General features: G+C 44.5%; 2 protein-coding genes and 1 long non-coding RNA gene across 6 annotated transcripts; 2 read left to right on the plus strand and 1 right to left on the minus strand.

Moving 5' to 3' along the window:
* Nucleotides 1–1,621: 1,621 nt before the first annotated feature.
* On the minus strand, nt 1,622–14,603 carry NEMP2 (nuclear envelope integral membrane protein 2). Its single transcript, XM_050900344.1, has 9 exons — nt 14,562–14,603; nt 11,844–11,959; nt 10,029–10,257; nt 9,780–9,852; nt 8,667–8,760; nt 7,836–7,950; nt 6,957–7,182; nt 4,520–4,696; nt 1,622–2,404 (listed from the first exon to the last, which is right to left on the minus strand). Exons 2-9 carry the CDS (start codon nt 11,931–11,933, stop codon nt 2,179–2,181), a joined length of 1,230 nt encoding a protein of 409 aa, XP_050756301.1. The 5' UTR covers nt 11,934–11,959; nt 14,562–14,603; the 3' UTR covers nt 1,622–2,178.
* Nucleotides 14,604–17,816: 3,213 nt separating this feature from the next.
* Nucleotides 17,817–34,557, plus strand: LOC127018607 (uncharacterized). The gene is made up of 4 exons (XR_007766779.1): nt 17,817–17,948; nt 29,746–29,820; nt 30,656–30,840; nt 32,851–34,557. It is a non-coding gene; the product is annotated as an uncharacterized LOC127018607 (long non-coding RNA).
* A 7,225-nt stretch (nt 34,558–41,782) lies between these two features.
* On the plus strand, nt 41,783–66,961 carry NAB1 (NGFI-A binding protein 1). Of its 4 annotated transcripts, XM_050899830.1 has the most exons (9): nt 41,783–41,974; nt 47,511–48,344; nt 54,048–54,181; nt 55,203–55,254; nt 60,895–61,005; nt 61,261–61,263; nt 63,351–63,492; nt 64,713–64,862; nt 65,999–66,961. In XM_050899830.1, the coding sequence occupies exons 2-9, from the start codon at nt 47,526–47,528 to the stop codon at nt 66,088–66,090; spliced, it is 1,503 nt and encodes a 500-aa protein (XP_050755787.1). In that variant the 5' UTR covers nt 41,783–41,974; nt 47,511–47,525; the 3' UTR covers nt 66,091–66,961. The 4 variants fall into 4 exon arrangements, with proteins under 4 accessions (XP_050755787.1, XP_050755784.1, XP_050755785.1 ...); XM_050899827.1 differs by lacking the exon at nt 61,261–61,263; XM_050899828.1 differs by lacking the exons at nt 41,783–41,974; nt 61,261–61,263 and adding an exon at nt 42,702–42,739.
* Nucleotides 66,962–70,163: the final 3,202 nt, after the last annotated feature.

Genomic DNA, 70,163 nt, shown 5'->3' on the forward strand with positions numbered 1-70,163 from the left:
AAGTACTTCATTTTCATGATGGTGACACAGGCAAAGGTAAAATAAATCTTCAGTCTACTAAGATCATTGTTCGGGGGGGAGTTTCCGTCCTTCTCCCAAACCAGCAAAGATAACGAGGCTCTCCTCCGTTTTCACAACAGCCAATGCTTCCAGCTTCCCGCTAGTGACAGAACCCCCCAAGCCAAGCCTGACTTCCAGAGCGTGGGTGGCAATTTACCTGTGAATTTGGTAGCAGCAGCCTCTCTTAGAGGCGAGTCTTACTGCTAGTGGCCTTCCTGAACAGAACTCTCTTGCTCTATTTTTGAACGTTGTGGACTTAACAGAGAGTGTATTTTGCTTGACAGGGCTTCCCTCTGCTAAAGATGCTATAGATTCCACATATGTATTTATAAATTTATGGCACAAAAGGGTGTTAAGTGTCTCTTTACTGTAAAACGGAAGAGTTCCTTTTAAAATGAAGCAAAGTGGAAGCAATATAATGGAGGAAGGACCATGTAAGTACCAAGTAAGGCTTTCAAGCACCAACTCTGAGTCTTGTTTTATATAGAGGAGCTCTTGCAATGTGGTACGGCAGCACTTCTTAGCACTGTTCTCCCTTGTCCAGCGATGGACAATGAGAAACCACGATAGTGCATGCACGCTCAAGTCCTGCTGCGTCACTAGGCATGTTGCAAAGAAAAGATATCCCTTTTAAAGCAAATATATCCTGGTCTGACATGCCCTTCTGGAGAGCTAACTGCTTCCCACCACTGGCAATTCCTGGTGGGTTTGTAAGATCAGATGGTGACAGAATTAATGGTCTTTTGTTTTTTGCAGTCTGGAAGACAGTAAAGGAAAACAGCAAGGTGGGGACAGAATATAGGGATAGTCTATAAAGAACACAGGGAGGAAATGACCTCTGCAGGGGGATGAACTGAGGGGACACGATCTACTCCCTAGCCTAGGATTCTGTAATACATAAGCTGAAAGACATCTGACTGTCTAAATTTCTCTCCTTTTCTTTTCCTCCCCACACACCTCCTGTGGTAAGTCCCAAAGATGGCTGAAGAAGGGGAGGTAGGAGCCAGGTATCCCTCCCTCCTTGTTTTGCCAGGAATTAATTTCCACTTTTTATTGAATGAGAAAACTACTGAGTACTCTGAGGACAGTGGAGCTATATGTGGGTTAACTGTATTCCCAATTATATGGTTACAGCATCACTCTGGCTCTGCTGACAGCAGTTCCTCCAAGCAGCTGGAAGAGCCTCAGCCTTTGTTATCTTTTCTGGGCTGTTGAGAGGCCTGGCATGTGCAGCAGCACCTGTCTGAGGTAAGGTGACAGTGAAATTGAAAGCAGTAGTAAAAGTACATTTGGGGATGGAAATCCTCTCCTAAATCATCTGCAGTTGTCAGAGACGGAGAAGCAGAGGACTGAATAAAGGTTCAGCAGAGGGACCTGTAGAAGAGGGAAGCAGAGTATGTGAAGAAACAAAGACGTGGAAAGAACAAACTGCAGTGTAGAGCAGAGACCAAGAACTGAACAATACAAGCAGAGGGTTAAAAGTCAGGCAGGGTTCTGAAGAGTAAGAGGAGCTTAAAACAAATGCAGAGAGGCAAAATGAAGCTGACAGACAGCAAGCCTAGCCAGAAGAGCAAACAAACCTCATTCAATTGTGTTAACTCTCTATTGATCTTTAGCACCGAAAAGTCTTACAAACAATAAAAATAGTTTATCAGCACACTAACAGCATTATTAAAATTGTTGACACATAGGGTACTTAGTAAAATTAGAGTATTAATAATGGCTTCTCCTCCCTCTAGTGCTCAGCACAGAGGCCTTGACAATGGAAAGGGCCAAAAGAGATTCTCTGTTCTCTAGAGGTAGTATCCTTGGAAAAACAAGGCATCCTGGTGGGACAGGCTGCTGCCAGTACTTGCTTTGGAAACAAGCAACATTTACTTCCCCAGTTAAAGTACCAATAGCATGAGAATCCTCTTCACTTGAACAGCCCCTATGGTTTCCTTCTGTTGCTCTAATCGGGCAACATCAGTGATACAGGAAACAGTTTTTTCAGAAATCCTTGTTTGTCCACCAGCACAACCACAAGAAATCACCAAGCGTGAGTTCTCAGTCTGTATCCTTCCTTTCTAGGACGAATGTGTTTTCCCTCTCTCCTTTTTTTTGGTTATTTCCCAAAGCTCAGAGCAACTCGGTAGCATATGGAAATGAAATCTGTTTATGCATTTCATCTTCATCCTCCTCATCTCCTTCATGGATGGAATTGGCTGGATCATCTTGCTCAGATTCTGCCCTTGTCTCAAAGAGCTGCTCTTCCAGGAAGAAGCTCCCGATGCCGTATTCCTCATCATGCGCCTTTGTTTCTGCAGGTGAGACGTGGGGAGATCCCAGAACAAAACCTGCAAACCTGCCAGATTTTTAAAGGGAGAAGTGATCAGCTGAGAAATGAAAAAAATACTGTAAATGCAGGGGATACTGCCAGTTAAGCAGGGATGTTGTAAGGACATGCCCGCAGGCAGTGCAGACGAGGGGAGGCTGCAGCATGAGCTAGGGAGTCCTGAACACCAGGGAGTAAATTGCAATGGATGGCAACAACCCTGAAGATTTCCTGCCTCATCTTTTCAGTCTTCAGCCTTTTCTATGTAACTTTTGCTCTTCTAGAGGCCATCTGCAAGGTCTTGTGACGAAGCAAGAAAATCTCACTTCGTTGGATACAGTTGGATAGATGGTACTTTAGCTTCTAAAAATAAATTAAAGCTGTAGCATATTTGAGGCAAAGGCTGTAAGAGTTCAGGTAAGTTGATACTGCTAATGAAAGGAAAAATGGTAAGAACTTTGCATTCCTACATTGCTGTGCTATCACCTTGCTTCTGGTGCTGCATGCACACTCTGGGCAAGCTGAGCTGAAGTCTTGCCAAAGAATTCCTGCTTTTGGTGAACCTGGAGCTGCAGACTGGGAATGCTGTAGCTGCTCCAAGTAAATGCCAAACTGGAGGTCCGGCAGAACAAAGCGTGGATGTCCCTACGTTTCAATTCGCCACAAATCTTACTTTCAGTGGACAACTACATTGAAGAGAGAATGGAGCTGGAGGTTTCTGGCAAGCGTGTGGAAACAGACGGCAGTTCTGACACCTGGGTAAGTGTCGACAGCATCAGAGAAATGTAAGAAAAAGGAAATGCAGCTACATTCTGGAGTTCTGGTAAACTGATCAATAATTTACATTTTAGAGTTAACATTTCTGTGAGATGAATGTTGTCACCTCGCTCTTCTTGGAAGCACTGTTAGTCTAAATGGGGAACAGCATTGGGCTGGCTGTGTTTTACAGGTTTGCCTTGTGTTGAGCTATCTTCTGATGCTTAATGGAAGCTTGAAGGGGTACTCAACTTTAAATCAGACTTGTGTTGGCTCTCCTTTTTATTTCTGTATTTTTATAGTGAACAGTTTATAAGAACTATATTAACTGGATGATGGCTAGAAAGTACACGTGTCAATTGTTTGTTTTGTGCATTTGGCAGTATTTTGTTCTACAATACTGCAGTGAGTTTTCACTTTTTGTATCTTTCAATCACACTACAGAATGCAAGTAGCTTAGAAAATAAGATGGTTTAACAGTATATCTATAAAGCCTGGCAGAGAGGCTCTCTGTGTGCCCATCCAAGGAAGATGGTTCTGAAACTAGTTTTAACTTTTTATTGATTAAATTTCAAGCTGACTGGGGCTTCTTTGAAATTGTGACGCTTGGTTTGTGGCAAGGGCCAGGTCTTTGTGGCTGGCTAATATGTGAAACTCTGCTTCTGATATCTTGAAATTTTGGTTTTGACAGAAATACACTGCTATTATGATTAATTGTATACTCTGTAAGATTTTCTGGCTGCGCTCATCTGACCATTCCCAACCCATATTTGTCTTAAGTTTGTCTCTTAAGCTATATCTGGAGTAGCTCTTCTACCTGTTATACTTCCTAGGTGGAGGCATTGATTTCTTTCTCTGTATTCTTAAGTCTTAGATATTGGTTGATGCTTCAAGTCATAGGATTCCTTGACTGTGCAGGCTTGCAGTTGGAGAGCTTAATACAGGTAATATTTGAGCATGTATCTTCAGCCTGCCCCCATTTTACACAACGCAAAAGTGTACTGCTCTAAAAATTGAAGGAAGGGGCATTTCACTGGTTAGACAGCCACCGGGGTCACTGTGTAGGAACTTACAGACGCATTGTAGGAAGCATGTAGGTTTTAAGGAAAGCTGCCATTACCATGAATTAGCTGTGAGCATCTACAAACTCTGAGTAATTTATGGTCAGAGAGGAACAAACAGGGGGTTTAATACCACCAGCAAGTAATATCCTTGAGAGGTGTGGCTGTGATCTTCACTGGGGTTACTCAAGAAGATAAAGCTACCCGCACATCTGACTGCATGCAAGATAAACGCACCTGGAACAGCGCCTGAAGTAGCACTGGGGTCTGCTATGTAACAGCGTCTGTACAATGTGTTTTCTGTTTTAGAGAAGCCAGATTTTCTTACCTATGTGGGGACTGGAGTCTGGATACGGCTAACCATGATGGGAAGTCAGGGTTCCTGCAGAATGAGCGTAGCTCCTCCAGAGCTCTGATAGTTTCTGTTTCACCTTGTTCTCGGTACTCCTCTTCAGTAAGGCATTTAAACACTAACTTTTTTGATTTAAAGTGATTCTTCATTTTTCTAGAATGAAATGAAAACAATTAGTATTTCTAAAGTCTTCTCGCACATAATTATTGTCTGTCCTTTTTCTCTACTACCTGCTATTAACATGCATTAATCACTTTTATCCTTTTATGAGGACAAGCTACATTCTTGCATCAAAATTTTAGGACAAGCTGTCTAATGTTTGCTAGCCTGTTTACCCTAGGTCTTAACCAAAGTTGTAGAATTCCACAGAATGATATCTAATGAGCTTCAAATGAGCTTTGGATCAGGTCCTTATTGTGTATGTATGGACTAAAATCTCATAGAATTAAATAGATGGCTGCTTGCTCAGCCATTTTTAGGTGCAATATGCAAAATGTGTCTGTGCAGAGACATGGGCTGAATCAAAACCCAGTCTGCATATGTAACTTCGAAGATAAGCAATGCTCTATGTCTGTTACGAGTTGTTCATGTTGTTTACTAGATCGCTTCTCTTAAATCTTGCTTTAAATTACAAAACTGAGTAGTCTGAGGCCAAAATGTTTACAGTCTGATGTTTTTTTAGCTGCTGCGTAGCTATGTATAATATAATTAGGTATCAATTAGAAAGTGTGCCATGTTCTGTTCCCTTCTGTCGACTGCTTTCAATTTAAATGTTGTGATGAGTTAAGATAAGCAAGGGCTGGATGCCCATAAAACTTTCAGCTCTGTATAAAAACACCTGCTCCAACCAGCAGCATTCAACTTTTCTCCTTATTTCCCTGTAAAGCAAGAATGAACTGTAGCCCTTGTTCAGGTCAAATGGTAAAGGTCTTGCTGGCTCAGTGGGATCAGTACTGATCTTAACAACAAATAATGCAAGATTCTTAGTTATTTTGATATATCTGCTGCTCTGAACTGTGTATCTGGCATCATGGCCTCACAGTTTGGTGCTAATCCTTAGTGTTTTGAAACAGAAAAAAAAACCCTTATCATTCTCCTAAGGGGGATTTGTAGAGCTGTATTTCAGTGCTTTTTGGCATTATAGAAGCATCAGTTCACGAAAAACAAAAAGAGGTCCACATGGAGAACAAACTACAGTGTTTCAGGGTAAAACAGATATGTTCTTTCTGTGGACTCATAGCCAAATCTTACTGATTTCAGAATGAGCTGAACCTGCTTACATCAGGTAAGTATTGATCCTATATGTTGCTTTTGAAACGGTACTTCTCAGTTGCAGGCAAAAATCAGTCTTCAACAAATGAAAAATTCTACCTAAAATAAAAAAGGTTCAACCCAGTCCACACTTCAACATCTAAAAAGAGCACAAGAGCAAAGCAATATGTTCTTCAAAACTAAACAATGTGTAAAAAACTGAAAAAGAAATTGTTTTTTATTCTTTTGGTTATGCCGGTTCTAGCCTTTGCCTCTTCCTGGTTCTCTGTGGTTCAGCAGAAGTCCACAGCTACAGAACAGTCTGCACTGAAGATTCTTAATCTGGATGTCATCACTGAAGGTAAAAAACAGATGTAAACTGGCAGGACTTTTTAGAATCTTCATTTGAGTGTTGTATTTGTGATAAAACATGCTTCAAATTCAAGGATGAGCAAACACGTTCGCATATTGCTAATGAAAATACTTAGCAAACTAAGGTCTATGTATTGCAAGCAGTTCCCATTCCAAATGCCACAATATAAATGGGGCTCTGGGAAGACGGGGAAGTGTCTCCACAGTGATAACAGATTGTTTCCACAAATTAAAGGTAGAGATGTACATCTAGGATAATAACCTTGGAAGACTAAAATCAATGGAAACCATTATTTTTGTGGACACGGGGTTTTAGTCTCTGAACTCTACACTATCTAACCTACAAGGACTGTCACTTTTTAACATCTGCTTCCTCAGTGATAGTACACTGTTTTAGCCCATCAGATTCAGTAAGAGTTACTTGCAGATTCTCTCACTACACATGAAACCAAGGCAATATTGCTGCAGTCTAATAAATCAACCAAACAGAAAAGTTTTGGTTACCATATGCTGCAGACTAGAAGGTGCTACATTTGTACTTAAGACCACAGTCACATTTCTCCATTCTCCATAGAACAAAACTCATGCTTAAAACTGCCAAATGGAAAATAATTCAATTCCTGTGTCTCAGGACTTTAAACCTTTTCTGTTGCAGCTTTACGTTTAGTAAAAATATGAACTAGTACTAGAAATTCATAAATCACTATTGAAGTGTAAGGGTTTTTTCGTTATCAGTCTCCAGTATTTCCTGGTGATACAGGGACTGGGACATTCACAAATCCATACAAACCTGCCTATGTGACAAGCAGCACCAAGGGGGTAACACAGGCCTTTTGAACAGAGGCTGACTGCTATTACTGCATATGCAACTTGAGGTATGGTGACACCACAATAAATCAAGACAAAGGCTGTTAATTGTAGCGTCCATGTGAACAAGGTTATGCTCAGTTCAGTGGTAAGCGGTCCATGCTGATAGCAAGTGGCAAAGCTGGTAATTCCAACAGCCAGCAAATACCCTGTAGAAACAGAAAAGGAGATGGAGAAAAAGATGCAAACTACCCATATAAACTTCATTAGTTTGGTTCATAAAGCTTGCAACTGCCGTGAAGTATAGCCTGCTCTTCCTTGTGTTGTCTTATAGATACCTGCATTATGTTGTATGTGCTTTATATTTCAAAAGTGTGCAAAGAGTTCACGAGGTGATCTATGAACAGCCTTTAGCTAATGCTACAAGCTGCACACGAATTCTTCCCATGCAAGAATGTTGAGGCAGGTGCCAGATCAATAGATTTGTCGGCCCCTGCAGCTACACCCAGTTAGCAATTTATGCATCCAGTTCCCAGATCCAGCAAAATACAAACCAGCATAGCTGCCCTTTTGCTGTTCCAGGGCAAGTATGTAATGGCAAATCAATGAACAAATAATACAGGCAAAATCTGCTCTTAAAGCTGCTACTGGCCCCCTATATCAAACTCCTTATTTAATGATACAATGTGAGTAAATGCTCATTTAAGTGGAGTAGGAACTTTTGGAATATTCCAACGTCTATGGCTTAGGAGAAAAAAGTACTCCATAAATGAGTCACTTGATTTTGTTTTTTATGGGCAGGTATTCATCTAACCACTAAATTAAACCAAAATCTGTAGCACGTTTTTGGTAATTTTCTTACCCAACAAGTAGTTCCTGTGTTCAGACCACAACCACTGCATATTCTCTTTGAAGCAGTAAATAAAATAGAGAGAGGACATCCAGCAGCCACTCATTAAGATCCAGAAGGTACTGTGCTGGGGGGGGAAAAAAAAATTTTGAAACTTTAAAAAAATAAAAAAATTTCAAGTCAGAATCGGGACCATTGTGCGCAAGGGAACTCACAGGCAAAATCAGATGTGATATTCAGTAGACCTACAGGGCTTTTATGATCTGTGTTAGACTTCCACTGTACAGTGCTCTGCACGCTACAACTAAACAATATCAATTCTAAGTGGAGCAACTGCATCTCTGTTATTTGTGTATCATGTCCCAATGTCATGGTATATAAGCCTATTGCAGTGTATTTCCAATTAATATATCTCAGCAATATTGTGGAAATGCACGGACTTTGTAAAAGTAAAGGAAAAATTCACATCTGCTTTGCAATGAATTGTTTCTGGTGAAAGGAAGAGAATCCGTCCCAGTTGCCACTAAAACTACATTTTGATTTAGACTGATTCATAGTTTCAAAAGTAAGCTTAGCTCCAGTCCAATAAAAATAATTTATGTTTCAGAATAAACTCTTCTTGTACATCAACAATCTCCTGTTTCTTTAAACTCAGGAGCAAGCTAACTAGAACTTGATTCTGACCTAATTATATTTACTTGACGCAAGAAATCCTCCAGTCATTTCAGTGGAGTTACCTGGCCACAAAAACAGAGCAAGATCAGAATCTGGCTCTGTACTCTTCACTTCCTATATTATGATGCTGATTATTATTATTATTTTGTTTTATAAATGTAGATTTACCCTTGGAATAAACCTTTTAAGTGTCAACAGGACAAAGACTAGCAGAGCAAGAACACCCAGTATTATTCCGGAAAGGTAAAAGAACTTGGTACTCCTGTAAGAGAACAAGAGAGAAGACAGTGAGAAGTATAATCTGTAATCGGTTAACATGCCAACATTTGTAAAAACAGCAGCGATCTTCAATAAGAACTTAACACAGCTGTAAGTTAGAGTTGTAGTTACATGGTTAACAGGCCCAGTTTAGATATTAAATTCATGTAAAGAAAAATTCCCAACAGATACTTAAGGTCACTGGAGTTGTTACAGGCTAGGAGATGGCATTGGTTTTTTTAAAGCTCACACTATTTCTGATTTCATTGACTGTCTAGTTTCTAGTAACTTCATTTTCTTCTATGTACCGATATCGTTCTGTACTGCAAGAAAAGTTTTTTTTTTTTTAATTTAAAATGTAAAAAAACCTTCACAAACCCACAAGTTTTTTTCCTAAGCTTATGCATTTATAAAGTCTGACTTTTTAATTCAGAGTTAACTCTATAAAACCTATTGCTGCTCTCCTTGTTTTAGAGGTGCCTCCTCACAATTAATTTGTGACTCATTTTGCTTTGAAGTCATGGGACATGTTTTGCTATAACAATAAGTATCCTCCCTTACATGCTATGCAAAACGTGCATCAAAAGAACGATGGGGAAGGATTGGCACAAAGGTGGAGGCAGACGAGGCCCCAGATGACCTCATCCTGAGCATTTCTCACTGCAGAAAAGCATCATTTATAATACGTGCAGCATTATTTAGCATTCAGCTAACCTCACTGGTCTACAAAAGGGAGAGAGGATTTTTCCGAATCCACACACTTGCTCACTGAGGATTGTCTTGGTGTCGCCCAGTGTAGGAAGCTTGGATACAAGAACCCTAACACAACTAAGTGATTAATAGAGTGCAGCACTCCAAGATATGTCACAATCTGTCCAAACACAAATGGTATGAAGAAGTTTTAAATATATGTTCAGTTTCCTTATTTCACTTTCCCAAAGAACCGCCTCTTGAGCTCAGAAAACAGACCAAAGATGCACAGGCTTTGGGAAAGAAGGTCAAAAACCAGCAGCTAGTACTCACCTGCTCAGGCTGTTTGCAAAATGGAACAGAAAAATTCCAGCTACAAACAAAAACAAGAGCTTTCCATCTAGCACTAAAAAAAGGGGGGAAAAAAAATAGAAATGGACTTTAGACTAATTCAATCCGAAATGTTGATTATATAAAATATAAACAGAAATGTCCCAAGCTTCTTACAGAAGAGATGGTACATTCAGTAACACTGGCAATACCAAGCTATCTGTAATCTAAACTGAAAGCTTTTTTACTTACTTTCTCGTTTCACACTCACAGTGTACGGTTTGGTTTTGAAGGGCTGTATTTTGAAACAAATATCCTCTCCATATTGTTTTATGCTTATGAAAGTTTCTGTAGATGTCTCTGGTTTCCAGAAGATTTGAACAGCACATGCAGCAAACTCAAAAACAGTTTCTGAATTACGACAGTTGCTTTTTTCTGAAATAGGCTCAAACCTGAACATTTCTCTGCTGTTAACTTTTACCTAAAAACAAACAACAGAATACACAGAGAAGTAGCTCAGAATCACTGGGTTTTTTTGTTTTTCTGAACTATATAGCATATAAGCCATACATGTGATAATGAAAATCAGTATAGAGAGCTCGAGAATAAAATGCTAGTGCAATTCTTAGTTGTTTAATATTGGTTATTAATATTATGCAAAGGTTAATTGTCTAGGCCTTACAAGGTGATTCAGAGAACTCATGTCAGCAAAGTTCTACGGAGGGGCCTCAATCTATCCAAAAGCTCAGTGGGCTTGGTTTTACCATGATACTTGCCCACACACAAATTTCTAACAAAACAAAAACTTGACTGACCACAGTTTCTTTTGTGGATGTTCATACGCTTCCCCATTCCCCTCCTGAACCATAAGAAAGTGGACTTGCTTTTCTTGTAGTTAATAATGCAATCTTCATGTTAGGGACAGAAGAGAGATAAGGAAAATGAAAGATATTGTAACCAGAAATTTAAATATAAGCACGTTCACAGTGGGTATTTTGGGGTTTCTTGCTAGTTCCTAGCACCCTCCCCTACCAAACTGGCAAAAGATCTTGTTGATCTTCTGAGATGGGATGATCTTCCTGCAGATTGTGATTCATTGTGAGCTCTTGATCAGGGCCTATTAGACAACAAAGACCCATCTACAGAAAAGTGATGCAATAGGTAATAAAACAGGCTTCTACTGGGAGAAGAGACAGCACGTCAGCAAGCAATTTGTTGTGGGAAAAATCTGAACTTCCTGCCTTTAAAGATTTACTCCAGGAAAGCTTGTGTGACTGCTGGAGGGTTTCACCACCTGAACTCTGCTACCATTCACAGAAACATCTGCAGCATGTTCCTGAGGAAAACAGTCCTGGGAACAGACAGAGATGTTCCACTTCCTCGTATCTAAGAGCAAATTCCTCCATCAGAGATGAAGTGAAACTGTTTCCTTCCCTTGTCCGAAGACATACTTCCCAGGAAAAAAAAGGAACCACACAGATAGTCAGGTTGTTCCTTTAGCTATTATTGCTTCCACTGTTTAGAGATTTTTATATTGTTTTGAGCTAATCTCTAAACATGTTTCTTGTGAGATGACCCTCTATTACTCAGAAAAACAGAAATGCACCACTACTGCTGTTTTTTCATTAGTCACAATCTAATACACCTTTGGTTCCTATACTGTGGCCTGGTACGCTACAGCGAGTGAGTCACGGAACTGCATTTTATCCTCAAATTTAGTTTTATAAAGGCATTTGGTGATAAGCAAAAACATTTGTTGCAGAGGTTAACAGTGGTCCATCGGTAGAAAAGGTGTGCAACAAAATAATACGCAATGCTAAGTTAATGTTTGTGTGGCATCATACTACAAGCCTGGTTGACATCCTTCTGATAAAGAAAGACCAAACCTCACTGCATCCGAAGTGGTCACAATGCTGCATTTTTATCATGGTCCTACCTATACACCGTTCAAACTACTAATTACACAGAGATACTGCTTTGATCTGGCTAACCGATCGTACACTTTGCTGGCAAAAGTTCACGTGAAATGTATTGCATATCTGAACGATCCTCAAAATGGCCTCTTACCTGAAGAGTTGACCAAACGTACTGTAAGTGAATGGTTCTGTTTTGCATATAGCAGTAACAGTTTTCATCCTGTTCCTGGATGACATCCATTTCCTGCAAAAAGCGACAGTTTCTACCTGGGGGGGGCGGAAGGACGACACACACAGAAAAGTTAATTTTAAGCATGTATCAAATACAACTGTAATTTTCCTCCATTTCATTGTTGTATATGCTGAGGGAATCACAAGCAATTTGCAGATAATCAAACGTAAAAACTATGCTGCAGGGTAGCACGTTCAACATGATTTAGATGGAAATTCAAATTAGACTTCTAATTAAGTCATTTAGGCTCCACAGTAAACTGCAACACCTTTCGAAAAATTAATCGAGGGTGATATTTTTTAAAAACGTAATCTATAAAAGCTTGGCCTTGGTATCAGTGTTTTGATGGCACTGGAATAGGGTCCCTGGGCCAAATTCACTGCTGGCACGAGTGGGTGTAACACCACCGGAGTTGATGCTTATACCAATGGTGAATGCAACTGTGGGAGTCTGAGCAGGTAAACAGGCTTACATATTAAAATAGTCATTTAGCACATGATACGGCTGCTGATCGCAGAAATCATACTCCTCTCCCTCGGAAATGTTTCTAATGTTAAATAACACAACTCTTCTTTTTAAAACAGATTTTCCTGACATAGTCCAGCCATGACATGTAACAAGGCAACTGCACTGATAGCTTGCTACAAGTCATTTAATTAGGGATGCTAATTGGTCTAACTCTCCTGAAATGTTAGTGAGCCCCTACGATCTTCAGAATCAGATTGCACTTTTGAGCAGAAACGCACCTAAAAGATTTATGGAGCAAACTTTGAAGAATAACATACATTCCGATCTATATACATGTGTAAAATATACCCTATAGTGCATTACCGCAGTGTTCCAGGAACATAATTAAAGAGAAGAATAAAGGAAATAATTACAGATCTGAACAGAGGGAATCATCTGGCTCACTGAATAGACAATGTAGGTCTAAGCCAAGCTCAGTAATAACTGCTAGAACACTGTCATACACTCAGAACAGCAAAAGGAATATGTGCAAAACAGTCTCAATCTGGACAAGGAGATACTGTTTGCAGGTAAAAACCTGCCCTGTCTCTATAAGGAAGCTGAACTTAGGCTAAATTATTTTTTACCCAATTTAATTAAGCCAATGAAAAATACCTGTGTGGATGTTCTTACATAAGTTTATTAAGTCATTCCAGAATTAAAGTGTCCACAGATGGTCCTGCTAAAGTAAATTGGTTTAAACTTAAAATTGGGGCATTTTTGTTGTGAAAAATTGACCATCTGATTAACTTTCATCCATGGCAAATCCAGTGGGAGGGAGCACAACCCTTCAGACAAGGGCTGGCTGTACCTCTTGACAGGCACTTCCATAAAAGTCATCAGACGAAGTTGCAAAAGGATTCGTCTCTGAAGTGTTGCCGACTGACGCAGCAAGCAGGTGAGGCTGGGCACTACCCAGGGCTAAGACCAAGATAATCCAGTGATAGGAAATGGCAATACCCTAGCAGGACCAAAATGCAGCTGAGAGTGCCCACACCTTCCCTGCAGGGTGTATGAGGATTTGCTGCCACTACGGATAAACTATCCATCCACATTAGAAGTAATGTCCTCCATAAACAACGCTAGCAAATATTTTCTTCCCCCCCCCCTTAATTTTAAGGCATTTTCTTGAGAAAAATAATTTGCTTTAAATATGACATGAGCTCCACAGAGTGAAACAATCATGTTCCAAAAGAAAAGATGCTTCTGAATAGGTAACTGTGAGATGGAGGAGGATTTTAGCTACCATGAGGACACACAGAGAGGGCAACTCTCAAGTTTTGAGATTACGAGCAGTGGAGAGAATCGGCATCTGCTGCAGAATCCGGAGGATGCCCAACACTCGGGAACATCAAGGCAAGGGGGGAAGCAGTTTCTTGAGTTACGTATCGCTACTACAACTGAGAATAACCTTTAGGGTTTTCACTGCCCTCATTAAGAAAAGATCGGTTCTGCACCCAATTCTCCTGAACCAAGTTAATGAGAAAGCCAGAGGGAGTAACACAGACTACAAGTCAGTTTCCTATGCCAGAGGTACCCAGCCTTCCAACCTCTGCCACTGAAACAGACGAGAGAGGCACTTGCTCTCTGAGCATCTGGTGCCGCCTTGTTCATGCGGGTTCTCCCAGGCCGGTCCCCAGCGCCTGTGTCCGCCCGCCCCACAGGCTACCACAAGGAACATTCTTGGGGAAACCGAACCGAGATGGGACAAGCAGAAGGAAGCGGCAAAGCGCCTCAGGGACGCGTCCGGCCCCTGAAACGACTTCAGCTCTCGGCCGACGCGGGCAGGGCCGGAGGCGGGCGGGGAGGCGGCGGCGGCCCCGGCCTTTCCGTAGGGCAGCGCCATTTTGGGCAGAAGCAGGAGGCAGCAGGTCGCGCCGTACCGGGCGCGATGGAGACTGAGGGAAACCGGGGGAAGGATAGCGCGTCCCCCCGCTCCCTGTTCTCAAGGGGACGGGGGGTGAGGAAACCCCCTCCCGCCCCCCCCAGCCTGTGACCACCCGGGCAGGGGAAAGGGACCCCCCCAGGACCGCTGCCGCCCCGCCCGCAGCCTGCTCTGCCCCGCCGCCACCGGCGGAGCTCTCCCGGCCCCGCGCAGGCCCCTCGGGGGCGGGAGGGGAAGGCCAGTACCTGCTGACGGCGCCTCCCCGCTGCCCCCGGCCGCCCCGGACAGCGCCAGGAGGAGCAGCGCCAGGAGGAGCGGCCCCAGCCCCGGCCTGGCCCGGGGGCGCTGCCGGCGGCGGGGCGGCCGCGCCGGACTCATGTGGCGGCCGCGCCGGCACCGGCCTCGCCCCTAACGGTGGCGGCGAGGGCGGGCCTCGGCGCGGGGAAGGGGCGGTGCGGCCCGACGCTCGCCCGCCGCCCTTCTGCTCCCGCAGGGCTGCGGTCGGCTGGCGGCCGGCCCGGGGTGACCGGTCCTGGGCAGGGGGTTCACCCCGGTTTATCCTAACTACTTGTGCGGGGAGCAGGCAGGAGCCCCGGCCTCGGGCAGCGGCCTGTCCGGAGGCAGGCGCGGCCCCTCGGCGCCGCCGAGGACGGGGAGGCAGCTCTCGTGGTGTGTTACAGGCTACCTTTTGTTTCTGTGAGTCGTGTTTTAGGGCTTCCGTGGAGTTAGCAGCGTGCGCTTGGAAAGAAAAAAAAAACAATCACATGGATGTAACAGCTCGGCAAAAGCGCTTCCCTGGCTTGTGGTCCCGTCTCTGCCTGGCTCACCAAAAACGTTGGCTGCCCTTATGGGTCAAGGTATAAATTGGTCCAAAACCGAAGGCTCACGTGAAGAGCTTGCGACACTTCCAAACCTAAAACAAGGCAGCCACCCCAGCTGAACAGAAGAGAGTTAACGTTTGCCTCCTTACGCACCCTGTTCCCGAGTCCCCCTTCCCCACCCAGCCTGAGGCCAAGTCGGGTCACCAGCGTGCCTGCAACTGGTGGTGGTTGAGTCAGCCATTGGACGGCACACGTTAATCAGACCCTCTGCCCACCCAGAGGAGTTCCCTGAATGAAATGTTGTCAGATGCTTTGATGGAGGTGAACGTCCACAGCTTTTCCGTATTTCCTAGGCAGCCACAAGAAGAGCCTGAAGCAGGACGCACCGTTCCCCCGTCAGCACTGTGAAGACACGAGCTAGGTCCAACTCGGCTCAGTCCCCGCTTGCTCGTTGCAGTCGTTTTAGATCGCTTGTGAGTCACAGTGAGCAGTCAGGGGTGGAAAGGGCTGGAGCTTTTCTCCTATTCTATGAAAATCAATAAACACAATTTTGCCAAGGCATTCTGGCATCACCAATGTCTATTTTTATACCGAGCCCTACGTTTGGCCTTTCCAACCTACTCGCTTTGCTACAATGTGTTCCCTTCCTCGTTCTTAGAAGGACGCGGTTTCTCTGCACGAAGGTTGCTTTAGGTTTTATTTTTGATTGTTTAGGGCTGGATCCAATTCCCCGGGGGTGCCAGGATGGGCTTTTTTAACACCTGAAGGGGGCTGCCCACTGCCTCGCACCTTGTCTCGGCGCTTACATCTGCGGGGAGTGGGTGGTGCAGGGCTGTGGCTCTCCTCGCCTCGCCTCCTACACCCGCTCGGTGCTGGCTGGGCTCACATATAACTGTGGATTATTCCTTGCAAGTACTGAGGAAGTGGAGAACAAGGGCAAAAATAGTTGGGATTCGATAGCATGTGCAACATCTGACAAACTTCAGTCTCCAAAGGAAGCAGCGACTGATTTATATCTTTATTTGTCTTTATGTAATTTGGGTGTTGTCTTTATATAACTTTTCAGGCGCTTTCTCTAGCAAATGTGGTGAAGAAAGAAATGCTGGATTTTGTGTTTACCTGCTTCCCTAATAAACCCTTAGAAATATGTTAACCTCTTGGTTGCGTGTCTAAATAGCAAGGGACAATCATAGGCAAGTTATTAGAGGAATCCCTTCCACATTTTCAATTCGCAATATTTTTTCGGTTATGTTAACCTTCTTGACAGTATTTTTTCTGGGAAAGGAGACGCTCTACGTTCAGTTCTCGCTTGTATTTTCATTCCTAGAGCTCTTTGCACTTCACCGCTAATTAACTTTCAATAACTGTCATAGGGTTACAGTCAGTCAGCATGAATCAGATGGAAAATGTAGCTTTAGGGGACCGCACTCTGTCAAAAACGATTAGAAACCTTTGCTTGATTTCGGAGGAGAACATACTCACTCAAGCAGGATACAGCAGCTATTAGGCAGTGTTCTACTGCAGTAAGAAATCCTTAACAAAAGAGACTCAGTGCTTTCACTACAGCCCTCCTTCCAGGGTGGCTCTGAGTAATTATGCGGTGTTTTCCTTGCTTCCCATTTGTTTGTTGGACTTCCTAAATGGTGGTGTTGCTTAGGCCAAAGCTTGAGTTCTGAGCTTAAAGGCGGTGTTCTTAACTGTTTGCTCACAAATATAATTTGAAACGGGGGAGAAGGGGGAGGTCGCTTACGGGTGCAGCTCAGCTCATGGAAGCTCTGCCCTTCCCAGGTCTCGTAAGCTGGGGCGAGTTGAGTGAGACCAGCTTTTGGCTGGGAGAGCTTGGGGGAAGACCTGGCTATGGCAGGCAGCGATGCTGGCGGTACTGGGAATGGGTCCCATTCCCAGGATGCAGCATGCAGGGGTCTCAAGCTCCATGCTTTCGACAAATTGCCCCTTCAGTAACTGGGAAGGCAGCAGGTGAGCAGTGCAGAGCCACGTCCCCAGCGTGCACTTTCCTCTCAGGCTTTTGGAGCTCTGGGTTATGCTACCCAATACACTCTGGCCCCTGAAACAATCCTTTTAATCTAAATTATAATAATATCATATCAAATAATATCATCTGCAATGCCCTTGTCTAGCTGCTTAAAAGCTGAATGCAATGTTAGATGTAATACCAAATCCTCTTTGTGCCGCTAAATCCTTTTTGTCCCACAAAGACCCCAGCTACTCACTGCTGATGATTTATTTGGCCTGTGCAGCCATAGAAGTAGGCGACAGCTATGTAAGGCAATCGATGGGGAGGTCCTCTGTGCTCCTCAAAGCCTCACCTACCTTGGGCCCTAGTGCTGTTGGAGACAGCCCCTCTCCCCTGCAGCATCTGCAAGCTCCAAGCGGGGACAAGGCACTCGGGGTCCCTGCTCCCACCCTGCAAGGTGATGCTCATTACCCAGTTGTAGCCTACTCTGTACTTTCTAACTAGAGCTAATAGAGGCTTTTAATTTCCAGGTGTGCCATTAAAATCTCAACATGTGCTCCAGATGACTAAGGATGCTTCCTCTGATTTATTTATTTGTTCCCCCCCCCCCCTTTGCTCTCCCTTCCCCCTCCTGACGTCAGCAATGGGTATAATTTGTTGGCGGAGTTACAGGGTCTTTTATCTTTCTTTGGCCAGCCCTAGGTGGATGGGGGTTTGTTGAAGCCACGGCTTTTTTGCTTTCTTAGAGCTGGCACGCGGGCATTGGATTGTGTCATTCGTAGGAGGTGAACGTCAAAGGAAGTGGGATCAACTGCTGGAGGAGGTTTGTAAGCCAGGTACTTAATATTTGGTTTCCTGGAAAAGCAAGAAAAAAATAGCAAAACAGGCAGCCTTTGTGTCATTAGTTTTCCCATGTAATCAGAATAACACAATACCTATACGTGCTTAAGCACAGTTTGTTGGGTTTGTTGGTTTTTTTTGCCTTGGTTTATTCAGGATGGAGAACTACTGTATTTCCCTTTAAATAGTTTCACATGTTTTGGTGGATTCTGTTGAATGTTTATTCCAGTAATACAAATAATTCATGTTCCATAAGTGCCCTTGCAAATAATGCAATTTATTATCAGGTACATTATGTTGTCTTTTTATTTGATGCAAAATGGTCTCTTAGAGTTAAAATTAGACAGAAGAGCCATTTGAGACTATTTTGTTCGTCTCCAACTGTTTTTTCAGGAGTGCATTAGTCTGAAGTATTTCACAGGCAAAATACTGAGTTATTTTGGGGGAGAAAAATGATCTACAAAAGAAAAGTATAGCTACTTATTTTTACAGTAGTTTTATGGTAATCGCTATTTTATGTGACACGTATAGATACTGAGCTAGATACTGCTCTACTAGGAATATTTCTTTCTCCTAAACTGCTCTAGGTAGTAGATACCTTTTGCAGTCCTTGTTCAGGCTAAGCTTAAAAATTAACAAGAGAAATCATTTTTTTAAAGGCTACCTGTGTCCTATCTTATGGATTAGGCAAAAGGACCATATTTTTTCATCACACTGTTTTTTCTTAAAACTTTGCCTATTTAATCTAAGTGCGAGACGCTGTCCAGGCTTTTGAAAATCTATGTGCCATGACACGTGTTTTCCCATTGTATCACTGGCGGGGGCCAGGCGTGTCTGAGATGGGTGCAGTCTGAATGTTTTTAGATAAACCCCTCTGAGTAGAGCAGCTTTTTCCTTCTTGTATGGCTTCTGATTTACGCGGCTTTCTTGGCATTTAACCCTACATTCGTTTTCCCGTTGCTATCAAAGGGACCCGTAGGTCAGGAGAAAGGAAAGCTCAGTCAGCCGATGGTAAAGTGTTCACGGGAGGACGTGTCTGCAATTGCTGGAAACACAGTCCCTCCCTCTGACTTCAGCAAAGTATTCTGGTGTAAATTCATTGAGCTCATTGATACTACTCCTGATTTACACAACAGTAAGCAGTAAGTAAGTAAGCACAACATAAGTTAAGTAGCAGTGGGCCTTAAATATTTATCTGGTTTATTTTTAGCATGCCAATTGCAGCTATTTATATAGCAAGGAAGCAGTGATACAAATCTGACTGGATTCCTCCTTTGCTTTGAATCTGCGGTAGAGAGGCAGTATTTGGTTTTTTTTTTTACCACGAGCTCTTATTTATTATGTTAAATTTGCTCTGATTAATATGTTATAGACTTCATTTTTCAAGAGCCTCTTAGCCCCCACTTTGAAGCGTAAGGGATCTTGTTACTTATCTAAAGGAGCATTGATGCAGCCTAAGAGCAGCTGTGAGATTGCCCTGCAGTGCTGTGCCAATACCTTACATGGATTTATCCATGGGGAAAGGTCCCAAAATTGTGAGGAGGCTCCATGGCAGAGCAAACAATGTGAAAGGAGCCAGTACTCTTTAATAACATCTAGTACAGCGAAAAGAAAAAGCACATTTACAGTTGGTTATTTGCTTACTAATAAAATCCTAGAATAAAATATTTTCTCCTATTTTGCTTTTGCTGGATGTAGGACAGGGAGATGGTGGTACTGGTGTGAGTGAGCCCCTGTCTGCGCCAGTGTGGCGGGGATGGACATTCCCTCTGAAAAGACCCATGAAGGGTAAACTAGGCTGGTGGATGGAGACGCTAGAAAATAGCGTGTGGTTGTACGTGCTGGCTCAGAAATTAGCACTTTTGGCTCTTAGGCCACTAGTTTATATGCAGCTTAGTTACCTGCAGTCTATATAGCTTAGTTACCAAAATCTATTGCTTTCTTTTGATTACAGATGGTCTGTGGTAAATAGATTGGTGATCCTAGCCCGGTCTTTAGTTGGCAAAGAACCACATCACAAAAGCCAAGCCGTACCGCTAATGTTGCCATCCCGACTGATAGTCTCAGACACGTATCCAGGGCTTCACTGGCAGCTGAACAGCCCTCACCACTGACAGACAGGCAGGTCATCCCCTTGCAGGACCAGTTTTGTTGCTGCATCCCTCCTGTGGAGAAATTGAGGACTTACCCACTGTCACGAACTTAAAAACATCATTCCATATTTGATTTAAAAACAAACCTTGAGAGCCTGGGAAGGAAAGAGAACTAACAGATACAGTCAGCCCCCCCGCGCCTGCTAGGAGAAACCACAGGAGGTGGTACGGTTTTGTAAAGAGGCCACGGGAGCTATGTCTTGTTTATGGATAAGTGTGTGTCTGTCTGTCTTGTGCCTTCAGATTTACGTGCATATTAACTGTTGTTGCTTGTTACTACATTTATACAGTAGCCTCTACTAATTGTCCTGGGATTTGATGAAGCACTCTTGGAAGAATGAATTGCTAGCAGTGTTCAACAAATGTGAAAAGAATTATTCTCTTTCAAATGGTTCTTGAAATTAAATTTTAGCCCCGATGTGCTCAACTACCTTCATGATTAATCTCTGTATTGTCAGAGGAGCCTGTCAAGCTCTTTTAGATTGAAGGAGGCTGTTTTGTATTAAGATTATTCTGATAATGTCTTCCAATTACTTTGTAATCACACTTTTGCATGAACGCTGTTGCAGTTGCTGGAGTGCCACTACACTGGTCATGGAAAATCGAGGACTTTTGATCAGCCAGATGCGTGTTTGGTAGGCACCTCTTCCGAACCGTGCCTGTCCACAAGCCAGTAACAGAGTTAAACCGGCTCAAAACTTAGTCCTTCATGTTGATGCTCTGAGCTTGAGTAATTTGTTAATAGCCAGTTGTTTTGTGGAAACCTTCTTGTGAGGCTTCACATGAGAAAATGCTCCCCAGAAATTTTAAAGAGATGTGGTAGCCTGCCTTAACAAAGGTATGGAGGACAGGGGAATTCAAGGGACCTGCTGCCATAGCCACGCAGGGCGCAGTCGAGTGCCGGCGCGGGCATTGCCCGGCACGGTGCTGAGGAGAGCCTCGGCAGGGCCAGCCCTGCTTGTGCTTGAAACAGTTGTCATTGGCTTTAACTAGGTAAATGGTGAGAAAGTGTCCTGATTTCGGCTGGGATAGAGTTAATTTTCTTCTTAGTAGCTGGTACAGTGCTGTGTTTTGGATTTAGTGTGAGAATACTGTTGATAACACTCTGAGGTTTTAGTTGTTGCTAAGTAGAGCTTCTCCTAAGTTAAGGATTGTTCAGTTTCCCATGCTCTGCCAGCAAGCAGGTGTGCAAGAAGCTGGGAGGGAGCACAGCCGGGGCAGCTGACCTGAACTAGCCAAAGGGGTATTCCATACCATAGGATGTCATGCCCAGTATATAAACGGGGGGGAGTTGGCCAGGAGGCGCGGATCGCTGCTCGGGCATCGGTCAGCAGGTGGTGAGCAATTGCATTGTGCATCACTGGTTTTGGGTTTGGTTGTTTTTTCCTCTCTTCTTTTTTTTTTTTTTTGTTATATTCCTATTCATTACAATTACTATTATTATATTTCATTATTATTATTGTTAGTATTGTATTTTACTTTAGTTATTAAACCATTCTTATCTCAACCCACGAGTCTCACCTTCTTTCCCGATTCTCCTCCCCATCCCATTGGGAGCGGGGGGGGTGGGGAGTGAGGGAGCGGCTGTGTGGTGCTGAGCTGCTGGCTGGGGTTAAACCACAACAGAAAGACAGGGCAGCCTAAGCAATCCTGACTGTGAAGGCCCGGGAAGGGCAGTCCCTCTTACAGCTCTCGCGTACAACACAAAGGCAGCCTGTGACCCTCTGCTGCCGTTCGACCCGTTAAGTTTTTGGGTATCTTGCTGCTTCCTATTTCCTTCTGTGTGCGTCCTCTGACGGGTCCAGCTCAGGCTGGTGGCTGTTAGCACACCCATAACCAAGCACTTCCAAACTACCTAAAACATCTCCTTGCTCTCTCAGAGCCTGTCCGGGCTGGCTTGTTGACCGTTTCTTTTTGCAGTCTGCTGCTGCTTACCCATGCACCACTGTACACCTTCACCCCGCACCCGCGTGAAATCCACTGGTGTGCAAGTCCCGTTACCAGCAAAGTATGCCAGCTTGGCACGCATCCCCTACCTTCCCAGCATGCCTGGTGTTTTTAAATTTCTGCTTTTCCTGCGTTCAGACATGGTCCTCCTTCATTACAAAGTTTCTATGCATCTCCAAACAGGCTGCTTAATGACTATTTTTTCCTCATCAACTCAGAATTTTTTGACTGCTGCATTTTTCCTATCTAAATATAAACATGAGAGAGACTAAGAAATAAGTGCTATTGAATGATTAGGTAGAGACATGCCAGTGGCTTTGCTTGATTAATGGATTTACATTGTACATTACCCATAGGCAGCTTTCCAGTGTCTTTCCCTAAAACAAGGTAATTTGCTTAAAGGGCTGTCTTTTGTAAAATACTGCTAAGCAAGAGATCCTTGGTGCATGTGTGAACGTCTAGGTAGGGAGAGCCAGGATGTACAGTCATTTTGCCCCTGCTAGTCACAGCCGCTCCTGCAGGCACGTGAGGAATGCAGGATGTGCCTCAAATAGGCCTTTACAAATATTCCCCGCTGCAGTCATTTCAGCCTTTCCCGGCATTCGTATTAGCTCTCGCTGACAACAGGATTTTCGTGACGGTGACTGCAGCAGAGTACAAATGCTTTTTTTTCCCCTTTCATGCCAGCCGGAAAGTGAAGGTAAAGACTTGCTATACTGACTCAGATGAAAGGTTGAACAAGCCTGGGCTCCTGTCTCTGGTAGTGGCCAGAGAAGCATCAAGAGAGTTGAAGAACAAAACAAGCATAAAGTAATACTTTTCCCCACTCCATCCTGCTCGCAAAGTGAGTGTTTCCAGCTCTGGCATCTATTCCGACAGGATAAGAAAGAATAACTTAAAGAAATGGGGTGGCGAAGAGAGGAGAGAGGCGTTCTCTTCAAAGTACTAGCAAGGTTTAGCTTTCTGATCCAGTGCCAAATGCAACAGAGGAACTTGCCAAATGCCCTTGCAATGGGACTTGTCCTGGGGCTTTACAGCACTGCACCTCGCTGCCTGTGTCCTGCTGCTCTGCTTCTGCTGGAGTCGGTGGGGTTCCTCTGATGCTGAGGCTGCTGCCGAGCCTGTGCGAAAATCCTGCTGCTCCTGACGGCCGGGCACGTCTCTGGAGCGTGAAAGAGCAGGAGAGCCCTATCCACACCGTTAGCAGGGCAAGCTGTTAGTGAGAGCTGTAACTTCTTCTTGGCTAGTTGAGACTGGGGAAGGACACGTATGCTGTGCAGGGAGACAGCCCGTTTCACAGTACTGTGTCATTTATCACAGCGACCCGTGGATTGAGACCACCTTCTGAAAGTTAGGGTAGATGCTGGGCTGGTCCCTGTGGTTCCTACCGTCTACTCATGACCAACCTTGTATCATACTCCCATTTCCTTGGCGTGTGGAGCCACATTTGGTCTGGTTATGAATCTGCTAAAGGTTGTGGCATCAGTACGAGGCTCCTCTGAGGCACTGGCACCCAGACAGTCCTACCTCAGGATTAGGCCTGCTGGACTAAGTATACGTTTACTGCACAAAATGCACGAGAGGTGGAGGCACAAGAGTGACTCCAGGTTGAAAGCCGAAACTCTGTTTCCATGAGATGCCAGCTTTTTTAACCACACAGCGCTCTTTTGGCCTTTCCAGTTGTATAACGTGGGTACGAAAGCAAAGGTATATTTTATGTCTGTCTATCCATTTTCATGTCAAAGGGTTAACTGGAATCAAATGGAGTCTGGAGTCAAATGGAGTTAAATGGAGTCTGTCCATTTTGATGTCAAAGGGTTAACTGGAGAGTGAGCTTCTGACTTGGACATTTTCTTTCGCTCCTGAAAAAAACCTTTTTAAGGTTTTAATCTCAAAAGCAGCATAGTCTGGAAGCATCAACTTTTCTTCTGTGTCATTAAACCTCAAGTCTGGATTCCCAGAACTGTATTTCCAAAGGAAAGCATCCATAGGCAGGTGTTATTTGCCAGCTGACTTGGACCTTTGGCAGTTCCTAGCTCCGAGCAAGCTTCCTTGGTGTGGAGACGCACCGCAGAACTGGTAAGCTGGCAAACACCGTTCTCTGCTTCAAAGAAGTTACAAGTACCAAACACACCAGGGGATCCTGCCAGCTCCGTAAGCCAAACAGACTGCAGTCTAAGGAGGTCAGAAATAACTTAGACACACCTGAAAATACTCATAAAGCACTTGAGCCTCATCACTGTTGCTCAAGGTGTCCAGCAGCTCTGCAAACATTCGAATGATGTCTGAGCCAGGCAGGTGTGGCTTTGGCATCTTGGATGCCCAAAAAAACTCAGCAGGCTATAATCACGCAGCTAACACTTGTCTGTTTCTTAATTTGTTCGAATCTATGTCTCTATAGCCCTTGTGTAGAGAGAAAAGATCCCAGCTTTTCCAGGTACCCGGAGGCAGAAAGGACAGGAACAAAACCATCAGTGGTTGTGTTCAAAGAGTGGGGGGAAAAAGCAGTGCCCACTGGCAGCAGGCCGGGAGAGGCTCAGAAACATCCTACTCCACAGGCGGGTGACTGCTGCCCGTGGCACAGCTCTGCTCCTGCCCTTCCTGTCCACCCTGCCCACCGTCGGCAACAGCATCTTCCAGCCCAAAATGCCCATGTTCTCTAAACTGATCTTGCGTGGCCATGGGACGCCTTTAGAAGAATGTTAATTTTGGAGAAAGATGGGGTACTGCCATTTATTGAGAATTAGACACTTTTAAAACGTCTCTAAGTGACCAAAACTTGCAATGCTCAAAATCATTGGCCAATGTTATGCAGGCATATATTGCTCTGTAAATGTTTCCTGTTGTTGGTTTTACTTCCTAGCTGTGCATTCAAGCCAGGTGTTATATTAGTTTCTTTTGCTGTGAGTCATAGCACCACAGCCTCGAGAGAGACCGTTGCTATGTCCACTGCAAATGGAGGCTTCAAACCTTTGAAGAAGAATGGCAGAAATCAGAAGGTTGTGAAGGGGTTACCTATCGTATGCATGAAAACTAGAAGTTGGGGGGAATAGCAACAGGGAAACTGCACAGGAGCAATGGCTAGAGTGTTCCTCAGCCTCTTCTAGCAGAAGGGTGGAACACATTTGGGTTCACTGCACTCCCTTTATTTGAAGGATAATTAACTGTTGAGCTCTGAAGTCTTACCTACATGGCTAATGTGCAGTTAGGATGCTCAGAAATGGAGCTGAGTGCTGAGACGCCCCCCGCCACTCAGGGTTTCCACTGTTGTGCTGCAGCTGGGACCAGCTTTCAGCGGGCATCAGCACCAGCCGCTGCTGCTTTTGTTCTGAGCGCTCATAAATAGCACTTCCTCCCTCATGAGAAATACTGATGAGATTTTAATTGTTTGGGTGATTCTGATGCAGAGCAATGGTATTATAGATACTGTGCTGCTATTGATTTAGTAGTATTCATTTTCAGCATGGCTAACAGGTAGCCAGTGCAAACCTCACCGTGCATTGCTGGATGCTCCTCAGAAGCAGACATTCTTTGGACAGAGTTTCTTGTTCCCTGGTGCCACAATACACCATGCTCTTTCCAGTGCAAAGGCAGCGTTCCTCCTTTGTTCTCTACTGGTATCTGCAGGAAAGAAAGTCTTCAGTTCCAGGCTGAAATAATTCCTCTTCTGTGGTAGCTGTATGCTTTCGGTGTATTGGGAGCAGAACATCAGGCTAGAACAAGGCCTTCTGCTAAACTGGCTTTAGAAGTGTGCTTATTAGCACTAACGACATTTTTTTAACAACCATGGAGAAGCTGAACAACATTTTGACCAATGAGTTATTTCACATTTAAGACTTGTGCTTTTACAACGGGTTCTCTATAGTGTTGCATCCTGAAATTGGGCTTACTGGTATTGTGTGGGGCATGGCACGTGGATCTGCAGGACCCTGTTTGACTTTTGGTACTTCTTGTTATTGCAAGTGTCAGCATCATACCTGAAATGAAACGATGCTTGTAACAAAGCCAGGCAAACCTCGTTCTGATGTCCTTGGTCCTGTTACCAGCACTGCTGGAAGAAGCATTAGAGCATCTTGAAGGAGCTAGCTGGGGCAGAGGGAAGGCAATGCCAGGACTAGGCAGAGTGAGGGTGAGGCAATGCAGTACCACTGTGGACGGGATATGAGGGAGCTGGGCCTGAAGAGTCTTGGTTTGGCTGCCAGTCCTCTCAAGTGAGGCTTGACTACAAAATTGTGAACCTCAGGCAGCTAGGAACTGTGATTTCTTGCTTAAAGCTGGTATATTCCTTGCCACAGAAACTGCACTAACTCCTTTAGTAACAGTTTGTAGCACAAATCCTGCCTGTTTAATTGGATTTATCATGGCTATTGGGAGCATAAATGTGTTTATAGATTTGTTGTGAAAGCTTTTTTGTGTGTTTTCCTCATAGCAAGTCAACTTCCATGTGGTGCAATTATGTTCAAGATGTTCCCTGTAGCACTGGAATCATGTCAGATTATACTGTGTGTGCATGTTGTTCTTCAAAAGGATTTTATCTGAGGCACGATGCACCGTGTTGGAAGCAGAAAGGGAGCTTAGTCTTTTATTAAGAAAGGCATGCAAAGCTTGAAACACAAGAAATTCTGTCAAATCCTGTTGTCTTATTACAGAGAAATGCTTGTCTCTGTCTACTAAAAGTGAAACTTTTCCCCATTAACTTCCTTCCTGCTCTATCCAACTCTGCCAGAACTAAGTCCATCCATCTGCAGCTTGCCACTTTTGTGCTGCAGCCTTTTCAGCGCTGAAACGTTGAAGCAAACACAGCGAGACATTGCAGAGACAAGAGTCTAGGGGGGAAAAAAAAGAGATTATTTTCATTTGGTTTGGAAAGTTTCTTAGTTTTCGTTTGGTTTGTCAGCCTGTATAGTTTGGCCTAGAAATTTGCGGTGTGTTTGACGCAGTCGTATGGGAACCCCACGTGAAGCCTGCTCACGTTCCCAGCCGCGGGGCTGCCGCCGAAGGGATGCTGTGGTACGGGAACCGCCGCCAGATGTTGGGGGCTACAGCAAACAGTGCTGCGCTAGGGATGAAGCTGGCCCCTAGTGCTCACTGTCACATTTTTTTCTTTTTTTTTATCAACTTGGGTAACAATGCAATTTAACAATGCACTTTCCTGTCTGATGGCAGTTCAGATATTAAATGTCACATCTGCCTAATACTTTCATTCTTAACTATGACAAGTTTTCCCAGTGCTTCTAAAAGAGACAATTGTGATATGTTTCATTCCCTGACGAATGATAGTCAGAAACCCAAATTTGTTCTGTAACCCATTATTATTATTACTAATTGTTGTTATTAGTAAGCCTCATAGAGGAGTTACTCGGAACAGCAGCACAAAAATTCTCCCCACCATGGGAAAGGTCAGGATTTTCAGATGCCACCATTTGGAGCCTGTAACCTATTACTCTGTGTGTCGGTCGCAGGTTTTCTTTTTCAAAGTCGCACTGAAGGACAATTTCCAGGGACATGCCTCTGCTCTCTCTTGCCGCCTCTTTAATCCATCCCCTCCTTACAATGCCTCTCTGTGCAAGGGAAAGCTGCCGAGCCCTCGGCTGAGGTTGGCAATGCAGTGAACAATGCAGGCGTTTGAAAACTAGAAAGCTCAAAACTTGTGTTCCTGTGACCAGAGAGATGGATGGAAAGATCAAAGAAGAGGACACACAACTTGAGAGGGCGTAGTGGGCTCTGGCATCTTAGGAAGCTAACAGTAGACGGGCTCTGTGCCTGTGATGCACAGAGCATCACTGTTGCAACAGATAGAATATCTGTGCTGCAAAAATGCATATAGAAAGGCACGAGGAGCTTGCAGCTGTGCTTAGTCTGCCTCTCATCGAGCAGGTCCTGGCAATTACTTGCCTTTCTGTCATAAGCACTAATGAGGTAAGGGAGCCGGAGAAAGGATGCAAGCAGATCAGAGCTAAGTGGAAAGGAAAATCCATATGGCAATTGCTCACTAAAAAGAAAGGTGAGGGATCTCTGGCAATCAGTTTTCTGGTGGCCCGATGCAGATTCATGCCAGCTGAGAATCTGGCCCCAGAAACGGAAAGTGGCAGCAGAGCTGAGTAACCATGTATGCAAGCTTCAGGTAATATTTCTCATTGGCTTAGTAAACCCAGATCTGCAGATCTACTTTGCTGATTGAAAATTTGGCCTTGATTTTAAAGGGAAAAAAAAAAAGAAAAAAGCCTGAAGCTCTCTGCAGGTATGTAAGAATGTACCCAAGAATGTAGAAACACACCTTTGTGGGCTTAATCAGGTAGATATTTGCTGAATTTTCCAGAACAGTTTGCATATTCAGAAGAAAATCGCCTTTAGAAAGCAAAGTATACTTTATGGAAGCTCAGTGTCCAGGCCATTTTACAGAATTCGGGTTTTTACTCTGCTTCAATCTGGTTAAAAAGCCTGAAAGATGAGCCATTTTAAAGTATTTCACAAGACCCATGAGTCATGCAAAATCCTATCACATTTTTCCCTCTGGTTGAAATCACAGAAGTTACGAATGGTAAAAGAGCTATTAAATCACAGATAAAGAATGCTGCACAATGGGTTGGTGAAAATAAATAAATAAACCCCCCTAGTTTTCCTCCAGCTTCTAATTCCCCGGGCACGAATGCAACAGGTAAGAGCGAAGTATCGCAGCTCGGCCTCAAAAAGGAGTGGCATGCAGCTGTATCCCTTGCAGAGTTGCTATTCCTTCTCTTGGTTTCTTTACTGCTCCAGGCGAACAGAGATTTTAATACCACTCCTTTATCTAGCACAGTTAATTTCCCCACCCTGTACCAGCTCAACTTCTCTGGCAGGTATGTTGGGGGATGGTGGACCCAAGCTTTCATCTGCTCCCAAGTCTTCTGCTAACAAAATTGCCCGTTTGTGATCCCACAGAACCTGCTCCGTGCCCGCAGCGATCCGGGCAGGCAGGCAGGAGGTGACACCGTTTCTGTATAACTCGGCTCTACCAGTGCTGCTACTTCTGTAGTGTTAGGATACCTGTATCCCCTAGATATTTTTATTACTAGAATAAATCCTGCCTGGAACTACTGCTGGGATCCGTGGGTAAGTGCTAGGCTGGCCTTTCAACTTTTTTTTCCGTATTTATTTCTTATGCCACTGTAATTGTTGAAATCCTTCTCCCTTTAGTTTCTTTTCCCTGAAACGCTGTGGTCAGATTTCCCAGACGTTGCGTTCCTTGTTGGCCAGGAAATTCTAAAGACCGAGAAGGAATTGAAGGAAAGCACTAGGCAGGGGGTCTTATGTGACCATAAACCATACAAGCATTTAATCAGAGGGAAAGTCTCACTTTCTATTTCAGTCACCATGTTTGGAGCATGTACTGGAGGTCAGAAATTACTTTTGGCACAAATAAAAGCAAATTCAAATAATAAGAAAAATGTGCCATTTTTGCCAGTATTTTGTGAAAACATTGACGGGAAACAATTATTTTTCATTGCTTACATGGTTGAAATCTATATGATTAAACTGGCTTTTAGCTGAGGGAAAATAGTGTAGTTCAGTGACTTTGCTTATGGCACAGAGAGGAATAGTTCTGCTTCTCAACAAACCTGAAACATTCTCACCATTAAAGAGATTTCTAATGACTTCTCATTGCTACTTTTGTCAGGTTCCCGTTTTCACACATTTTTTTTCTTTCCCACAGTCATTTCATCCTCTCTCTAACCAGTTCCTGCTGGAGAAAAGACAATGGAAAAAAAGAAAAGAAATCCAAATCACTGTAAGTCATGAAGTTAGAATTGCATACAGTGTTTTCGGTGACATCCCTCAGAGCTAGATCATTGCCACGAGCTGTAAAACGGACAGCGGGGAACCCCAGACCCTGGTCCTCAGTTAACGTGGTGGGGAGAAAGCAGGGCTCACCAAGCATGGCTGACGGGGTCCTCTTCTAGCATCTTGTAGCGGTTGATCTAGAGCCTAATCCACTTCTCAGTGCAATGTAAGGGGAGACAGTTAGCAGCAACCTTTGGGCATTCAGCTTCTTCCTTATTGCCCACCACTGTGTAGGATCTGCCATCTGATCTTCCCTTTAGCAGTACATGCGAAGGGTCAACAACACCCTTGAAACATCCTTCCATGTAAAATTAAACGTGTCCTGCTTTCAGATGGTTGCAAAATTCCACACATTGTAATGAACTGCGATACTAATTTATTGTAAAATATCTTTTGTGTATGTGAACTTAATGAGCTAGGCCTTGCCAATGCTAAAAATAAATCTCAGTGTAGAAAAGGCTTATGGAATGAGCAAAATTGCTCTTTCCCACAAAGATTTCATCTGTTGTCAAAAACATCTGATCATGTAACATCTCTAGCTCTCTGTTTCTCGTGGGGTAACACCAGACCTACTTACCCCTGCTCCTGCAGGTAGGGGGTCTAGTGAGCAATTTTGATGTCTTGTATAGTGAGAATGCTGATGTAAGACTTCTGAAAACAGGTACAAAGATGTATTGATTTTAAAAAATCAACTCAAGGTAAATACCTGGCATGGAAAATTTTAATCCAAATGATTAAGGTTTAGCAAGATCAAAGCATCTCAAAACATGGTTTCATTACAGGAAATGTTAGGTGAGAGATGAAGCCCTCAGTCCTGCTAGTAATCATCACCTTGAGATGGATCAGCACCTTAAGAAGATACCATATTGTTCTGTCTTTGAAAAGCTGGCAGCTAATTTTGAAAACAAAAAGGCCTGTACAGTGATTACTGGAGTGAACCTTGCAGCTATCCAGATATTACTCAAAGGTGACCATGTCTTTTCTGCTTTGTTTCTGAGCGAACCCCTTGGAAGAGGTTCTGCATGTATTTTAGCTATGTTCAATACCTGTATGTGACCTTTCTCACTGATGTCAAACTTGCACAGGGGAAAGCAAGCCACAGGCTTTGCTTTTGTCTGTTTGTTGCTAAACCTCGGGTCTCATGTTTGTGTTGGCCACCAGTTGCTTTCTGACAGATCACAAGGCTGGTCTTTGTTCCAGTTCATCCAGCTGTCACTGGTGCTCTCTGAGGCACCACCACCGGAGTCATATAGCAGGAAAAGACAAAATTTGCTGCTCTACCTCAAAGAAGCACCTAGAAGAAGAAAATGGTGGGACTCCTTACTCTAGATCCAGTGGAGGTGGCCATGAGACTGGTCACAGCTGTGAGAGCCGGTGATGCTGTGATGCATGCTTCCAGCTGTCTCAGAGGGGTTTGCTTTGACACAAGGACGTGAGGTGACCAGTCATCTTTGTGGATCAGAGGAAGAAAAGTTGTGGTTTATTTGTGTGTCAGTAGCACCAGGATATCCCAAGCATGGGTCAGAACCCTGTTGTGCTGGATCCCGTTGACAAGACAACCCCAGTTTTAGGAGATGGGAGTATGCTGTGTGGATTCAGCAGGTACAGATGGTGGGGATCAGTTTGATGAACAGATACAGAGTTTAGCAGAAAAAATAAAATCCCCCTTTCCTAAGGAGAGTGACTTGTAGGCACTGTGGCAGGACTGTCTTAAAAGACAGCAAGATGCCCGCTTTATACCTTTGGACAGATGTTTTGCCACGTGAAGAGCACTCTCTCTGAAATGCAAAGTGCATGTTTCTTGGTTATTGTGCAGTGGATTTTCCCTGTGCTGGCTTGTCACCATGGTGCTGGACTGGGAAAGCTGCGGATCAAAAGCTTTGTGGAGCTGTATGGCTGAACCGTTGCTGCTTTCATCGTCCATTAAAAAAAAATCTAAATGGAAGATGAGAACCTGCCCACTTTAGGTTCATATGCAAGTAATTGTAGGACCGGGCAGCAGCAAGGTACTTTCTCAAAGATGAGTAGGTGGTTGGGCCTCTTCAGGAAATCTGCAGCAAACAGGTCATTCAAAAATAACTTTCTAAGGCTATGGGAAATGGGTGAAAAGAAATAGCTAATGAAAAGGAGAAAACACTGATGAAAGGAAGTGTTTTATCTGATATCAGAAACTGTTCACCTTCATTCTGATCCTGTTGTTTTTTCTGTATATAGCTTTTAGAGTGCCCTTAAGTCTTCTCAAAAGGTTATTACTTTTCCAGTGGCATTAGAAAGGCTGAAATGATATTTGCAATGAGGGTAAGTGACTCTCTTGAGGTTTTGGCACCCACAGCTCCAGATTAACTGGAAATGCAGGCATTTAGTAAATCTGAAAATCAGTGCCTCTCGGCCCTGCACGCTCTAGAGAAGACAACCTAAGTTTTGTGAGTAGGGCCAGAGCAGGAACACAGTATATGCCGCACAAAGGACATATATCTGGAAAAATTAAGCCACCCAGAATGAATGCCAGCTCATAAGGTGGTGGCCTCTGTTTTTTTCGTCCAGACTATCTCATCCGTGGAAGTCAGGGAAGCCCAGCTGTTGGTTGCATCGATGGGAACAGCAAGACTTCCCTTTCTGGTATTAGTTTTGGCTGACCAGAGGTGTAATTCTTACAGATTTCTGTAAGTTAAAATCACCTCGGGTTTCCAGTTCCCAAAGTAAAAGAGCTCCTTTCAAGGTCTGGAGTAGATTAAAGCAGTGACTGCTAATCCAGAACTGGTTCTTGAGATGGGTCCATGGGTAGGGAGATGGCTTCAATCACGATGAGGTGAAAAGCCAGGGAGGACCTGGCAATCAAAAACTAGCACAGGGGACAAAAGGATAATACCAATGAGGTATGCATATATCCATACTCCCATATACACAGCTATATCTCAATTGTACAGAAATGTTCCCTGCCTCGCCAGCAGTTACTAACTCACTGTTTTCCTTCCAGAAAGAAAATCCTTGACAGACTTGAAGTGATGAGTAATGACTCCACTTTCTTCCAGTCCAGCTGCCACACAGGCGTGTACGTTGGTTCCTCGTTGGCCCAGCAAATTTGAACGTCTTAACCTTTTCTTGTTGTCCCACGTCTGCCCTATCACTTATTGGTTGCTCGCTGTTGCGGTATGGCAGGGTCGTCTTCTCACAGCAGACACTGCAATTGTTTTTACAAGAAGAAAGAAAATCCCCCACTGATAAACAGTGGTACACGTCTAGGGAAAATGTCAGCACTTAAACCCGAGTCTTGCTTTTCCCTCTGAGTTGTCATTGCTGGATCCTCTGCCCTTCCTTACAAGTGGGTTTGAGGAGGTGGTTGTTTTGGCTGGAATTGGAGAGGCACAGGTGGTACCACCAGCTGTAAATTGGAGGAGGCACTTCCTGATTATGACCACTGCCTACACGCAGATCATTGCCAAGAGAGGAGCTGGAAGGCGCAGAAGCCTTCTCCTTACTTGGAAAAAGGGCCTGGAGGATAATCATTGCTCCCCTCTCCTGCAGGCTTTCACCTGCAGGATTCGGGCTGCTTTGCAAGCGCTTGGCTTCCCAAAATGCTGTGATGTGAAAAACCCTCAGCCATCACTGAGAGACGGATAAACTGAGGCACTGAGTATTTAATTTCATGCATCTAACGTTTAGGCACTCGGGTCCGTATAAAGGCACCGGGAGCTCAGGAGATGCAAGTGCATGGTGCATTTGAAAGCCAGATTACTTTTTTAAGGGACTTCAGCATAGATCCAGATGTCTGCTTAACCACGGTAAAATAAGTGGTGAATAACTCCTTGATCTCCGCAAGGTCCAGATTTTGCCCTCCGGCTTTAAATGTCAATGGCAAGAGGCTTGTACCAAGCTGCAGAGCGAGCACCGGGCTCTCCTGCGACGAGTTTGGGATGTTGCTCTTGGGGGCTGTTTTCAGAGGGCACTGCCGGCTACCTGCATAGGCAGGACCGTCCTGGTCTCAACTGCAAGCACACACCGCCATTTGCAGTTATGTATTTTTATCGCCAGGTTACAGTTTTTTAATTATTATATGGTGCTCTTGCCTCCACCTTCACATAATGGAGGCCTCTGTTGCTGGCCCTGACTTGCCTTGTCCTCAGGAAATTTGGGGTGCCTTGACTCCTCGTCTGCTGAAAGCCCTTTCCCTGGGATGATCCCTCGGCCCATTGCTGCCTCACGGTCTTGGTTTTCATCTTGTGTCCTAAACGTGGGTCCACTGCACGGCAAGCAGCAAGCGAGGGAGAGGCGTCAGAGGATTAACCCACCACCGCGTGCTCCTCGCCCACGCACACGAGGAGAGAGCCAGATTAAAAGATTAAAGTTACAAACTGAAAACCCCCTCGGGCTACTGATGAGATCTGAGCGCCTGGCTGCGAAGCCAAACTCCCACTCCGGAGGTGCAGTGCCGCGCGCGCGCTGTCGCTCACGCCGGAGCTGCCGGCTCCCGCCATCCCTTCCTGCTGCCAGCTCCAGCTATTTTTATAGTCCGAGAATTAAATAATAAACCAGTTTTGCCCTGAAGGAGGGTCCTGAGCAATGCCTCGGCAATACCCGGGGGCTCAGGGGGGTAGTTTTACGCTCCTCCTTGTTGCACTTCTGAGCTTTTGGGGTTTCCAGCTTCCACTGGTGCCTCGTTTGCTCGTGTTGCAGCCGCTGGATTGCTTCGGTGGGGATGAGGGCCAGGGTTGGCATGGGAGGGGTGGCAATCGGCAGCCACCGATGGTGGTAACCGCACGGGGAGGGTCGCAAGTCCTTTGATGCTTTCCTGTCCCTTCATAGAGGTCTCATACAAGCCTCACCCTAGCAAACCTACTGCTAGATATGCTCACAGTTAGTGTATTTTCTCGCCTTTTTTCCCCCCTGTATCTTCATTAGGACTGGGCAAAGAATGGCCTTTTTGGTTTTATGGCTGAAAGGTACAGAAGTAAAACTGTGTCCCAAACCACAAACACTATTGCCATGCCTGTGTCTGTATTTTTTATTTGACCAAAGCAGTGAGTCTGAGCCAAGATGATGACTCCGTCATCATCACAACAGTCAGCGTACTGAGCTCTCCATTTTTCCCCCATTTATTTTGGGGTTTTTTTGCTGTTGTTTTTACGTTTTGGGGTGCTTTTTATCAGAAATAGGCTGTTTCAAAGCAAAAAGTTCAGGCCTGCTATTTTGAAAACGTTGAAATGGTATATTTTGACATCTCAGCAGTTGTTCCTCCTCCTCCTCCCTGTGCTTTTCAGATGAAGCCCTTCGTCAGATGCAGGCTGAACCTGTGAAGATGTTCAGTTCCTCCAGGGCTCCGTGTTTCATCACATTCCCCAGCTATCAGATGTTTTGCCCAGCTCTTCCCAAGTGCGTAGGTGACACCGGAGTGGAGTGAGCACCAGTACCTTCTAGCCCTTGCAAGAAATGGTGTGGTGGTGCGTGTGGTGGCCAGACAAGCAGTTGCTAGTTTGACTATCAATCAACTGCCCGTCATGCAGCTCTTCCCGACCTTCTGCATGCATCACTCGGGTCTGTGCCTCAAGGGAGGACAGCAGCAGGACCTGTGTTTCCCGAGGGACTGAAATGGGCACGGCTAAAATACCACGCAGGCACAACCCTAAAATGGAGTAATTTCCAGGTTTGTGCCTGTTTTGACAAAGACTAAATGAGAAGTTTTAGCAAAGTCTTGTTTTATGAACCGTATGCTTGCACAGGTCTTTGTCTGTGACGAATGAGTATCCGCCAACTGATTATAATTAGCGCACTATTTTAGTTACATAGGATTAATCTGATTCAAATGACTAGATGAAATTCTTTGATCTTCAGGGTACAAGAGGTGAGACTATGATGATTTTAAACAGTTGCTCCTGGCCATAAAATCTACTAATTTGAAAATCAATAGAAAGATATCACTTGCCACGTTGATGAGATAATTTCCTCTGCTGCTCAGCCCTGACCCTGTTCTCCTGGTTTTCACCCTCCTGTCAAGTTTAAATGTCTTTTTTTCTGGAAGCTGCGCTCCACCCCATCCTGCACAGCTTTCTGCGTGTGGGGGGTACTGACCTTTGCATTTGAAGCCACTTTCTGATTTATGTGCACCAAGCACGCAAACTCTTCTTCAAAACTCTTTTCCCAAGCATGCATTCAGTCAGGTGCTGTAGCTGCCAAAAATACATCCCGCTCCATATTTGCTCTTCGTTGCATTTTATGGATTTATAGGTATAGTGTTTCGGAGACTCTAAATTTTCTGGGGCATGGTCTCTAACAAGTGCTGTCGTCTGTTCAGCAAGTCCTGCCCGTTGCACAACGGTATGAATATTTATGATGCTAAATAATAATTCTTGCCTCTGACCCAGCACTCTTCATCAGCAGATCTAGAATTGCTTCACTGGGGAAGCAGTCAAATCATTATCCTCATTTCCAGATGGGGAAACTGAGGTGCTGCAAGGTGAAATAACTTGTCTGACATTGGCAGAGGAGAGCTAGAAAGGGAGTGCAGCCGTTTCTGGCCCCAGCTACGCGGTCCAGCCACTAGACCCTGCAGCCTCCCAATGACAGCTAATAAAATTTGTGTTTATGCAATGCATTTTTCTCTTCTCCATTAACAGCGAACAATTCAAGTGTTTTCTTCACAGGCGTTAACAGCCTCCCTGAGAAATATGTTTCAACTTGCATTTTCAGCAGTACTTCTGTGTGTGTTGGGCCCCAGCTAGCAGCTGTGACCTGCCAGGAGGAGGCAGACTGGGGTGAGGGGGAGCGGTGGCACCTACGCCCCTGGCTCCAGTCCTCCTCCTCCACCTCCCCTCCGCTCCTCCGGTGGCCGTCGGGGAGGCTGGGGACCGACCACGGAGACGTTCGGCGTGGAGCTCCTTGGGGAGCTGTACCAGCTGCTGTGTTGGCAGCCTTGGAGTTGCCTCTGGGTCTGACTTGCCGTCTTGTCTCCTTTAATATAATTGCTCGCTGCTGATTTGGTTTTTTTCTTTCCCTTTGATTCTGTGGCACTCATATCCTACTCAGATTCCTCGTCAATCTTGCAATCTGGGGAGTCTGAGGAAACAGAGAACTGATCATCTGCAGATTTCTTCTGTATATTATGAAAGTGTCCCTATGCCATGTGTGATTCCAATCTTTTTTTGTTTAATCAGTCAGAACATCAGAGAGTCAGACTGTACCAGTGAGGTCTGTGCGCTGAGCAGGGAAGGAAGGAGCCGCTTCTGCAGAGATACTCCCTGCTCCCAGCTCTGTAGAGGTGACAGCACATCTATCGCTTCCCCCTTTCTAACCCTGTGCTTTACCTCCCCACGCCCCACGCGGCTCAGCCTTGCAAATTTTCTATGGCAGAGCACGTTACGTCTCTCGCAGAGCCCGCTGGGGCAGGACTGCCTCAACAGCAATGGCTACAGGGAGTCCTTGAGAAGCGGCAGAACACGTCTGCCTGGAAATCTGCACGTGCCGTGGATGAACCCGTTTCTCGTTCTTTGGAGGTCTTCAGGAACCAAATCACTTCATGGAATTGGCCAGAACTTTAATGATATCCACCCAGGTACCTTAGCACGGTGGTAGAAAGCATGTGTAGAAGGTTGGGTGAGTTTATTTGGGTGCAAGGGTGTGCGTGCTCTTTATGCATTATACTGAATGTTCATCACAAGCTTTTCAGCACTCTGTACAGCCTGTGTCATGGAGACCAGACTAGATAGTCCTCACACTAGGTAAGGGTCTTAAAATTTGGCATTTATTCCCTAGCTTGCAAGCATTTTAGGAAAGAAAGGAGGTCTGAAATAGAGGTTGTCTTCTGAGCTGAAGTTCCGCTACCTCCATCACTGGATCCACCTGATTTATTTAGTTTCTTAGCATTACAATTTCTTGCTTTCACCTACCTACTCTCAGTACACTAAAACCATTTCAAAATCAAAATATAAAAGCATAAAAACAGCTATAAAATCACCAGAACTCTTTCCATGCTTCCCTTTCCATTTGTGCAGGGCAGACATCTTCTGAAGGGCACTTTTACCTCCAGATGTCAGGACAGTTGGGAGAGGGATCAGACTCGACGCTGGTTTGTCCTCCGTGGGATGTAAGCGGAAACAGTACCTGGGCAGGAAAGTATTTGAATTTTAATGATAGGACAGTGCTAAAAAACACTGTAAAAACACTTCCCTGCTTTTTGCTGGGGAAGTCTCAATTTGTCTTATCGGCTGCCTCTGGCTTTTTGCCCGGAGTTCTCAGATCTGCTGGTGAAGGGAGACAGCAGAGCACGTTTGTCCTATTCCTCTTCCCCAGCGCGAGATGCCAGACAGGAGCAGATATGCCACCGTTCCTGGTCGAAGCACGCGCCACAGAGGGGGCTACAGTCTACTCACTCAGCCCTCTCCTACGTCTGCCCTGATACAGTCAGTTACACCTCATTCGCTGGCAGCCGTCAGAAGCACAGCTAAGTGTTGTGAGCATCTCGGCAAATCCATTTGAATGCTCCCGAAGCAGTGATGTTAGTCTCTCTTTCTCTAGGACAGGCACGCACAGTTCCAGGGGTGCAGGATCTCTGCCCGCAGGATTGCCCTGGGTGGACTTCAGAGGTGTCCTGGGAGCTTCTCAGAGGAGAAGGGATTTGCATCGAGCATCCCTGGTGAAAACTGGACTTCCCGTCTTGCCGTGCACCATCCCTGCTCCTTTTCTCCATAGGAGTGGCTGCATTTCTCTTGCACTGGATGCATGGTATAGAAAGCATTTAGGACGAAAAGTCTATAGAAGTGCGATACTAATAATATTTTACAGCTTTAATTACCATGATTGTAGTGCCTAGAGGCGTATGCAAAAACATTTTGAGTGGGAGGAGAGAAGGCAGCGCTGTGAACATTTTTGTGGTTTTGCTGGGCAATGCGCAATTGAGTTTTCTCATGGGAACCACAGCAGGCCAGGGAGAAAAGCTGCCTCTGCCTCCTCGTCTGCTCCGTCGGGATACGGGATCACACCCCAACGTCGAGGAGACAACCACAGTCACTCCAGTTGCAGGCAGCAGCTGGGCTGACCGTGCCTCTGCTTTGCAGAGAGGCTCCAGGTGTGGGTGCTGCCCGTTTCTGCAGGCAACAGGTATTTTTCCTGGGGCAACATCCCTTCCGTACAATCGGCGGCACTTTTGCCTGCGGGATGATTTTGGGATTGGGGCATTGCTGATCTGCGGCCTGGATTTGCCAGCAGCCTCAAGAGCAGCGTGCCCGTTTCTCGGGCAGGGTATGCGATGCGGACGGAGCCCTCGCTCCCACCAGCCGCCCACCCCTCCATGCCATGCGTACGTGGGCAGGGGGAGAGGCGAGGGGACGGACAGAGGGGCCTTGTGTGGCCGGGCGAGCCCTCCGGCGCCCGCCTCGGCCACCTTCCAGCACCCTTCCCCGCGGGAGGCTGCACGGCACTGTCCGTAGGCCTAACGCAAAGTGACTAGCGGTTTTCAATTAGTCACGACTAATTGAAAAACAGGAAAATACCCCACGCAGGAAGGCAAGTTCTTAAAGAGTTTAGGTGTTACAAAATAAAAACGGTATGAAATGAAGATGCTTGCATTACCCTAGCTACAGAATGCAGTCCTGCAGCTTTAGAAAACTTTTTTAAACTTTGTTCCTAGATCGTATATTAATTTTCAGACGTATTTGTCTAGTTTCTGTGGCAGTGATTTGCCATAGGTTCATTATTAAGGTGCTACAAAGCTGGTAGCCTTCTATTTGGAAAACTGAGAGAGAAATTCAGTTTTATCTGGACGTGGTTATCAAAGAGTCGGTCCACCGCTCAGCTTCCCGGCCGGCCGGTCCCCGCTCAGGCGAACAGCCGCGAGTTACGCGACCGCCTTCTGATAGCCAAGGTATCGATTGGAAGGCAACGAAAACTGAAGGGAAACCCTGCGCGACAGGTATTCCCGGCTACGGGAAGAGTCGGACGTTGCCTACGAGACAAGCGTATTTTATTGAGGCTTTTTTGCCTCACTCTCTGATTCCCCCCCCGTTTCATCCTTTTTCTATTGTTATCTGACTTAAATATGATTTACACTATTAAAACCTTATATTTTAATCAACTCTCCATCAGTTAAAAAAAATACATGGTATCATTTCTCCTCACTTGATTTGACACTTGGTATTTGGTACAGATTTTTGTACATGTGTATTTTGCACGGACTTAAAAACCTAAAATAAGAAATCCTAATGAAACCCCAGTATCTTAAAAAAGGGACCAAGTTTTGACCCCAGCCTCACCAAGACTCCCGTGAGGAGCAGGAACGCGATCTCCCGTCGTTGTGTTACGCGTTGTATGCCAAGTTTTTACAAAGAAGAAAAACCTACCACCGGGTAATCGGTGGACGGCTAATGGAGACGAGCTCGTGGAGCTGTAGACAGAGATTCTCGACGTCGCCGCCTGAAGTGCCCCGCGCTGTCGCCATTAGCTGGTGTCACCGCTGCACCCCAGAAGAACGGAAGGCGGGCAAAAAGGAAGATGGACTCTGTTTCTGCTGGGTGTTTCGAGTTCTGCCGCTTGCCCTACTACCCAAGCACATCTCTCGGGTTGCGGGGTACCCTCACCTCAGGGACCCGCCGCCCCTCACCAGGCGGAAGGGTGTCCGTCCTGCTGCGGGGCGCTTCCCAAGCAGCGGGCGTGCGGCTGGGCTCGGAGGGGCTGTGGGAGCAGGGGTGGGCAGCTCTCCAGGCGTGGGGCAGTTCAAGACCGTTAGCTGGTAACGCCGAACTACGGCCGCGGAGCCTCCCTTCCCCACGCATCTCACGCTTGATTAACGACTGGACCGATTCCCAGGGCTGGTGCGTTTGGGGTGTGCGGGGCAGGGGGGAGAGGGAGCAGGAGGAGGAGGAGGAGGAAGGTGTTGTTCACCCCAGAGAGGTGATGTCCTGCAACCTGGGTGATGGGTGACTGAGGCCGGCGAGTCTTCCTCCTGGCCGGTCCCCCCGGGCATCCAGCCCGGGCGGTAGCTGGCTGGAAGGCGTCACCCTCCCCGCGGAGCCCGGCCCGGGTGCAGCGGTGTTGCCGGGGCACCCCCGCGCCCCGCGGGGAGGGCAGCGCTGGGCGCGACATCCCGCTGCTTCTGCCCGCAGCGGTAGCCCGCCTTTTACCTGATCGTTATTTTATCGAGTCCGTGTTTTGCCAGAACTGTTTTAATTAAGCGTGGGGTTCACCATACAGCTTGCGTTCCAGTTCTGCCACCGCCGGGTCCCCGCTTACCACCTCCGTCACCCCCCCCCCGGCGCCGGGCTTGTGCCCAGACGCGGCAGGGGTCCAGCCCTTTGGTTCTCCGTCCCCGGCCACACTGGGCCGCCCCGCCCCGCCCCGCCCCGCCCCGCCCCGCCGGGGTATCACGGACCGGCAGGAGCACCGGCAGGAGCCGCGGACGGGGTTCGGCCGTGCGCCTGCCCCCGCCCGGGACGCGCCTCCGCACGCCCCCCGGAGCAGCAGCAGCCCCGGGGGAGGCGGCAGCTCCCGCCCGTGCGAGCGGAAAGTTTGAAACCGCGTTTTCCAGCGGGGCCGCCCGCTTCGTCTGGGCGGGGGCGGCGGGGGGGGGGGTCCCGGGTCGCGGAGCGGCTCGGCCGCGGCGGGGCGCGCTGCCGGGCGGCGGGTGCCGGTGCCGGTCCCGCCCCCGCGCGGCGGCGGCGGCGGCCCCCGCCAGGCGCTGCGTCACGCGGCGGCCGCGCGTGGGCGGGCGGCGGAGCGCGCGCGGGATCTCCCCATGTGACCGCGCGGGAGGGGGCGGCGTGTGTGCGGGGCGGGGGCCGGCGGCGGGGCCGGGGCCCGGGGGGGGGCGGGGGCGCCGCAGGCCGCTCCCTCCCGCCGCCCGCCCGCCCGCTCGGCCTCCGCGCACGGCAGGCGCGGCCGCGACGAGGCGAGCTGCGCGGGGCGGCGGGGCGGCCGCGCGCCCCCCCGGCGGCAGCGAGGCGGTGGCGGGGACCGGCTCGCCCACCCGCCCCGTCGATGGGAAAGGAGGAGCCTGGGCCGGCGGCGCGCAGGCGGGGGGGGCGCTGGCAGGAACTTCGGCGGGGCTGAGTCTGCGGCCCCGGGACGGCATCGAGGGAAGCCCCGGGCAGCCGGCGGCGGCGGCAGCCTATTGCAGAGTACGTGCGGGACGGACGGGGGGGCGCGGGGCCGCGGAGCTGGGGCAGCCCGGTCCCGGCCCCGCGGGGGACGGCCGGAAGGAGCGGGCGGGTCGTGCGTGGGTGATTCCCGGAGAAATCCGGCGCGGGGGGGGGACGGGGACGGGGGAGTGGGCGGAAAGTACAGAAACGTCCCTGCCGTCTCTGCTGCCGCGGGGCGGGGGCGGCGGGGCGGGACGGACGGGACGGGACGGGCGGGGGCGGCGCCCCGGCGGCGGGCTGCCGGCCCTGCGCGGGGGTACCGGGGGGGGGGGAGGCGCTGTGGTACCGGCCGCCCCCTTTCCCCAGGCAGTGTGGTGCCGTGCCCCTCCGCGGCCTCTTCCCCACGCCCCCCCCCCCGCGCGGTGGTTCACCCCTTCCTCCTGCCCCGCGGCCGTTGGCGGGACGTGACGGGTTGTCCGGGCCCGGTGGCTCCGGGCGCCGCCGGCCGGCCCGGGGCCGGGGAGACCGCCGTGCCTGTCCGCCGCCCGGGGCACCCGCGCCCCTCGGTGTAGCCTTTACGGAGAAGCGGTCCCCGGGGAGGCTTCCCGCGGGCGGCCGCCGCCTCCTGAGGGGCGCCGGGCCCCGGCTCGGGGCTGTTTCTGTCGGCGGGCTCGGCGGCTGCGAACTTGGTGTCGGGACCGCAGCCCCCCCCGTGCCTGCTGCGTTGGTTTTCTTCGCGTCGGCTCCCTTCCGTGGCCTACCCGGGGCCGGCGGCGGCCGGGGGCCGGCTGGCATGCCGGGGCGGTAGGTAGCTCTCCCCGGGCCGGGCTCGGGTGGGACGCGCGCACCGAGCGGGTGGGAATCGTGAAGTATTTGGGCTCTTTGGGTTTGGTTTTTTTTTTAATTCTTATGCGATTTTTTCTTTTTTTTTTTTTTTTTTGCACGTTTCAAGTTTCTTATTAGTTGCGGCGAGATATGCATCTGTATTCGAATGTGAAACTCACTTTTAATAGGTTGTGTTTTGGCACATCTCAGAGCTAGACAAGACTATTTAATTTGCTAAGTCTCGCTTCTGCAGCTACATGTAATTTTCTTCTGCTAAAAGTCCTTTGGAAATGCTGCAAAAATGTAATGAATATGCAAAGCAGCCAGCTCTCAAATCCAAATCCGGTTTCTCTTCAGAGACTTTTCAAAACGCCCAAAGTGATCAAGAGATATTATGAAGTAATAACTTTTGCCTAAAATACAGGAATGTGATGTTTCACACTTTCTCCTTGTGTGTATTCCTAATTTAATTGGTGACAGCTCAAATATAATTCACCTGAAATAAGAATCTCTAAAAATCAGTTAGGGTTGCTCAATTGCTTTTACTTCTAGTGCAGCCTTAAAAAAGCAGGAAAACTGCTAGTGAAGTCCTTGCCCCGTGCTTACATCCCACAACTCCCGAGTTTTCCTTCTCCCAATACTTCACCCACGTCCACCGCCTGCTTACTGCAGGCGCGTATCTTCCTGCCACCTCCGGGAAACGTGCAGCTTTGAACTCGGACCAGGCGGAACGGGAAGAAACGGGTGATTTCCCGTGGTTAAAGATGTTGAGCTGGGCTGCTGCCATCGCCGGTTGTCTTGATAGAGGGAGCCGGTTGCAGGAATAGGTTGTGATTCCTGCACTGGTTGTTTACAAATATTTAGTAGTGCTGTGTGGTGTCTCTGTGGCTTTTGTTTTCCTTTTTCCTAGGAGTTATGTTTGTGGTCAGAGTTAAGGTGACATCCAGTGTTTGGAGAGGAGAGCATGGCGTGTGGGGTGATAGGCTGTGGATGTGAATGAGGTGATGTGGAAGATGAGAACGTGTGGTTGTGGGTTGCAAAGGCTGAGTGAAAATCTGACTTGTGATTTCCTGGTTTTTCCATGGCTGTAACAGTATGCAAGCTTGCGTGTATTTTGAACAGCTTTGTCTGTTAGGGGGAATTTCGTAGCTTCTGTGTTTGTTCTATACGTGAAAAATGTAAAAGACAGCTGCTCTTCCCGGTGTGTTCCCACACTCCTTACTGGTGTGGACAACGAGCAAAGAAGGGGGAGAAGTAGCAGCTCAACTGCCATTGCTGCATTCATTTATTCCTGCAGACCTTCCCATGCCAGCTTCGCGTTCCCGCCTTTTGCCATAAAAGGGTTTGCAGTTGGCCATACCTTAGAAGATCTACTTGCTTGCTCCGGAGGCAGCAGATCATTCTGGTTAGCTTCTTAGGGTTTGCCGGAGGACGTTACCAGGCTGTTACTCCTGAACCAGGTTTGTTTGGGATCACAGATTAGAAAGCCTAAGACTTACTGAGCAGGCTGCGGAAGAGGGGGAACGCACGCGGTGCCCCAGGGTCTTACCCGAGGTGCTCTTCCCAGTGAGGAGCATACACAAGTCTCCTGGCTGTGAGCTCGCCCCGTGTCTCCTCGTTGCATAACCTCTTCTTGTGCTCGCCCTTTGCCCCAAAAGCACGGCCCTTGCTGCACTAAGAAATGAGAACAACAGTGGTGGAAAGCGGTACTTTAGGTCTCTTAGATGAAGCTTAAAGGTCACCCGAAAGATGTGTGGCGCTGAGACTTGAGTGGGTGTGCTAAGGCTTCACCGTAGCCAGATAGATAAGCAGAGCCTGGCAGCAACAGCAGTGCTGTGTGTCCTTTGGGTTAACGGTCTCTCCTGATTCAGGCAGTGCTGCGCTGCTTCCTCAGCAAACCTTGTTTGTTGCTTGTCCTCTTCCTAAGCCTCGTCTTACTCCTCCGGGTCGACTAGCTCACCTGCTTTCCTGGCTTTGTAGGCTGTGAGCTGAGCCAAACCAGTGGAGTGGACCGGTAATGTCTGGAAAAGCAGCGTAGCTGGTGGCGTGGTGAGGCTGTCTCGGAAAGGGGAGGGAGCCTTCCCCTTCTAAAAGTTTAGAAATACTTGGGATGTTGTTGAGGTGAGTGCAGAAGGAACTCAGTTTAATCAGAGGAGAAAAGAGGTCAAAAGGAGGAGTGTTTGAAAATGCCTTCTCTGCAGAAATCGGTAGCAATCATAAATGGAAAATTTGCGTGGCCCTCTCAGGAGTTACTGTACTAAATTTGGAGAACAGAATTGGTCTTTAAAGTACAAAACAAAGGGATTTCAGTCTTGCTTTAAATGCAAATCTCAACGCAGTCTGAACTGTGGACTCGCTACTGACGCCTCCATAGTACATATTAATCCAGTTTTATCTGTCATGAGGAGATTTGTTGATTAGAAGCCTCTAGGTAAAGGCTGCTCGTGGACTGTTGCTGCTCTTCCAGCCTGTGGGCTGGAAAAATGAGCTCCATGCCTTGCCTGGAGCTCTTGGGCTGTGTGTAATTTCACTGCCACTGTCCTTCCAGGATACAATTTAGCTCTCTGCACAAAGTCCGTTTATGTAGATTTTGTGCTAAGATGAATGACTTTCAGAGCAAATGGGTATTCTTTCAACAGTTATATAAGTTAATTTGTGGCATTGATGGTAGAAAGTCAACATCATTTGAAATGGGAGGGTAGGAACAGTTTACTGAAATGCCACTAAACCATAAGCTGTTAGTTTTGTTTGTCTTGTCAAGTTTGTATGGAATGGGAGGATTTTTCTAAGAAATTCTGTGAAGTGAGGACAATTTTTAAAATACTGAATTATGTACTGTTGAAAGGATTACCTTAAGTGATTTTCCTCATTTTCCTTGTTGCCTCTTACATCTTTGAGTGTAGACAGTACTTAATTGTTTTTCTGCAATTAACTATTATTTTCAAAAGCTAAACAGTATTTCTAAAATATGTAGCTCTTAAATGTTTCCAGTTTCACCCTGAGTTCCAAATTGTGCGGTTTATTAGCTCTTGAGCTCACCAGCAGCTCCTTGAGGTGGCTCCTCAGATCTAAACAGCTATTGCTGTCCATTCTGTTTTGCAAATACCAACGTACCAAGAATGAAATGTGCAGCTGGTGGTTTTGGTTTTCGTTTTTTTTGTATTTTTTTGTTTTGTCCAGGGCTCCATCTCTCTTCTTGAAGAGATTGTTTGTAGGTATCCTGTTGCTGCCATATAGATTTTTGTAAAGTTTCTGTTGGCCTCCTAATTTTATTTTTCTCTAGCAGAGTTTAATCAAAGTTTTGTAGCAAAAGCCTGATCTTTCAGATGCCGCCTGAATAGAAGTTGAGTTGTATTTGTTACATCTGTACGTTTATTTTGAGTCGCTGAAGAAAAAGTGCATGTTGTAAAAAAACAGTATGCAAAAGTGCATATTGTAAAAATAATTTCTGCCTCAGTTTTACTTTTGATTACCAGTCTCCCAGTGCCCCTAAGCATACATATATTGCATCGGAGTTTTGGGGGGAGGCGGGTTGCACGTTATTAAAATAGCTTCCCCCCAGTGTGTGCAAATCGTTCTGTAACTGCTGATTTTTAGGTTACTACTGTGTGTTTTTTTAAAGTGCAGTGTGATAGTAGAGCCAGAGTAATGTTAGCAGACCAGCTCCATGTTTTAGTTCTTTTACTTTGCCAACCAACTATAAATTACATGCTTTAGACCTTATTGATTGGTGGTTTAGCTTAATACAGTAATACTGGAAATTATCCGCTTGTAGTTGTGAAAGCCATCGTAGAGTGAAGAGGTGTGTGCGCGAGATCTTAGAATTCTCTGAAGAGTTTATTATTTGCGGGATAACTGTGGATAACGGTTTTTATGAAGTCGAAACTTGTGCAAATGTTTTTTCTGCGGCTGTAAGGGTAGAATACTGCTGCAGTTTGTCTGTTGGGAGCCCTTAGAGTGCAATTGCTGCATTGCTGAATGGTATTTCATGTCGTAAGTATCAATGACATGTAGGCCTGTTAGGAAATGGAACGGGCAGGTGAATTCAAAATAATGTTTTTAAACTATATGTGTTGGAATCCATCCGTATTTTTGCTTTGTCTGTAGATGTTGCTGCCATAATTAAGATCAGCAGAGGCATTAGATCCTTCTTATGTGAAATGGGGAAAACTGTAGAAACACTTTGTTCTCAAACACCCTTTTACTGATCCAGCTTCATTAATCCTCTGGGGTTCTGTGAAGCACTTTTCTTCTTTGCTTTCCTTTTACAGTCCTCCACACTGCTATGGGGGGAAATGATTTGAGGATTAAGAAGAATCGAAACTGATGACTTTTTTTTCCTTCAGGGGATCAAGTATTCAGTAATTCTTTGGAGTGTTTTGTGATCGTTTTGATCTGAAGATATAAAAGAGAGTCAAGTAGAAGCAGTGAGCAATATTGAATGACATTCTTGGGAACAAACATGAAGTGGGAATGCTGAAAACAAGCTGGCTTCATGTTTGAATCATCTTTTTTGTAGGTGCATTGCAACTATCTGCTGATTTGTTTTTTCACAAATGTTTTCATTAAGTTAACTAGTCAAAAAATAGAGCTTTGGCCCCTTTTTTCGTTTCCATGCGTGTTCTTATAATGAGAGAAAGAAATCCTGTCCTCTGAGTTGACAGCTTTACGGAAGGATGGGCGGTGGGGGGGATGCATCTGGACGTCGGCGTTCTGGTGCTCATCTTCTCCCTGTTTTTACTGTTTGCAGGTTCTGTCATCCGTGATGGCGTCAGCTCTACCCAGAACCCTTGGGGAATTGCAGCTGTATCGAATACTACAAAAAGCAAATCTCTTATTCTACTTCGATGCCTTCATTCAGCAGGGTGGCGATGATGTCCAGCAGCTCTGTGAAGCAGGTGAAGAGGAGTTTTTGGAGATAATGGCTCTCGTAGGCATGGCTAGCAAGCCGCTTCATGTCCGAAGGCTGCAGAAGGCTTTGAGGGACTGGGTCACAAACCCTGGTCTTTTTAACCAGCCTCTCACCTCCTTACCGGTCAGCAGCATTCCAATATATAAGCTGCCGGAAGGGTCTCCTGCGTGGCTGGGGATATCCTGCAGCAGTTATGAAAGGAACAGCAGCACCAGAGAGCCTCACTTGAAGATTCCAAAATGTGCTGCCACGACATGTGTGCAGAGCGTAGGCGCGAGCAAATCCGATGTGGTGGGGAACTTATCGCTGCAGAGTGGCAGTGAACCGAGACTCTGGCAAGGACACCACACCACAGAGAGCGAACATAGTCTTTCCCCAGCTGACCTTGGCTCTCCAGCTTCACCAAAGGAAAGCAGTGAGACCCTGGATGCCGCTGCTGCTCTGTCTGTTGCTGAATGCGTAGAACGTATGGTTCCCTCCCTGCCCAAAAGTGACTCGAATGAAGTCAAGGAGTTACTGAAAACAAATAAGAAACTGGCAAAGATGATTGGTCACATCTTTGAGATGAGTGACGAGGACCCTCACAAAGAGGAGGAGATCAGGAAGTACAGTGCAATATATGGCAGATTTGACTCGAAAAGAAAGGATGGCAAGCATCTCACGCTCCACGAGGTAAAATACCTTGAGCGACAGTGGGCTTCCTCCCCCATTCCTACAGCTTTTATGAGATGCTGTTCACAGGGTACGCTTTTTGTATGGGCACTTCTCAACAGGTGACGAGAGTTGTGTGTCTTACAGGAGCCGTAGGCAGCCCTGCCCTGGGATAGAAATCTCAGGTGCAGTAGAAGTGCCCGTTCTTGGATGGGTGTGTGCATGCGTGCGCTGATGACTTCAGCTTGGTGTCATCAGACTGCTCGGTCACTGGTGCGGCCTGTCAGACAGAGAGTTTAAACAGTTTGGCACGGAAATAGCAAACCAGTGTTGCATCGAGCGTGGCCCTTGGGATTTTAAGCATTTGGCACGTTTTTAGAGCAGTCCCGTCTCCATATTCCCTTGCAGCTTTGAGAGTAGACTGGTTGTTTGGAAGATTAGTAACTAAAATCGCTTGTGTCTGGTAACAGGATCACCTGGCTTGGTTACCACCCTCTGCTGTCTTCCCTCACCTCGAGATCCTGCTCTGTAGCTTGTGCCATCGAGGTAAAAAGGATTCTGCTGATGAGGTCCCTAAACCTGGTGGGGTGGGATTTTTTGTGTCTGAATTGAGATGAAGCTTAATTATACAACCTGTGGGGTTTTTGAGGCACAGTGGTCTTAAGCCAGTCAAGTGAAGTGCAGACTATGTGAGGAGGAAGGGAAAGGACCGTCTCCTGTATTGATGGTGGCTGTAATTTGAAGGTTTGTCCTTTAATACCTGCGTAGCATCTGTTCCCTCTTGTCCTTAAAAGTCCATGCAGGCCTCCTTTGCTTCTCTTCTGGCGTTCTTGAGGCTCATACTGCATACGTTGTAACGCAATAGGAGTGTCTGTGTGGGGAATAGTTCCCTAGTGCCAAAGTACAGTACAAGAGGAGAACAAACATTAATTCAAAGCGGTGCCAAAACGCTGTTGATACGAATGCTGCATCAGCATTTTCACAGTTAAAAGTGATTGCAAAATTTCAGTTGGATTTAAAATTTGGCATGTAAGGCTTAGCTCCCAAAAGGAAAGGCAATGTTTATATTACAGCAGTGCCAAAAAAACTGTACTGGCTTTAGCCTTTTTTTGCTTAAAGAAGTAGTTTTGTAGGTGTGTGATCCATAGCATAAGACTAGGTTCTCTCTATGCTTCTGAGTAGAAGGGCAGGAGGAAACAAGACATATTTCTTTACGTTTTTCTTTATTTATTTACATTTATAAGGCAACTGCACAACACCAGCAGTGACTTCACAAGGGCTTTTACTACAGACTGGGGAGAAGCTTCCAAGGGAACTTGTCAATAGTCAGCTGCTTTTCTACCACACAGTTTTAGTTGTGCAACTTTCACTTGCATGCTTTGTGGCTTTATGTTGAACACTTTCAATCTATGAATTCATCCAGTGTGCAAGAACAGATCTCGTCTTACTCCCCTGGCCTTGCGGAAGTCTCTCCCGTAACAGAACAAGTTGCATATGAGATAGAGGCAGGATTTGAAAGGATTGTGTAGATACCCTGTGTATGTTGCTTCAGAGTCAGGATTCGGAGAAAGGAGGTTCTCCCCACCTGAGGATGGAGGCAGTCAAGGTGTACAACGTGTACAGCTGTGTGCTTTTGCAAGTCTCTCTCTGGGATAGCAGCTGCAGAAAATACTCTGAAATCTGGGCAGACTTCTCATAGGATAATTTCCTGGCATCCAGCAGTGTAATGGGAGGTGGGTGCCGGGGGCAGCTTTTGTGTCAGGCGTGTGGTAGGCTCAGGAGTGGCTCTATGAAGCTGGAGGAGTGAATAGTGGGGTGGTAGTTTGAAGGAGCAAAGGTAGTTTGAGGGTAGCAAAGAACCGGCAGAAAGGACGACTGCTCTGCCTTGTTAATTTTTTTTAGTACTGAACTACAGATCTTTACTACATCATTATAAAACCATGTTTAAAAATGGAATGAGAGCATGGTTTGGCTTTTGGAAATATTTCTATCGCTATTATGATTAAGGGCACAAGATCAAAGGAGTATGTGGTTGACTTATGCCTCACTTACGCATGTGGGGCCTCACTGAACTTGATGGGAACTGCACACATGCAAGCAAGAAGAATTTGCTCGTAATTGGTTTACTGTTTGCTTAAAGAGGCCGGATTTCACAAAGTTTTGTCTTGAACAGTTTTCTCTCCATTTCCATTTTAAAGCAGAAAATATACAAGTAGTAGCAATGAGACCATTTTTTTGTTTAAAATCTGCTAAACCAGAGTTTGCCTTTTGTAAACTCAACTTCAATGGATTTTTGTTTTTGATGGCTTAAACAATTTGCTGGTCAGAAGGAAGGACCTTAAACAGCCAGGGAGGTAAGTTTGTGCTCATCCAGAGACTGTGTTTCTGCACGTGTTAATACATTCCAAGGCTGTCATTCTGCCTCACAGTTCAAGGTTTCTGCTTGCAGCTGGCAACGAACAGCTGAATAAACTTCACTATGAATTTAAAAAGCTTAAATAGTGGTTAGCTTCTTAATGTAAAGATCAGGATATCTCTGGCTCCTCAAGCAGAGTGGAGTTGCATGCAAATCAAAATCAAACTTGATGGAATTATTAGTGGTGAATTAGTGAGAATATTCTTTGTTTCAGTGTGAACACTGGAGTGTCTCAGAGGGCTTGAGCAGCCATTAGAGGCCAGTGAGAGCTGTAGACACTGAGCTGGTTTGGAAGTGTGTGCTATTGGTAGGATTATCTGCATAAGGCACTGATCTAGCATAAAATCCGATGCAGAATCTTTCAAAGACATTCCAAAACTAATAAACATACTGTCCTTAATCCATCCCATTGTCTCGGTATTACACAGCTTTTCAAGCACGGAGAGCACTTTATGTTTAAAGTTGGACTGCAGGAGGGATGAGTACAAGGCATGCCCTTGAACTTGGTGACCCATGCGTGTTTGAGTCAGATTTGTAATTTGCGTGTTAATATTTCAGTGCTTGTCTAGGTACCTATAAAAGCAAAAAAAAAAATCCTGTTTAATAATGTGAGAAACAGGAATAAGAAAGGCAAGTAATAAATTTTGTCTAGCTCGGTCTCTTTCTTTTCTTTTGCTGACTCACCAAAACAGTAGAGCTTGGTATTTAATTATGTGTATTTTAGTGGGGGAATCTATGAACCCCATCAGATGGGAATATACCCATCCCTCTCCGTAGAGCCTGTATGGTTATGTGCTGCTCCATATCATTACGGCTTCCAGCAAACAGAATCTTTATTTTTAGGCATGCAACACTTTCTATGTGCAGTATTATGCCTCCTGAAAAGGCAGGAAGCCATGATGCACTTCAATTCAGTAAGTCTGGATGTGACCTGAAAGAAGAAACCAGGAAAAACAAACAAACAAACATTTGGCTTTTCTCATATATTAGGATAAACAGCATTTGCCTACAACTACCCAAAGCATTTTCAGTCATTTCAGCTCTTTGCAACCTTTCAACACTTTATTGAGGGATAAAAAACATCTCAAATTACTTTGTAAGCATTAGCCATATTATTCATCCTCGGCAAAGTAATAGCTATCACTGTTACAGAAATTAATGCCTGCTTTGGATGGTAATTTTTTTCATCAGTGTTGTATTAATCTTTTATTTTTGTATCTTTTTTTTTTTTCCCCCTGTGATTTTTTGGAAAAGATAGACATCGTAGAACAACTGTTCCTGTCTAAGGGATAATAGTTTGTTATTTTAGCACATTGTGCTGTAGGAACATAGTAACCTAGAGATGTTTCACAGATTAAACTTAAACTTCCCACCCTTGTACATCTGATCTCTGTGAGATTTTTTTTTTGTCTGTACAGAGCCTAAAGGATCAGGCAACATATCTAGTTCGCCTGTTAAAGACATGTTTGCACTCTGATTAGCATTCAGGTATCGCAGGAAATGCCCTACTCGGATCAGAGGCTTTTATGCTAAACACAGGAGAAAATGCTTATGAAATATTAGGAACAGCAGTTCTTTGTGAGGTTTTACTAGAAATACTGCATGGGCACAGGCCGCTGAGAGAATCTCAGCTCTTCTGATACATGTTCTTGTTTGTTCAACCTCCCTGGAGAACAAGTGTCACATTAGGCAAAACGTATTTTTTTCTAATTTGGATGGCATCAAGCACTGTGGCGAAGGACAGCTTGGTTGTGTGTTGTTCACGTCTTATGACAGCTTCCATCCTTCAGGGATGGAGCGTGCGGTGTTTCGGGTGAGTTGCTGGCCTCTGATTTAATTCACAAGTAATGTTCTGCAGTGTGGTAGATAGTGCGGTAAAGGAGCGAGTTTCTTAGCCTTCTCCCAAGAGACACCATTTAACTGCAGACCTGCTGGTCTGTCCTCAGATCCACCTTCTGTCCGCTTGCATGAAAAGCGCTTCTTGTACGAGCAGTGTTTTTGGTGTCTGAGGTCACACGTGTGCGGTCCTGCCCGTCCTCAGCCACATAACCCTGTGTGCTGAACTGCGGCTGTTCTTTGCACTGCCAGATCAAGGGTTGGGGATGGCACATCTCAATCCATCATGAATATGCTGGCTGTGCTGTGGAAAACCTAGCTGCTTTGTAATATTCAGTAGCCTGAGACAGATACAGAACATACTGTTGACAATAGCAGGAAAGCAGCTGTGCTCATTTGCGAGAAGCCAAGCCCATTCAAAGCAGGTTAATTTCTAGAAATAAAGAGTAGAAGAGTTGTGGGCACTTTGGAAAAAACACCTGTAGTATTCTGTTGGCCTCTTGCTGTTACGCCTTATTACAAGTGCTGGCTGTTCTTCAGCTGAGGAAGAAGTGAAGATGTCTCTTCAGCCCCTGCTTACTGTGGAAGGAGCAGGGAATCTCCTCTCCAGCACCTCAGTTTCAGTGTCTCTTGTTGCGTTAACAATTTTGTTGTTTGTCCATACTGTTGACCATAGGCTTTTCAGACAGCAGTGTTGTTAAGCTGGTATAATTCATGACAGTATCACCACTTCCTATAGGCTTCTGAAGAGCATTGCGAAACCATTTTGAGCCTTAACTTAAGGCTTTTTATCCCTCCCTCCCCCCGGCTCCCCCCCCCCCCCTTATGAAACTATTGCCAGCAGCAGAGGCACTAGAAATGTGTCCCGGCAGGCACAGGAAAACATCCTTGAAACAAGTTACATTTGATTCATGTCTGAAGATAGTCTTCACAAACACGAGGGTGAGAAACATAGCTAAAAAAAGTTTAATCGTTTCTTAAACCATCACCTTCTACAGAATTTGTGCTGTATTCACCAGGGAAAGCCATCTGTACCCACACTGTCAGGGTTTTTTTTTTTTTTTTACCCCAAGTCCTGAGCATATTGCGTTTATAAAAATAGTATTCCCTGTAAACCAGGCTTTGGGAGCCAAACACTGTGAACGTTCAGAGCTACTGTTTTATACTGAGATTTAATTAATGCTGGGATGAGGCACAAGCAGCGTACATTGAGAGAGTCTTACAATAACGTTTTACTTAAGGACATTAAATGCACCGACTACATTTATATCTTTTTCTCTTCCCAGAGGCTTACCTGGCTTAGTAAGGGTATAAATAAACTGAAGAAACCCTCCAGGGTTTAGTATACAATTATAGGTAATTTTACTTGCAATTGAAATTTTTTATTATTTCAGAAGAACAGGTACTTTTACAAGCACAATGAGTGAAAGTATGCAGAATCATGAATCCCTGTTTTTGTGTTTCATTTCTAGCTAACAGTTAATGAAGCAGCCGCTCAGCTGTGTGTAAAAGATAACGCGTTGTTGACCAGGAGAGATGAACTCTTCGCACTAGCTCGGCAAATCTCTCGAGAAGTTACATACAAGTATACTTACAGGACCACCAAGTAAGGTTTTAATTAACTCAAAGGACCTTTACTTTCAGGGAACTAATCAGTCTGATAGCATTTCTTTTGAAGCACTAGAGACGCTTTCTTCTTGCTCTTTAGCTAGCAAAGTGCTCTTCTGAGGAGGGTAGGAAAATCCTATTTAAGTCATGAAGCTTTCAAACTGCTAAGATTTAGCTGTCTTGAATTACCTTTTTATTTGCTCTCTAGTTTTCCAAATTTTGTGATGATGGTACGTGTTGAGAGGCATCTGAGAGGCTGGCATTTCAAGTATTTGAGGCATTTGTGTATTTCAAGGTTAATGTAAATAGGCAGAGTAGCCAAAGGTGCTTAATGTATCAATTATTTTTTTTCCGTATACAGATTTGGCTTGTTAGTTTCCAGGGAATGAAAAAGATACGGTCATAGGGAGTGGCTTACATACTTGCTTTAAAGGAACTGAAGCCGAGTCCTGATTTTAGCTGTTACTGTTCTGTTAAATGAACTGCTGTTATGAAACAGTAACAAAGGCCTAACAGCTTTTAAATACAATTAAAACTTTAGAATTAATAAATATGATTGAAAGTCTTGATACTTTCTATATATTGTTTTTAAATGTTAACTCCCTCATGTGTAATGCAATATCCTTTCAAAATAGATTTTCCTACACTTGCAGGAGCTTTTTATGGTTTTCCTTTGCTCCCCTTTCTTCCATAGTGATTAATGTAAATATACATCCATTCTGGGTAAGCAATGCCAAAGGCATTTCTGTAATTCTCTGTGCTCAGGTAGCTTTCCTTTCTGTTCGGAAGAAGAGTCCATGAGTCTCTTGACACTTTTGAAAACAACACAAGGCGCTTGTATTCCTCTATACTTGAGTGACATTTACTGCCATGTCCAAGTGAATTGGAGGCTTTTTCTGTGCATCTCATTTGTTCTTGCCTGATTATTTTTTTTTTCCTTGACTCTGGTTTTCATTATTATTTCTGATGGTAAAGGTTAATGTGCTGTTTACTGATAGTGTATGTGTCTTCTCTTCTAGATCTAAATGTGGAGAAAGGGATGAGCTGTCACCAAAGAGGATCAAGATAGAGGTACAGTATTGTGACTCCTGTGTTTTGACCTATGCACGCTAAAATTCACTTTTCTTCTGAAGGGACCTATCTTAAGGAAATTTGTCAGAAAAACATTTGACAGACAGTTGATGGGCGTGAGAGAGAGGGGGGGTGCGAACATCACCACTGTCTCTGCAAGTGTAAATGCTTGATGGAGAAACCTGTAGGAGCAGGGGTAAAGAGTAGGATTTGCTTAATGATGAAGTTACTCTCAGTGTTTTGCACTCTGAGTGAGTAGGAGGGGGGGAATGGGACTGACTGACCTCCTGTGTTGGAATAAGCTTGAGGGCTATAGGAAATGTCTTCCCATAAGGCCTCCAGCTTTTACGTCGGTGTGAGGTGGGGTTTGCTTAATTCACTTGAGTCCGCTTTTGATCATGTCCAGAATCCAGAGTTCTGGATAAGGATTGATGGCGGAATACTAGCCATCTCTGACTATGCTATAAATTATAAAACTGGTCATATTGAAAAGTCAAAAGCTAACTAAAAGCTATATATGTCAACACAAATGGTTGTGCCTGTAGATATTAATTTACAGTTTTTTGTAATCAGTTTTGTGTAAAAAGCACATGTATACATGGCTAATGTATACACCTGAACAAGATGTTGCTTAGGGAGGTGCTGGGAATTTCTTGTTAGGAGTGCAGGAGCAACATATATGTAGTTTAGCTTTTTCTTCAGTTACCGCTGCTGGAAAGTAAATTTGAGGCCTTTTAAAAAGTCACTTTAAATTTAAAAAAAAAAAAAAATTCTAAGTATGTATACCTGTATACCTCATAAGAATGGCAGATCTTCCTTTTTAGTTTATTATTTAAACAAATTACTGTTTCACTGTTAAGTATCTAATTCAGCCTTAGTGTTGTGGGTTTTTTAATTGTACTGTCTACTCCAAAAGGTGTAGGTTAAATGTGCATTAGAATGCAAGCTAGGCCTGAGCTAGATTTGTATGTGACACAGATACACGATATATTCTTTAACTGTTGAGGAAAGTTGCAGCGTATTCTGGAATGCATTTCTCATATGTAACTCCTTCTGTGGTAAATGATGCACCAAATGTAAGGCTTTCATTTTTTTCAGTGGTGCGATGCTTTGTTACCTGTACAAAGGCTTTTCCTGTGAGGCAAACCCTGGTGAGAGCGTTTAGTTTTGAAAAGGCAGTTATGAATAGGTATAGAGGAGTTAATTTTTTTTATTATTTATTTATTAAGTTCCATCAGTCTGTGTACAGTTGTAGTTTGAGTTTATATAATACAAAATATACATGTGCATTGAGGATTTACTGGTAGCTTTGATGATAAGGTCAGTAATGTCATTTACATGTGTCAGGATTTGCTTTGACCTATGCTTGTTCTTCAATCCACAAAAAAAAGAGCAGGGAAAAGCTGCATTAAATGATTTTATCCACCTTCAGCATTATCTGCCTTGATCAAGATGTTGCAGGATGGTTGCTTGAGTCTCCCTTCTTTTGTCCAGTTGCATCCTAATTTATAAGAGCTAGTGGGGAGCTGCCGCTCCTCTGCTTGAAATAGTATTTCACTGACTATTAGATTTCAGCATTAGGAAGTTTTTCCTTTGTTCAGTAATAATTGATGATGAGCAAGTATCTAAAATGAGACACTGCAAGGGAGGTGCTTTTTTCCATTGAAAGAAAAAGTAAAATTAAAATCCTGAAAAATCCAGGCTGAAACTTTAGGTTTTTTGGAGAGCAGGAAATTTGGACAGCCTTAGGGGATGTGCATTCTCTTATTTTCTGCATGGTGAAATCTTAAGAGTCTGGAAGGTCTGCTTTCTCTAGACACTTTTTAGTTCAGTAATTCTGAGAAAGGATGTTTACTTGGTTTTCTTTTTATCTAAAATTACCAGTCATACTTTAAAATGCTTGTGAAAATTTCATGTCCTAACTGTACAAATGGCTATTTCAGAAATAGGACTTTTTTCCCAAAATAAGAAATGGAAAATTAAACTAAATGAAATAATCTTTCATTTGATAGCATAGCATTATTAATTATGAAATGACCAGTGTTGTTATCAGCATAAATGTCTTTTTCCTTACAAGTTTGGGAGTCTTCTAAGGAGTAAACCATTACTTCAGTGCATTGTAATTCTGAGGTACACTGTAAATCATGGGCTTTTCTTCAAGGAGATGAAAGATGCAGTATTACATAGTAGATCACTTTTACATGTGGTGTTTTGGCTTCTTGGGGCTTGCATTTTGGAAAAAAAAAAAGGTCCTTTTTTTAATAGTACGTTTGGGGATTTTGGCAGGGGGGTGGTTTGTTTTTTTAGAAAGGTGGAGGTAAAAATGAAAATGGTAGCAAATGCTGCAGATTTAGCCTTCTGTTTTGGATAAGAATTTGTTATGCTGCTTTTAAAGTTGTGATGCTTCATTGTGGCTCTATTAGCTCATTATCATGCTAATATGCAGAGGATCTGAACATGGGTGATTTTGTTGTTGTAACTAGCTCTGTCTTTTTCTTTTTTCTTTTTTCTTTTTTTTTTTTGGTAAGGGTCATTTTGCCTTTCTGTTTTAAGGCTGAACTCTGTATTTTGATTCACCATTCTTTTACCCATTAGTCATTAATGTCTCCACAAAGCGTGGTCTAAAATACTAGTGCTTGAATTTGGAAAGACTTCACACCCAGTTTGCATAGTGTAAAAGATTACTTAAAAAAAAGATGAGTTAATTTCCTGAAATATAATAACACTTAAAAAAACCTCCCGTGAGACTCTGAAGGTCATCCTTGAGCAGAGCTAGCAGAGCTGTGTGTGCAAGCTGCAACATTGCAGGGTTACAGCCACCATTGTAAATTTATCCTCTTCATGAATATGAAACTCACACAAGCATTACAAAGAAACAATATGCTGTGAATTACATCAAATTACCTGTAAAAGCCTTTCTCTTCCCCTGCCAGCTCTCCCCCTCTTATTCGTAGAGTGGGTGGGTGAGCTGTGGGAGTGAAGTGTAGAGAGGAGAAGGGAAAAAATTCCAGGCAAATGACAGACTAAAGGTGTGGAGGGAGTGAAAAAGGGAATGGAGTGAATTGGGATTTGGAAGCAGATTATAAAAAAGGGGTTGTAGTTCCTAAATCTGCTCTGGACAAAGAGCAGGAGAGGCGAATAGGGATGGAAACGGTGCATCCTCCTGCAGAGCAATGATCTCTCCTGCCTAGGTGTTGCGGGGCGGGGGCACCCCTTATTTTGTCATCTTCCGTGACTCAGTACCAGCACCGCTCAAAGCGATGAGCTGTTGTGGCACCAGCTCAGAAAGCAAAACAAGTCACAGGTATATCACGCAGAAGTCATGGAGGGAGAGGCTGCTCATCGCTGCTGCTGCTGCTTTGCGTTGGGGTTGACGAGGTTTCCCTTCAGAGTCAGTGCGAACAGCCAAGAGAGCAAAGAAAGAGAGTTTTAAAAATATTCTTGCTGTCTGTGGTATAAAGGAATTGTTCTGTGCGTCAGTGTCTCCGTTCAGCTGAATGAGAGGGGTGGGGAGAGCTTGCAAAAGCTAATTTCACAAAGCTCAGTGGGAGTTAGGGGGCACAGGCAGGAAGACCTGAGCGGAGGCTGTGAGGAAGCGTCTTCCCTTGGTGCCGGTATGGGTGGAGGGAGAGGAGAGAAAAGGCCCACCTCCACCATTGCTGAGAAGATTGAAAAGAAAACCAGTCGAAGTGTGGGATTTGTGTTTTTCACAAAAACAGCAAAAGCAGTAGAAGCTACTGTTTGCATAGGAAAAATGTCATTAGAGGGAGCAAAAAAGCACATGTGGGACTGAGAACATCTGCTGCACGAAGCCGCTTGAAAAACAACTGAGCAGCAGCATGGCAAAACAAAAATGCTGCACTGCATGCAGCAGGCCCTCCTGACCACAGAGGGAAAAGGAACCTCCAGGCAAACGTGGTGCAGAGCAGGTCGTCGCCTGGCCCAGCCTGCTCCTGGTTAGCCTTCACTGACGGGACAGTGGGGAGGAGAACAGCCAGCGGTGGGGAAGGGCTCCGGGAAGGTGATGCAGAACTGCATCATCATCCGAGAGTTATCTGCGTGACTGACGGGTGACAGTCACGGCAACAGGCAGCAATGGGCATCCAGCGCCACTTTTAGGAAACAGCTTTTGGTTTTGCGTTGGCAAGTGATCACAGATACGTTATAAAGAGCCGCGTTACCTCTTTTGTTGCAAAAATAGGATCCTGGGTGATAGGGTTTTGTGTATTCAGTTTCTCATCTTCCTACACATAATCGTTCTCCTCTCCCAAACAAATTCAGGTCTAACTATGAAAATGGTCAGTGCTAATGGAAATGTGCTGCAAAGCCTTTGTTTCTAGAGGATGAGGTTTTATGGCAGTTTACCTGGTTATGAAATTTTGCATACCTATCATGTTTATTTTTTCCCTGAGGGAGTATGTTGGGTGGATAAAAGCAATATGCAGTGTTCAGACAGATAATTTTTTTTTTTTTCCCTGAGAATAAGGAATAGCTTTATTGGCATTATGTTGCACTGAGGGTCTGGCCACCTGATGTGGGTCTGACCACTGCTCTGCAGGTCAGTGGGCAGCCTGCCAACAGCATGGACCTTGCAGTCCTTCCCCTGTGGTTTTTTTGAAAGATGGCTTTTCTTGTTCTTGGGCTGTAACCCATTTGTCCAGCTATTGTCAAAAATGTTATTATTTACATGCATGTGCCTCTAGAATCCACAGGGAAAATATACCTAATTTGACGTACTTTTGATACCTGGGTCTACGAATCCTCAGGGACAGAATGTCACTTTTCTGGTTTGGGTCTGTCTTAAAATCTCTAGCTTCCTCTTACATTTTAAGAGTCACCTATACTGTGCTTTTGTAAACATTTCTGGATGTTCCTCTATTTTACATGAGCTTTCCTTTTATAATGCCGAGCAGCATCAATTTCTCATCTTGAACCTTAGCTTCGATGATTAATTTATTTTAATGGAGTCTGGCAGGCTTTCACAGGAACTTTATTTGCTTTATTGGTACATATGCAAGCTGCAAAAGAGATTTGCATGTCATAAGCATTTGAGACTGAAAGAGTTATTGAATCATGATTTCCCATAGTGTATAAAGTCTTTGCTACCCTACTTTTAAAATGGTGGTATCTCATTTTGTGATACCAGTATAGGTTCTGTGTGAAATACGTTGAATTTCAGGAGGCTTTGCTCAGTTTCTCAAGGTTAGTATGTCCAGCTGCTGTGCCTTATTCTCGACTACCTGTAAACTTGACTTCTTAAGAATCTGTAAAGCTGCTGTAAGTAACGAGTGACAGAAACCACGGGCCTAAATCTGCCTGGCAAGGCTGAATGTAAACTAGTTTAATGTCAGTTACAACACTAGCCTGGATTCACCTGAAACTGTGAGAGATGAGATATGACTGTCTGTGTATGCCATTTTAGATACATAACAGTTGTTGTAGAGGGGCTGAGGGTGTTCCGTGCACAAACTTAAATGAAGTGGATAGCAGGAACATGTAAACTGCAGTCCAGAATTTTCACAAAAGTTCAGGAATGTGTTGTTGTTGGGTTTTTTTTTTTCCTTTTGAGTATACAGAGAGGGTGAAGAAAAAACAATAATATGTCCCTCTTGGTGTTTGGTTTTTTCTTATGCTCAATAGGATGGTTATCCTGATTTCCAGGACACAGTCCAGACGCTCTATCAGCAAGACAAAATGCCACTTGCTTTGGCTAAAGGAAAGAATGAAGACTCAACAGCTCTTAATTCCCAGGTAAACCAACCAGACTACACTGTGAATAATACAGGCCATGTCTTTTTACATTGATTTTGATGTATTGTTTTGATGACTAAAGTAATTACTGTCGATTTTCAAAGGCTACCTAGCTTAGCTGTGATTGCATCACTCTTAATTTGGGTTTACCTTCTGAAACTGTTCTGACACAGTGCTACAGCTTTACCCTTGTTAGTTCCAAGGAGGTAAGATCTAGTGTAGTAGGCTTGAAAATACGTGATTGCCTGTTGGGAGCAAGTAGGGTACTATTGGTACAGTACGTGCTGTGTTACTTGTGTTATTAGCTATAAATGGAAAGTTCAAGTTACTGAGTCTAGAGGAATAGAGTAGGCGATCTTGGAGTCCTCAGTTTTGACATTTCTTGTAAGAAGAAAGGCTAGTATATTTAGGAAATAGTGAACTTCTGGATCCGAGAGGATAAATTGCCTTTCTAAATAACATCTAGCCTGGTGGAAGTGCAGTGTTTTCGAGTATCCAGAAAGCTTTTTATAAATGAAGACAGGTTTCCGATTCTTTCTTTGTCTTTTCTGTAGTGTATCCCAGCCTTGAGGCAAAATACGCATCTCCTACTGCCAGTTGTTGCCAAGGAGGGATTTCATGCTAAGTTGCAACAAATTTATTTTGTATAGCTGATTTGGGCAAATGTAATCACCGAATTTTCACGTAAGATTACATTTAGGAGTTACACTCCTGTTTTCTGAGACTAGATGTGTTACCCTGTCTTTTGCTGCCTTCTATTGCAAAGTAGTGTACAGTCATACAAATCTGTTCATTGTGATACATCAAAAAGCAATTATGCTACATGTTCTGATGTCACATAATGATTAAATGAACTTGATTTTTGCAAGCTTATTTTCATCTTGTATATGCTTTAAAGTTTTCATTGGTCACTGCTACATAACAATGGACTAGAGATGTATTTTAAGCTTAAATGTATTTGCAACTCTACAGGTTTTTCTGTGGTGATCGGAAGCATCATTGCAGTTTAAAATTCTGGTTTTGTCCCAGTTAAACAACAAAGATGGCATGAGTGAGAAATGTTTTATTCTTTTTAAAAATTATTTTACAGTTCAAAAGTTGTAACAGGAGTGACAGAATAGCAAAGTTAAAGCACACTTGAAAGTAAACTATTTGAAAATAGTTTCTTTTTTTACCTACCTTCCAAGACCAAGCTTGAGCTATCCGTGCTCTTCTGCAGAACCTGATGAGCTCTAAGCCAGAGTAAGTAAATACCAGTCATGTCATTACCCTGCTGTCAGGGTCATCACTGTGCTGGAGAAGCTCAGATTTTGCTGGTCTGTTATGCTGTCATTGTATTTGTAAATTGTTGAACTATGCTGAGTAAGCAGACTTTCGTGGGAAGTCAGGGCTTTCATAATCTCCCAAAAGTTAAGTGCTCTGCAATTAATAGGCCTCTGTACTAGTTGAAACAATTATGGCATTACCTGAAAGATAAATGATTTTTTTCCTATCAATCGTAGACGTTAAGTTTGTACACTTTCTGTTCTTATGTTCATTGTGGCTCTTCTAAATCAACTTTCTTGACTTGTGATTTTCTTTTATCTTTGCAAGATGCTTATTTACATTCTCAAGAACAAGATTATATTGAAAGTTAGAATTCTCTTGGCATTAAAGTAAATGACAAACATTCAGACGCCATTTCCTCCCACGTTGCACTGCATTGTTTAGTTTCACTCTCTAGAGGTGTATAGGTCTTGTTCTTCTTCTAGACAGACATTTCACACCTTTATCCCCCACAAACATACTGTCATCCTACACTTTCAGAATGGCAGATTTTTAAGCTTGTGTAGTGCTGTTTCCTAAAATAAAGATTCCAAGATGTCTGGTGAAATCTTGGCATAAGTTTTTAGCAGATGTTGCCATTACTCTTGGAATACTTTTTGGAATACTTTGTGAAGACATATATTTGAACAGAGCTAACTGGATAATTAAGACATTGTTTTTTTGCTTTTCTTGAGATTCTCTTCAAGTAACCTGCAGTCCTAAAGTGCAGAAAGTGATTTTGGTGTGTTTTCGAAGAACAGAATTTAACGTTGCATTTCTGTGTAGATGAACTACAGCAGCTTGCATTTTAAGTATTCTTGAGTGACTCAGATGTATAGTATGAAAATCTTTATGGGTGCAAAAATATTTTGTTTGCTTGATAGTTTTGAAGAAACTGTAAAGCACACATCTGTACATATGAGTCAACAAAAACCTATATCGAGGCTGTTAGTCTTATCATCTGATATTGTTTTTTTCCCTGTGTTTTGACTTGCTATATGTATGTATATAGAGAGAAATTTTTTTTGCTTTATTTGCAGTCGGAAAAGGTGATGGCAAAACAGATGGAGTTTCTTTGCAACCAGGCTGCATTAGAGAGGCGTCTTTCCACAGGGTGTTACAGACAAAACTCCGAAGAGCACAGCCCCAATGGCATGTCATTAGATAATGCTGATGGACAAGGTATGGTAGCTTCCAGGCATGGTGTTGCTGCCAGCAAATACATTTGATATTATGCAACCTTTGTCAGTGGTGTTATTTATCTAGTATAGAACACTGAGCACTGAATGGGCAAGACAAGATCTCTGCTCTGAAGTGCTTACCGTCTAAATAATGCAATCAGATGTAGAGCCAGACTCTGCTCTGTTACTCTAATGTATCTGGGCAAACTGCTTTCCCTATGGATAACGTGGGGAGGGAAGAAGGTAGGGTACACTGCTATTATTGAGGGCAGAACTTAGCTCTAGCTTTATCCTAAGTTTTGAAAATAGAGCAGAATGTTGCATTTCATTTGTGTTCTTGCTTTGTGGAAATTGAAAGTAAAGCAGATAATGTAGGTGGTACCCCTTTTTGTTTACCTGTTTGTGCAGTCTAGGAACAAAACCTGAGGAGCTGGCTATGTAAATTACTTAGAACTACGCAGATTCTAGTGATGTTCTTAGTAGCTTGTTATTCTTCAAAAAGCTTACAGTTTCGTGGTTATCTCTTTGATTTACCAACTGGCTATTCCTTAGCTTGAATTAATTTTAGGAGTGTTTGTTTTGCTTGAGCGCTTTCTGTTTGGATTTCTTTTTTTATTGTTGTGAAATGAGACAAAATGTTACAAACACAAGAAATACAACCAGAAGTTCTTGTATCTGTTTTTTAAGAGCTAGTTTGTTGGGGGGGGGGGGGGGGGGCGGGGAAGAGAAGTAGTAGAGGGAGAAACTAAGGGAATCAATGTAAGTAAGTGTTAAAACATAGGTTTTCATTTGTGTGTATTGGTCAAGCAATGCGGTACACAAGTACACAGGAAGAATTAGGTGTGTGGATCCAGCTCTTCTTGATAGTGCAAGCTGCTTTATACCATTTATCCATTGTGCAGTGGGAGCAGAAATTTTTAGGATCTCAAAGGGATTGTGCAGTGGGAGCGGGAATTTTTAGGATCTCAAAGGGTTTTTTGAGCAGAATGAGAGATTTTTTTTAAAAAAAATTTTTTGTATGGCTCAGTGTCCATTTCTAGCAGTGCCTGTGGAATAGTCTGCAAAGTAGCATATTTACATAAGCCTTGTTTTGCTAGAAGTCTTCCCTGAACAGCTGGAATTTAGGATGCACTTTTGCTGATAGAATTAGTATGTCTCTGCCTGTTTTTTAATATTGCTTTGCTTTTAATGCATCAGTGTTTCACTGTGAACAACTTCCAGGTGAAAGACCGCTGAATCTCCGAATGTCAAATCTGCCAAGTAGACAGTTGCAGCACATTTCACTTGATGGAGAGCAGCATGTTGGAAAACCTCTGTGCAGTGATTTGATCCGGCTTTACCCCAGTGGTGAGGCGAAGTCCCAGTCCTCGGGTTAGTGCTGTCCCTTGTAAATTACCCACCATTTCTTACAAAGCCTGTGATGAACTTACTAATACGTGACGTCTCTGAGTGAAGAAGCTAGTAGCTCAGCCCGGCATGCTTTGTGTGTAATCTTTTAATCAAGGCTTTGGACAAAACTTCAAGAGGAGTGTTACTTGCTAATCTAGACTCAGATAGAATATTATTTGGGAAAAGCTTAGAGGATGCAGTAACTGGGTTCAGATAAACAAGTTTTGGGGTGTGTCTGTCCTTAGAGAGCAGTATTGACCTGAACTACTGCTGTTAAATACTTACGTTGCTGTCATTGTAATGCAGTTTGATTATAACATGGCTTCACTCTGTATAAAGGAATCAGACTTTTTTTATAAAAAGACTTTTTATTCTGGTTTATAAGGACCTAGCGCTGTTTCTGTACTGTGAATCAAATCATGCAGTAAGTCTTTTGAACTGGGTTTCCCATTCACTGACTTCTGCTCACTGGCAATCTTGTCATTTACGTCCGGCATTGGGAGAAACTCATTCTAAGTTTGATAGAAGACAGCAAGAATCCTGTGTGAAATCTATATGGGTGGTTTCAGGTCAATACTCAGTACACTGAGATAAAGCCAGGAATTCTTGAGAATCTCGCAACTGGAGGAATAATAATAAAATCCCACCTGCGTTTGGAAGATGCAATGGGAAAGAGGTTACTTGAAAGACAAGATGCAAAAGTAGTTGTTTTGAAGACTGGGCAGAATCTTGCATCTTCCGCTTTGGTATATTGCAATCTTAGCTCGCCTTTTTTGCAGCTTGTCCCAATCCCAGTGATAATGCACTTAGTGAACTTTCTAGTTGGGGATTTTTACCAGTTCCCTTTCAAAATGGAAGTGAAGAGTGCATCTCCCCTAAGCCCTGCTCCCAGAGGGAACTGAAGTAAATCTGTGGTGATTACTCTGTCGTCACTGCAATGTCACTGCAGTGGTTCTAACCCAGCTGGGTTAAAGCCCAGTAGGAGGAGGCAGAATTTATTACTTCAACCGTTAGTATCCATATGGTTCATGGACCTTTTTCTTGAATTAAGAACTGAATATATTTGTTTCCAAGCAGTGTTTTTAACATTTTTTTTTTTCTTTCTTTTTTTAATGCAGAAGGCCTTGGTATTTTAAAGGATTTTCCTCATTCGGCTTTTAACAACATAGAAAGGAAGGTCATAAAAACAGAACCTGAAGACACAAGATAGTCATTCTGCCATGGAAAATGGTGTCATAGTAAAGAATGAAACTTCACAAGAGAAAAAAAACCAGCCTTAATAACCAGTGTTGCCTCATTCAAATACGAGATTTCAATAGCCAAAGCCTAAGAACTGGTACAGTAGTCTGTGGAAACAGGAAAGCAAGAGACACTGCAAACTAAAACAGTAATACAGGTGGATAAACATTCCTGTAAAAGTGGTTTTATAACGTGGGAAGATACACAAATTAATATTGTGGGTCTTCATTATTTAAGAATGTATTATGTATTTGTATAACTTATCAAAGTAAATCTAGATGTCGGGACGTGTATTGAGTCCAGTAGATGTGGCTACAGTTCATTTTACTTGAAATTTCAATGTCTACTTTAAGTGTACCTAGCGTAGATATCGTTGTTAAACATTTGAATTAAAAATCCTTGGAGAATTAGGAATGCGAACCTCGTGACACAATTAACAGCAAGTTTGCAACAATGTTTGTAGAAAAAAGGAAAATGCTTAAAATATTTCATGGTTTAAAATGTTATGTGGATATAGCATTTGATAGACCTAGACCCTGATTCTGTATTATAGCGGACGTACTTGACACTTAACTATCGTTACATCACTTTCAATGGTTTCAGCAGCCTTTGTGTAACACACTTATAGCATAATACCTACCTACAGTTCAGGAGCGTAGAAAATGCCAGTTAGAATATGGAAGAGTCCGTATGATTGGCTCCCATTTCGTTAGGAAAAACTGTGGTTTGATATACTGTACAATTAGTAAAATCTCATTTGGTAGGAAACCCAAGAGACCAAGTAGCATGGACAGGGCTGCAGAAATTGTGATTCAGACCATTTTAACTTTTTGGACTTCTCTGTGGATCTTGGGGGGGGGGGGGGGTGGGGTGGCGGGAAGCATCCTAGGTGTGGCAAAGATGAAATATGATGCAGGATTTATGCATCCGTGTAAAAGGTTGCACTTGACATCCAGAAACCATAAGACCTTTTGGAGGAGAGAGACAAGGAGTTATGTCTTTAGCATGTGACTCCTTATTAAGTGCTGTCCAGCCCACATGATTCTATGAATATACCGTATACTGCATACAGTATGCCAATACGTTTCTTTATATATGTGATTAATTAACAGCTGTATTCTTTATTTATTTGACAGTTTTTATTTTTTTGTACATTTTCACTTTTGCAGATGTCATTTTATCTAAGGAGAAATAGTCGGCATATAACTTCGGAATTTACCATGGTGTGTTTGTGTGCATCCATTTTTCCTCTGCGCAACTCCCTCAATAAGAGTTGCTTTCCTGCAGTCAAAATAGTTATATGCCTTAGTTTCTGAATACAGTTTTTGCCTACAACGTGTTCTGGAGGGGAGAGGGAGGGCTGAAGAAAGTAAGTTACCATGCCAGTGGGTAAACTTCCATATTCAGGTGTGCACTTCATGTCTGCAGTTTGCTCTGTGTCATAGATGTGTATTAACGATTCAGTCACAGTCTACGTTGTACTGAAACGGTCAGCAAAATGTGAGCTGAAATGTCTACACTGCAGTCTCTTATCACTGTAAACGTATCTAATTATTTTATCACTTTTGATTTGTGGAACAAAGCTTTATAGTAGAAACACCAGTAAACAACTTTTTATACTATTAAAATGTTTGGTTTTTAAAAAAATGTTTCTTGAACTGTATGGTACTGTTTCACTTACTGAAGTATCTTACTTTAAGCAATGGAGTTCACAGCTTTGCTGTTAGAAATAAGAGATTGAATGTGTAGTTATATTTCCTCTTTCCTGTTGTGTGAGCTAGTAATACGGATAAGGTAATTCTTCAGTTTGTAACGTTAGCCAGTGCCCTGGTTAGTACCTGAGTAGCTTTCATGAGACGTGTATGGAACTTGTTAAAGGACAGCTTAAGGTTTGAACTGTGCGGCTTGAGTGATAGAAGGTGCCAAGCAACGAGACTTTAGAGATGCAGGAAATGTTCAGTTTTTTCAACATCTGGCATGATCAAAGGTTGTGCGTGGATCACAGAAGAAGCTCTTAAGCTTGCTGGTCTCTTCGATTTAAAGTGAGAGGAAGGACAAAGAACTTGCTAAGCAGCACGCTGTTTCAGTTGAGTCCAGAATTTATTTTGTAAACACTAATGTATTAAATTTGCTATAAATTAAAGTATATAACAGTTATATTTTTGAGTTGTAAATACAGTACTTTGTGTCACGACCAGTTGGTTATCTCTAGAATGATATTTCAGTTTATAGTCCAACAGGCCATTTCAGTCTCAATAAGCTGGAAGCAATTTTTTTACTGGTTTGCAGCTGTATGATTTTTGTTTTTTAACCTGGGGGGGGAGGTGGGAGGTACATTCCGAGATTGCACATACATTTGGTAATAGCAAATATTCAAGCATTGGTCTTTCCATGACAAAGGTCTTGGTGGACTGCAACTTGGCTAGCCTCTGGAGTCGCAGGTGAAGGCTCGCCCTCATCTGCTCTTGAAGAGTTGCTAGGTTCAGGGTACTCTGGATCAAAGGCCAGCCCTGCAAATGATGCCTGTTCTTATTCACATGTTTATATTGTTGCTTACAAAATAAAATTCACCGTGAGAACTCTTTAGTTTCCCCAGGGTTTTTTATTGTGTTTTCTAAAAGGAGATGTTCATTTTCTGGGGACAGGGGAGGAGGGAGTAGCTTGAACTGCAGCTCTCAGTGGAGGAAGCCTTTTCCTGCTCATGTGGTTGAATCCTCGTTCATGGGTGGCCTCGTTATGTGCACAGCCTGCAGGGCTTTAGTGGGCCAAGGCAAGGAGGGAGGAACTAAAACCCAGGAAGGGTCTGCAGCACGGCAGTCTTATTTAGTGCCATCTCCACCTCCTGCATGCTTGCTTTTGTGCGTGCTTACATTTGCACAAGAATGCAAACAAAGCAGATCTGCTAGGAGGTGATACTGGGCAGTTGTAAGTGGTCTTTGGGAATTCGGGAGACAAAGCATCGCTGCCCAGTCCTATGGCTGCGCTCAACAGTTGTCTTGGGGATCCACCATGTTTCAACTTGCTCTCTGAACAGCAGCCCACATCTCCATAGTCAAGTGCTAAAGTATCGTTGGAGGACAGAAACTGAACGGGAGCTGGGGTATAAAAAGGGAAGAGAAACAGACCAGGGAGCAAAACTCTCAAAGAGAAGTGGCGGGGGGGGATAGACCCCACCAAAAACCTTCGAAAACATCCAGGTTGCTGAGATGGCATAGAAGTCAGGTGTGATTCAAAGCAGAGGGGAGAATCCACTCAGCCCGATGGAGTCAGAGTAGGGTGCGATCCCCCTGCCTTCTCCCAGCCCAGAGGAGATTAAATGTGGGAAATCAGAACCAATGGCTTAATGTTTGCTGGTTTTTTGTCTGCAATTCCAGTGTGATCTTGCCCTACTCTGGGAGAGGGAGGAGGAGGAAGGAAGGAGCTAGGCGCTGTTGTCTTGAAGGTGCAGGATGGGACAGAATATGCCACGCATTATTTACTGATCTTCCAGACTGTGCACAAGTATAATTGGAAAACCTTTAGATTTTTTTTTTTAACTTGATCTGGGCTGAGCAATGAGTGACTGAACTTCAATAAAAACACAGTGATGCTGGACAGGCATGGTCCTGCTAGGGCCCACAGGCTTGGGTCAGGCCCACCAGATTCAGTGTGTCATCAAGGTGCTGTGAAGCTTAATGCTGTGAGGTCCTCAGTTGGAAAGCACTGTTGGATTAAACAACTATTACAGAAGGGTCATTAATGTTAATCTGAAATTTCAGGAGGTGCCTGTTTCTGATGCAGCCAAAAAAACTCATAGTTTAAATTTTTATTGCTGGCTACCTGCCTAAAGCTCCTGTGTCTTTTTTCTAAATAAGCAATTTATATGAGGGTCAGCAGGGAAAGCATCCGCTCATGGCCATGCCTTTACTCGTGGCGATGGCTTTGCTCATGACAACAGCTGCAGAACTCATTTCCTGCACATTTTCTTTTCGAAATACAGAAAACTCTTACACAAACACCAGGTTCAGACGTGGTGATGAAACATCTTCCAGCAGCCCCTAGTTA

Source organism: Gymnogyps californianus, chromosome 7 (genome assembly GCF_018139145.2).
Source record: "Gymnogyps californianus isolate 813 chromosome 7, ASM1813914v2, whole genome shotgun sequence".
Classification (NCBI taxonomy): Eukaryota; Metazoa; Chordata; class Aves; order Accipitriformes; family Cathartidae; genus Gymnogyps; species Gymnogyps californianus.

What these genes read in the sequence shown, in the direction of transcription:
- NEMP2 (XM_050900344.1), bottom strand. Translation starts at nt 11,933, where the DNA reads ATGGATGTCATCCAGGAACAGGATGAAAACTGTTACTGCTATATGCAA. An exon ending in ACACAGGAACTACTTGTTGG is followed by an intron (nt 7,183 to 7,835) that starts GTAAGAAAATTA and finishes CTGTTTCTACAG; the next exon opens with GGTATTTGCTGGCTGTTGGA. An exon ending in GCTGCTTGTCACATAGGCAG is followed by an intron (nt 4,697 to 6,956) that starts GTTTGTATGGAT and finishes ATTTCATTCTAG; the next exon opens with AAAAATGAAGAATCACTTTA.
- NAB1 (XM_050899830.1), top strand. Translation starts at nt 47,526, where the DNA reads ATGGCGTCAGCTCTACCCAGAACCCTTGGGGAATTGCAGCTGTATCGA. An exon ending in CAAAGAGGATCAAGATAGAG is followed by an intron (nt 55,255 to 60,894) that starts GTACAGTATTGT and finishes TATGCTCAATAG; the next exon opens with GATGGTTATCCTGATTTCCA. An exon ending in GGCGAAGTCCCAGTCCTCGG is followed by an intron (nt 64,863 to 65,998) that starts GTTAGTGCTGTC and finishes TTTTTAATGCAG; the next exon opens with AAGGCCTTGGTATTTTAAAG.